Source organism: Mustela putorius, unplaced genomic scaffold (genome assembly GCF_011764305.1).
Source record: "Mustela putorius furo isolate JIRA1106 unplaced genomic scaffold, ASM1176430v1.1 tig00003853_pilon_pilon_pilon, whole genome shotgun sequence".
In the NCBI taxonomy this organism is placed as follows: domain Eukaryota; kingdom Metazoa; phylum Chordata; class Mammalia; order Carnivora; family Mustelidae; genus Mustela; species Mustela putorius.
This window is the reverse complement of record NW_025422005.1, coordinates 75,048,195-75,120,283: the sequence shown is the minus strand read 5'-3', so window position 1 is coordinate 75,120,283 and position 72,089 is coordinate 75,048,195. Positions and strand designations below refer to the sequence as shown.

General features: G+C 38.0%; 1 protein-coding gene across 2 annotated transcripts; it reads left to right on the top strand.

Annotated features, from left to right (window-relative positions):
* The first annotated feature begins 25,622 nt into the window (after positions 1 to 25,622).
* On the top strand, positions 25,623 to 54,341 carry LOC101671409 (guanylate-binding protein 6-like). 2 transcript variants are annotated; one of them, XM_004752637.3, is made up of 11 exons: positions 25,623 to 25,879; positions 40,200 to 40,413; positions 41,609 to 41,736; positions 44,287 to 44,396; positions 44,595 to 44,791; positions 46,177 to 46,422; positions 47,313 to 47,593; positions 48,288 to 48,500; positions 50,593 to 50,695; positions 50,999 to 51,192; positions 52,270 to 54,341. In XM_004752637.3, the coding sequence occupies exons 2-11, from the start codon at positions 40,227 to 40,229 to the stop codon at positions 52,495 to 52,497; spliced, it is 1,887 nt and encodes a 628-aa protein (XP_004752694.1). In that variant the 5' UTR covers positions 25,623 to 25,879; positions 40,200 to 40,226; the 3' UTR covers positions 52,498 to 54,341. The 2 variants fall into 2 exon arrangements, with proteins under 2 accessions (XP_004752694.1, XP_044920756.1); XM_045064821.1 differs by lacking the exon at positions 40,200 to 40,413 and having other exon boundaries at positions 52,270 to 54,339.
* Positions 54,342 to 72,089: the final 17,748 nt, after the last annotated feature.

The window sequence follows — 72,089 nt, the reverse complement described above, 5'->3', positions numbered from 1 at the left end:
ATCGAAGTATCCCTGCCCACATATCCCAGCAAGAAGCCTGCTTGAGATTCTTTGCCCCTCTGCTCCTCCCCCTGCACATGTGTGCTCTCTCCCCCTCCCTCAAAAAACATGTATGTATATATGTATAGTATATGTGTGTATGTATATATATACACACACACACACATAACATTTAAACACCTAGCTTCTAGCTAACAAGAACTAACTTGAGACATTATTGGATGTTACTAACATTAAGCAAATGAAGATTCGATTCTGATTCTCAGAGTTGTTTTCACTAACGCAGGGAATTACACTTGATCTGAAAGTACCATGCTGTATTTTCCCAACTGAACAGAAATATGCCCTGCATTTTATTTAGATAGCAAAGAATAACCCCAGAGACTGTCACTCAAATTAAGAATGTATACACCATTTGTCATTACAAAGAAGTGTCCAAAACAATTTCTCATTCTCACTGTTACTTCTATTGGACCTACAGGTTATTTAAAATACATTAATATTTTTCTAGTTACCTTTTATTTTTTTTATTACTAGCTTAATTTCTTGTGGCCAAATATATAGTCTATGATTTCAACAACTCGACATTTGTTTGAGGATCGATTTTGAGGCTCTATTACTCATAAAATCATAGAAATATTATAACTTTGTAATGAAATAAATATTTATCATTGTGAAGAACCCTCTTTCTATCCTTTCTTTTCTCTGGCCCACCTTCTTCTCCTTTCATAGACTATACATCCATTGCTTAAGACAAAGCAAAAGAGGGGCGCCTGGGTGGCTCAGTGGGTTAAAGCCTCTGCCTTCGGCTCAGGTCATGATCTCAGAGTCCTGGGATCGAGCCCCGCATCGGGCTTTCTGCTCAGCAGGGAGCCTGCTTCCTCCTCTCTCTGCCTGCCTCTCTGCCTACTTGTAATCTCTGTCAAGTAAATAAATAAAATCTTTTAAAAAAAAAAAGGGACAAAGCAAAAGAAGGTGCCTCTTTACTTACAGAAACATTAACACAATTATTCTGAAAGAAAATGTAATGGTGAACAAGTCAATCTCATTAAAAAATCCAGCTATGTCTCAGGTGAGTCCATATGATGAGTAGAATCATGTTGTAGGAATTCGCAGATAGGACTTGTTTGCCGTGACAACATGGCTCTTTGTGGTTAATGATGTGTCGGCTAACCACACAGTATCTTCATATACCAAGATGGTAGGAAAAACTACTTTGTGAGATCTGTCCTACAAAACAATTTTTCTGTTACCTTGGCTTTGGTTTTGCCATCCCATGCATGTTTACTGAGCCTGCAGCCTGTGCTAGGCATTACAGAATTATATTTTATAGAGTGTCAGGATCGTTCTGTCTAAACTTTCAATAAAGAAGGGCTAAACCAGATGACAGAAATGAACACTACTCAGGGGAAGCTGAAACACTCCTGTTGTTTGTGTATTCTTAAGAGCTTGTAAAATACTTTCTCAGAATTCTGTAATTCTCAGGATGGCTTTGGGGACAGGTATTATAATTGAGATCTTATAGTAGTAGGAACTGAAGTTCAAAGATATTAAGTGACTTACTCAAGGTCCCTTCTGTGGGGCATCATGAAAGAACAAACATGTAAGAGAAACTCAAATCCAAGGCCTGCCACATCTGCCATTTCCTAGCTCTGTGACATCGGACAGGTTTCTTAAAACCATCTGAACTGGTTTCCTCATTTTTTTGGTTCTGTCACAGGATTGCTGCTAGGAGTGAATGAACAGATGGGTGTGGAAATGTCTATCTGCATCCTGAAAAATGTGTGAGTGTTAGTTTTATTATATACATTTGGGGAAGAGATGGGAGATGGCATGGTGTGGTGGACCACCACACTGCAGGTTAGACATAATTGGTACTAACATTGCTGCATGAATTTGAGCATGTTATTTGAATTCTCTGAGTCTCTGTTTCCTCTGTTGTGAAATGCGTATCACACCATGAGAGTGTAGAGCTATGAATACGGACCAGCAGGTCCAAGGTGAAGTGCAGAGAACAGCACCGGGCTCTTAGGAGGAACCAGCTTAACATGCGGGCTCCTCTCTCTGGCCCCAGCCTGGCTCAGTTTCCTGAGAAAGCACTGAATATTCTAGCGTGGAAGAGCTGTAACAGACTGTGTGGGTCCTTGAATGGAGAAGGAATCTGAGACCCAGAGAGGTGAACTGATTTACCCAAGTCACAGAGCTAATGGCAGAGTTGGAAATTGAACCTAATTCTGATTTCAACCCCAACCATCTTTTTCTTTTCTTTTTACAATATTACAATAATCTCCATAGTAGCATTATTTGTACCTGTCCTCACCTTGTGAAAGTGATTTCTATTAAGAATCTACACATATGCGCAGATAGCACTGCTGGAGCACTTGAGTCCAACCTGAACTGCATGACTTCACGTATAACCAAGTTTGGACTTTAAGCACAGAAACATTTCTTTTTGTATCTTGGGTTAGTCTCTGTAACAAAACCATGGGGAATATGTTGTCTCTGAGCCTGATGTTTAAACTTGTGCTCTCTTGGAAACAAGTCACACACTTTTAAGGTCTATATTTAATTTGACTCCATGTTCCATGTTGCTATTACTCCAGACACGTAGGCACGTCAACTGAAAGATGTAGTGGAAATAGCCTAGCACTGAAGCACCAGGAGATCCAGCTACTGGTTCCACATCCAGTATTAACTAGTTGCTAAATCTTGTTGGAAACATATCTCCTACTCGGCTGACAGCTCTAAGGATCTTAAAGTGAGTCTGAAATATTTCTAAATGAATTAGTTTCCTATTGCTGCTATAACAAATCACCATGAAGTTGGTAGCTTTAAATTTATTTTACATGAATTTATTTTCTTATAATTCTGCAAGTCAGAAGTCTGAAATGGGTCATTTGGGGCTAAAATCTAGGTGCAGGTACCCTCTGGGTGGTCACAGGAGAATCCATTTCCTTGATAGTTTCCCTTGACTCTGGGATCATAACCTGAACCAAAGGGAGACACTTAACTGACTGAACCACCCAGGTGTCCCACTACCATTTATTTCTGAATTTCTTTGAGCACCAGTGGAGTTGAGCACAAGTTTACATACTTGCTGGTTTTTGGGTTTCTCTTGTTGATAGATGATAATTATAAATTGTATAATACACACATATTCATATGGATATAAATTCTTTGCTCATTTCTTTCTTTTTTTCATTTTTCCTTTTTTGGCTTAATTAGCTTTTTGTTGTTGTTATTTGTTAATATACTGGTGTTCCCTGAATGTTCTAAATGCTATTTCTTTGTTGGGGTTAGATATTTCAAATTTTTTCTCCAAATCCACATCCGTTTCTTAACTTTACCTTTGAGTTATATGCTAGAAATACTCAGATATAGATAGGTTAGTTATTGATGCTATAACTATCTTTACCCAATCACTTGCATTTTAATAAGTTCTTTTGATGACAAGAAGCTCAATAATTTTCTTCCTATGGCATATGACCTTGGGGTCTTATTAAAAATTTCCTCCCCACCCCAAGATAACAAAGATGCTCTCCTATGTTTTCTTCTATTATCTTTACACATTCCTTTCTACTCTTAGTTCCTCAACGCTTTCAAGCTCACCTTTGTGTATGATATGAGGTAGAGATCCAAATTAGTTATTTCCCATACAATGACTAGTTTTCTTTTTTTTTTAAAGATTTTATTTATTTATTTGACAGACAGATCTACAAGTAGGCAGAGAGGCAGGCAGAAAGAGAGAGGAGGAAGCAGGCTCCCCGCTGAGTAGAGAGCCCGATGCGGGGCTCGATTCCAGGATTCTGAGATCATGACCTAAGCCGAAGGCAGAGGCTTTAACCCACTGAGCCACCCAGGTGCCCCAATTAGTTTTCCTAATACCATCTCACAAGCCACACATTCTTTCTCCACTTATCTGTGAGATCATATCCATCACAAGGCAAGTTTCTATATGCACAGGGACCTATTTCTGAACTTGATATTCAGGTCCATTGGTCTATTTGTCCCTATAGGCATACCACGTGCTTTAAAAAAAAATTATTATGTTACGTTAGTCACCATACAGTGCATCATTAGTTTTGGATGTGAGTACCATATGTTTTAAAAATATATAGTACATCTTAATTTCTAACAGGCAGACTCCTCTTTTCTATACATAAAGAAAGAATTTTTGGCACTCACAAACTTTTATTCTTCTATATGCTAAATTTGCTGAGGTCCCCTAAAATTTCTGTTATAATTTTTATGGGAATTTAATGAAAATGACAGGTGAAATATGATTCTTGGCACTGGATAAGACATGAAGACTAATGTTTGTAGGTGCTAGAGAACTATTTCTAGCATTTACTACAAATTATAAGGGATAAATAGTGCTTTTGTGCATAAAGACTGGGAATTATCTTTGGAATATAAACAGGATTTTGCCTGGCCTACAATTACAGCAAAGGTGTATTGTTATGAGAATGTTTCTATCATCATGAAATTAAAGCATTAGAATACTTTATGAAATCCTTTCATGTACAGACATGATCGCAAACAGGATCTCCCAAATTTGGAGACTCTGTGGCCACCAATCGTTTCTACATACTGGGAGCCCTATGGGCTATCAAGTTCTTTCTGGTATGTCCAAATCCCTAATTCTGAAGCAAGAGATTAAATATACACTTTTTCTCCTTGACGAGAACACAGGCAGCAACCTCTTCGACCTCAGCCACAGCAACATCTTCCTAGGAACATCACCAAAGGCAAGGGAAGCAAGGGCAAAAATGAACTATTGGGATTTCATCAAGATCAAAAGCTTTTGCACAGCAAAGGAAACAGTTAACAAAATCAAAAGACAACTGACAGAATGGGAGAAGATATTTGCAAACGACATATCAGATAAAGGACTAGTGTCCAGAATCTATAAAGAACTTAGCAAACTCAACACCCAAAGAACAAATAATCCAATCAAGAAATGGGCAGAGGAAATGAACAGATATTTCTGCAAAGAAGACATCCAGATGGACAACAGACACATGAAAAAGTGCTCCATATCACTCGGCATCAGGGAAATACAAATCAAAACCACAGTGAGATATCACCTCACACCAGTCAGAATGGCTAAAATCAACAAGTCAGGAAATGACAGATGCTGGCAAGGATGCAGAGAAAGGGGAACCCTCCTACATTGTTGGTGGGAATGCAAGCTGGTGCAACCACTCTGGAAAACAGCATGGAGGTTCCTCAAAATGTTGAAAATAGAACTGCCCTATGACCCAGCAATTGCACTACTGGGTATTTACCCTAAAGATACAAACATAGTGATCCAAAGGGGCATGTGCATCCGAATGTTTATAGCAGCAATGTCCACAATAGCCAAACTATGGAAAGAACCTAGATGTCCATCAACAGATGAATGGATAAAGAAGAAGTGGTATATATACACAATGGAATACTATGCAGCCATCAAAAGAAATGAAATCTTGCCATTTGCGACGACATGGATGGAACTAGAGCATATCATGCTTAGCGAAATAAGTCAAGCAGAGAAAGACAACTATCATATGATCTCCCTGATATGAGGAAGTGGTGATGCAACATGGGGGCTTAAGTGGGTAGGATAAGAATAAATGAAACAAGAGGGGATTGGGAGGGAGACAAACCATAAGTGACTCTTAATCTCACAAAACAAACTGAGGGTTGCTGGGGGGAGGGGGCTTGGATGAAGGGGGGTGGGATTATGGACACTGGGGAGGGTATGTGCTTTGGTGAGAGCTGTGAAGTGTGTAAACCTGGCAATTCACAGACCTGTACCCCTGGGGATAAAAATATATGTTTATAAAAAATAAAAAATAAAAAAATATATATACACTTTTTGGGTTGTGTTTCTACAGTTATCTAAACATTTATTATACGCTGGAGGCACAGTTAAAGATGACCAGGTCTACAAGCTCTCTGTCTCACAAAGGCAGATTTCTATCTCTAGGAATAAATATTCTGAAAAACGTGCCCATGGAGAGGTATCAGCCAGGAGATACTTTGCTCTGACTCGAGTTGGCCTGGCAGAAAGTTTTGCAGCAACCACATATGCCCTGGGGACTTCTGTATAGATCTGTGTCCATTTCCTGTGCAGGTGCTCACTCTCACACCCCTCAGGTTCTTGATCTCCCCTGCCCTGGTCATTTTTGTCTCAGGAAATAATCCGAAATTCATCCAGATCAAGGTGTAAAGGATCCATAAGGTGTAATGGCTGCCTCTCCCAGCGATATTTGGGCTGAAACAGAAATCTCAGTCTCCAGCTAAAGATGGCTTTGCAAGGTGGACAGGCGATGATCTCTTCTGAAGGCCCTAAAATTGTAATTCACATTCCAACTATGCAATCTCAGTTTTAGAACTAAGGAAAGGATGCCAGCAAAAACAAAACAAAACAAAACAAAACAAACAAAAACGCTCAGCTGGCTAGACTTGCCATTAATTTAAAAAGCGTACTGTTACCAGGTGGCCCATAGTGACTATAAACTCAGTGCAATCGCTCTGCCTTTCTGCCAGCCCCAACAGGCAAGCTTTGCTGTGAGATTGAGTCTTTCAGTGAATGGTGTGGAAGCTGTCACTCCTCTTCCCTTCCCCCTCTTCCGGTGCCTCCTGTAGGAGAGTGAGGAAGGGTCTGAGCACAGAGTTCAAGGAAGGTTGTGTGACCCACCAGCCCACATCCTGGCCTTCCTGGCTCAAAGACCATCTAACACATGGGAACTCCAGGGGTTATACTCTTGGATCTGTCCTCGGTAATTATAACTATCTATAAAAATACTTCATCTGGAAGGTATCTGGCATTCCCAAAGGAAAATTTGGTTTTAGTCAGCCTTTCTAAAAAGGAACCAATTGCAGGAGAAACTTGTTCCTGCCAATTTAGTTAATTTGGAAGAAATATCCCTTTACTACTATAGCAGTTCTATTGAAGGAACATGAAATTTTGGTTGAATTTACCTCAACATGATTCAACTTAAGCCTTTAGAAAAAGCTTAGGTCAACAATTAGTCAGCACCTTAGTTTCTGCCAAGTGTGGACTGAACTTTTCAAACCAAGTTGGGGTTGGAAAAAGCCAATGAGAGAAAGGAAGCAAGGGGTCACTCTGAGTTCAGCTCAGGATTTGGGACATGCTTTCCCAAACTCTGCCATTCCATGCTGCCCACAGATTAAGCAGGGCAAAATGATTAACAAAAGTGTTCGTTAAAAAAAAAAAAAGTGTGCATGTGTGTGCGTATTGCAGACACAGTCAACCATTTCAAAAATGCCCTGACTGACAAGAATTCATTTTTCAACCATGAATCAAGAGGAAAATGATCACACTTTGTAGCAGATTTTGGACATGCCCTGCTTGCTTTTGGTAAAAGTCCCAGAAAATTAACTGTGGAGCTGAATAACTCGACTCTGTCTCTTCCTAGTTACCTACAAACCCTTAAAGATAAAGACAATGGCTTATTTGTTTGCATTCCCTAATGCAGCACAATATGCACACAATACCCAGCATATAGTAAATGCTTAATTAATAGTTGTCAGTTGATGGGATTGTGTCAACAGACTAATGCAGGAGAGCCAGTTCATAATCTGACTATGCTATGAGGCTCCTCAATATAGAAGATATGCAGATGAAAGTCCACTGGAAGAAAAAGTGTGAGAACTTAGAGTCAGTCCCATCTGTGCTTAGAAGACAGAATGCAAACCACACAGAGCTACATATTAGTTTATCAGACAAGATAGCTATCACCTAGCATTGTATCCAAAGGAATGCCATTATTTAGGACAGCATGGAGAGCAGAGATCAGCCAAAGGAAAATGTCTGGGTCCTAAAGGCAGAGAAAAGAGAAGACAGCAGTTCAAAGGAAGAAGGAATTAGAATGTGTAAGAGGTCTGAAGAGATGGTTCTACTCCAGTGGATATTCAGACTTTTGGACCTGTTAGACTAATGAGAACAAGTTTCAAAGACTTAACAACAGTCCAGAAAGTAGTAAGCAAATGGTCTTGCTTATATTCAAACATTTAATACAAACCAGACAGATTTTTAGTACTTTATTGGCATTAAGCAGGAAGAATGGTATGGAAAGAAAAAAATGAAACCCACAGACAACACAGCAAATTTACTTTCAGCATCATAATACTTCACCCTTTTTCTCACTAGATGTTCAATAGGAAGCTCTTGTCTTGAGTGTTCCTGCCCTACTTGTCTACCACCCCTGTTTCTGTGATCAGGGAAATGGATGAAAGGGGTTTTAAGTGAAAATCCAAGGGCTAGGATGCTTATCCCTAAATAATAAACCTCTGGGGAAAAAAATCAGAAATCACACATGATTGGGGAAAGATGGGATTCTCTATCCCCTCCACCCTTTGTTCTTCCCATCTCCAGTTGGTGAGGGTCTGTAAGACCACCCTGTAGTTATGTGATAAAGGCTGGTCATGGCCAGTTGGGGGAATTGTGTTGTGGATTAGCCCCCACACCCCCTCAGCACTATAAGGACTCAACTTGGCCTCGCACATCTCCACCAGGAATGTCGGTCCTGGGCCTCTCACGGACCTACATGGATCTTTCCGGGCTCTACTTACCACAAGAAACTTTGCAGCTCTGTGCTTGATCTTCTTTGTCTAAAATGGCACAGTCAGGGGTGCCTGGGTGGCTCAGTGAGTTAAGCATCTGCCTGCAGTTCAGGTCATGATCTCAGGGTCCTGGGATCCCTGCTCAGTGGGAGCCTACTTCTCCCTCTGCCCCTCTCCACCAGTCGTGCTCTTGTGCACACTCTCAAATAAATAAATGAAATCTTTAAAGAAAATAAATAAAATGACACAGTCATTGGTTTCTAGCGTCTTGGCTCTCCCCTGGCCCCCAGGGCCCCATATTTTTTCTTGTGCTTCCTCCGCTGCTCTCAGGAAAATCCTTTTCTGGGCTGGGAAAAGCCCCTCTATCCTGCCTACTTCATCCAAGATACTCTGTCTGTAAATTTTCTTTCCTATTTTCTCTCCTCCACACGTCTAAATTTTCCCATGGGTTTAGGTTTTGTGAAATAGAACCTGGAGATTGTCGCTTTGAGCTCTGCTACAGACCTCTCCAAAAGCAATGAAACAGAGCCAGCTACTTGTCTGAAAGAGAGGAAAGAAAAACATACAGGGAGAAAAAAAAAAAAACCTTCATAAATTAAAGGCTTAAAATATATATTTTTTCAAGTATGTATGTATTTGTAGGTGCTCTAATCCCAAATAACCATAAAAACATAAAGGCACAAAGTAGGTATTTATAGATAGAACTTCTAGGACCCCTCAGATGCTACTATGTGTGAATATAAAACTAGCTCTGTGTACAATAACCCGGAATATTTGGTTTGCTGACGAATATTCCCTGCCATCTCTGAAAAGTTGATCCTTCTTTATTCTTGATTTCCTTCCATCCCTTTTATGTTTTACTAATAGCAGGTTCTGGTGAATCAGATTTCCTTACCCCTTTCTTCTACCATCTTGGGCTTGCGTGCCCTGAATCTCTTCTTACCAACTTTTACAAATCTTATGAAGTTCATAAATCTCTTACACACTTGCATGTTTCTAAAATTTATTCAAAAATTTCTCCCTCTCCTGTCTTCCTCTCTTAAGCTCTATAGAGGACTCCAGCTCTTAAAAAAAAAACAAAATAAAACCAAAACCAAACCAACAAACAAAAACAACAAAAAAAACCACCACAAACCAAATCACCCTCTGCTGCCCTCTTGTGGATATCTGCTGATAAGCAGGTATCCTCCTCAAAACTGATGAACTGATTTGCAAAAAGGTTCGGGAAATCCGTGGGATGATCACTTGGCTCCCACTGATGGGATTGCTTCCCTCTTTGGCAGCAGTCAGGACACTGATGGGCAATCACAACTAGACTAGTTCTTTCATTTAATTTGATAGATTCAGCCAGTTTCCCTTTGCAGGTAGCGTAATAGTAGTTTCCATTTTCTTCATTAAAAATGTCTGAAGTCACTGGCCGACAGTAGCTGCCTCCCTTTCCAACAGGGCAGGCTGCCCCTTGGTGGACGGTCACCAGGTGGGTCAGAATGGTCATTCCCCGGTGTCCAGACTGACCTTTGTTCAGAGCACTGAGGAGCTCCTGTGGGCTACTTTTGCTGCTGCTGCTTTTTGTCTATACCCCTAGTGTGGGGCATACATCCTCCTTTGAATTATCATAAAATAACACACTTATTTGTAAATGCTTTAGGAAAAGCAGACAGTGAAAGAGAGACAATACGAATTACCTCTGCATTATCGTATATGCATACATATCTCCCCAAAAATGGATCCTATTATAGAAGTGGTTTTATATTACTCTATTCACACAACATTTTGCAAACCCCTTTCGATGCTATGATACATAATTTCCACCATCCTTTCCAAGTTGTGGAGACTGTCATGCTCAAATTAGTGTCTTTGCACTTGGCTTTCATTTGTGAGGACAGGAAGATTAAGAAGGTGTCCCCTGGCCGGTTCCTTGTTGTCATTCAAGCCTCAGCTCCAATAGGGCCACAGCCATGGGGCCTTCCGGAACCCCTTAATCTGGGAAGCCTCCTTTGACATCTGGCATTTCCTTCATGTCATGCTTCCTTCCTATCTGAAATGATCTTGCTCACTTGTTGGTTTGTTTCAGCGGTTCCCCTAGTAGAATGTAGGCTCACTGGAGCTGAGACCTTCTCTTTCTACTTTATCACTCTATCCTCGGGGCTTAGTAGTAGAGGATGCAAAGAATTTGCTGAGATAATATTTTTTGACTGACTGAGCTCATTCTATGGCTGGACAGACTGACTTTAGGTACCAAATGCATTTAAGCAATTTCTTATTGTAGAACATTTAGACTGTACCCAGTGTTTAAATATTTTAACAGCATTATAAGAACATCATTGTTCACTTGGACAGTTCTTTACTCCCTTCCGACATTAAATCAAAACATTTTAAACATATAAAAAAGCAGAAAGAATAGTGTAATGAACACCCATATACTTTTCATCAAGATTATATTTTTGTTAATATTTTTCCACTTTCTCTCTTTGCACTTCTTTTTGGATGAACCATGTAAAACTGAGTTGCATACATCAATGTACTTTACCCCTGAATGTTTCAGCATGCATCTTCTGAGAATAAGTACATTCTCCTAAATAAACACATCACTTCCCTCTCTGGCAGCAGTCAGGACACAAAGCACATTTTGTAAAATTAAAAATAATTAGTAGTTCTCCAATATAACCTGATAACCTATGTTCAAATTTCCCCAACTGCTTTTCAAAACACATTTATAGCTGTTTTATTTATTTGTATTTTAAAAGCAGGATCAAATGGACTTTATATTTACATATGTTTATGGTTTATCGAGAAGAGTCATTCTATGTTTTTATTATTCCTTTTTTAAACACCATTGACTTTTCGAGGAAACTAGGGTAAGTTTTCTTGTAGAATATCCAATAGGCTGCTCAGTCCCTCATGGTGTCGTTTACCTTGTTTTTCTTTCCCATCAGTCCTTTCACCAAAAGTTAGATCTAGATACTTGCTTAGACAATATGATTATAATCATGATAGTCACATTTCTTTTTGATGTTATAATTGTCCCAAATTTGTCAATAGGATGCTCATTACATTAGCTTCTCTATCATTTTTTGATATGATCCAGTTAATCTTTAAGTGTGCTTTTGCTCTCTGGCACACAAATATGTCCTAGCCACAACTTGTATTTTTCCCCTACACCTAGAATATGTGATTTCTTTATTCAAAGGAGTACTGTTTGCTTGTTTTGTTGTTGTTGTTGTTTTGTCTTTTTTTTTTTAAGTGAAAAAAATTATTTGAAAACAAAAATCTGGGAGATGAATTTGTTCATTATTGTGAATGCTATTGGAACAAGGAGATCTTAGTGGGCTAAATTATTTTGGATATATATATATTTAATTTTTTTTCAATTCCAGGGTCACCTGGGTGGCTCAGTCATTAAGTATCTGACACTTAATTTCGGCTCAGGTCATAATCTTGGGGTTGTGGGATTGAGCCGCATGTTGTGCTCCTTGCTGGGGGCATGGAGCCTGCTTGGGATTCTCCCTCTGCCTCTCCCTCTGCCTCTCTCTTTAAAATAAATAATTTTTTTCAATTCCAATTTATATTACAAAATTTTTTATTAAATAATTTTATATTTTTATTTTAAGCACTCACCAACCAAAACACACCAAGGGAAAGGTTAGATTTATCTAGTTTATTGTAGCAAAGGAAAGTGTACACCATAGAACATATGGGGGCATCTCCAAAGTGGGGCATTAGGGAGGGCGGGAGGCATTTAGAAGTCAACACAAGATAAAATCAGCAGGAATTACTTAGTATTCATGAAGTAAGTGAGTTGCTGATATAGTTGTAGTTTTATCGTCAAAACACACGGGCTCCTGATAAATTGTTAGACAGAAGGATTATGGTCTTTTCTAAAAATTATGGTCTGAAATGAGCCAGTGTGAAAAGAGTTTGAGCTTAGATAATTTTTCTTGCTTAGATAATGTATCTACTTGGTAAATCATGGTACAGTTATGTAAGTTGTAGTTTCTGTTTCAGTGATCAATTGCTTCAATGATCAATTCTCCCCTCTTGACATAGCTGTCTTCAGGATTATTATGATTTTTTTTTAACAACTTTATTGAGGTGCACCTGGATGGCTCACTTGGTTAGGTGACCAACTCTTGATATCAGCTCAGGTCTTGATCTCAGGATTGTGGGTTCAAGTCCTCATTAAGTTCCATGTGGGGTCTACTTAAAAAAATTATAAAAAATAAAAAATAAAAATAGCTTTACTGAGGTATAATTAATATACCAAAAACCGTATCTATTTAATGTATACAACTGACGAGTCTGGACATAAGCATACAACCCTGAAACCATCACCACAATCAAGGTTATAAACATCCATCACCTGTGAAAGTTTCCTTGTGCTTTAAAATTCTTTTTATTTTGAGGTTTTCTTCTTCAGGAACATTTAAAAGAGATCCAATTCTTTTAACAAAATTCTAAGTGCAAAATACACTACTGTTAACTATAGGATATAGGTTGTACAGCTCTTTTCTAGAACTTACTCCTCTTTCATAACCGAATCTTTAAAGCCACTGAACACAACTCTTCATTTCCCCCCTCTTCCTAGCCCCTGTCAAACACTGTTTTATTCACTACTATGAGTCTGACAATTTTGGATACCTCATACAAGTGGAACCATGAAGTATTTGTTCTTTTGTGATTGCCTTATTTCATTTACCTAACACCTTCCAGATTTATCCATGTTGATGCAAATGGCAGGATATCCTTCTTTTTTTTAAAAAGGCTGAATGATATTCCATTGTATGAATACATCACATTTTCTTAATTTATCTGTCGATGGCCATGTGGGTTGCTTCCATAGCTTGGCTATTGGGAATAATGCTCTCATTCCAATAAAGCTATTTATTCCATAGCTTGGCTATTGAGAATAACATGGGAGTGCAGATAACTCTTTGAGATCTTGATTTCAGTTCTTTTGGGTATAAGAACAAGACATGGGGTTGGTGGATCATAAGTTATTTTTAATTAATTTTTTATATTTATATAAGTTTATAACATAAATATATTATATGTAATTATATAAATATTTATATAAATTTATAAATTTACTATTAATTTATAATTATTTTAGTTAATTTTAAATTAATAATCTATTTTTAATTTTTTGAAAAAATTCCCCACTGCTTTTCAGAGCAGTCACTCTATTTCGCATTCCCACTATCAGCAAATTCTAAAATTCTAATTTTTCCACATCCTTGCCAAGACTTATCTTTTTTTTGGTAATAGCCATCTAATAGGTGTGAGGTGATATCTCAGTGTGATTCTGATTTGTGTTTCTCTGATTAGTGATGTTAAACATTTTTTCCATAGACTTGTTGCCATTTGTGTGTCTTCATTGGAGAAATGTTCATTTGAGTCTTCCGCCCATTTTAAAAAACTGGTTTATTAGTATATTTACTATTGAGTTGTAGGATTTCCTTATATATTTTGGAGATTAACTCCTTATCAGATATGTGGTTTGCAAATATTTTCTTCCATTCTGTAGGTTGCCTTTTCATCCTGTGGGTTGTTGTTTTTTTTTTTCTGTGTAGAAGATTTTTAGTTTGATGTAGTTTCATGTTTATTTTTGCTTTTGTTGCTTGTGCTTTCGGTGTCCTATCGGAGAGATGAAATCATTGCTAAAACCAATGTCAAGAAGATATCCCCTGTGTTTCCTTCAAGGAGTTTTACTTGGTTTTACATTTAAATCTTTATTCCATTTTGGGGGCACCTGGGTGGCTCAGTGGGTTAAGCCGCTGCCTTTGGCTCAGGTCATGATCTCAGGGTCCTGGGATCAAGTCCCGCGTCGGGCTCTCTGCTCAGCAGGGGGCCTGCTTCCCTTCCTCTCTCTCTGTGATCTCTTCCCTTCCTCTCTCCTACTGTGATCTGTCAAATAAATAAATAAAATTTAAAAAAAAATCTTTATTCCATTTTGAATTGATTTTTTAGTAAGGTGTCAGACAGAGATCCAGTTTCATTCTTTTGCATGTGAATATCCAGTTTTCCCAACACCATTTGTTGAATTCTTCTTGTTGTATATTTTTCTTCTTGAAGATCATTAGACAAGTATGTGTAGCTTGATTTCTGAACTATTCTGTTTCATTGGTTTATATGTCTGTCTTTATACCAGTATCATACTGTTTTAATTACTGTAGTTTTGTAATATATTTTGAAATTAGGAAGTGTGCTATGTTCAGCTTTGTTCTGTCTTCTCAAGATTGCTTTGGCTATTCTGGGTTTTTTGTGGTCGTATGTGAATTTTAGGATTTTTTTTCTGTTTCTGTAAATAATGCATTGGGGATTTTGATGCGGATAGCATTTAATCTGTAGATTGACTTGAGTAGTATGGACATGTTACAAATAATACATCTTTCACTCCATGGACACAGAATGTCTTTCCATTTATTTGTGTCTTTTAAAATTTCTTTCATCAATACTTTGCATTTTTCAGTGTATAGTCTTTCACCTCCTTGGTAAAGTATAATCCTAAGTATCTTATTCTTTTTGATGCTATTTTAAATAGGACTATTTTTTTAATCTTCTTTCCGTTTAGCTCACTGTTAGTGAATAGAAATGTGACTGATTTTTTTATGTTGATTTTGGTATGTTGTATACAACAAATTTATGAATTTGTTCTAATAATTTTTGTGGAGTATTTGGGTTTTTTTTTTACGAATAATATAAATTTCCTACAAATTGAGATAATTTCACATCTTCCTTTCTTATTTGGAAGTCTTTTATTTCTTTTTCTGCCCTTATTGCTCTGGCTAGGACTTCTAGTACTATGTTAAATAGAAGTGGTGAGAGTGGGCATCCTTCTTCCATTTCTGATTTTAGGCGTTTTTGTACCATTGTGGTTGAAGAAAATACTTGGTATAATTTCAATCTTCCTCAGTTTGTTAAGAATTGTTTTACGGCCTATTATGTAATTTAAATTTCCCTCTAAACTCTGCTTTTGCTACATCCATGCATTTTGGTCTTTGGTATGTCATGTCTTTTTGCTTTTATTCATCTCAGAGTATGTTCTCTTTTCTCTTGTGACTTCTTCCTTGACATTCATTACTTAGGAGCATGTTGTTTAATTTCTATATATTTGTATATCTCTAAATTTCCTTCTATTGTTGATTTTGAGTTTAATTCCACTGTGGTTGGGGAATATAAATCACATGATTTAAGTCCTTTTTACCAAGGACTGTTTTATGACCCAGCATATAGTCAACCTTGGAGAATGTTACATGTGCATTTCAGAAGAGAGTATATTCACTCCATTGCTGTTGGGAAGAGTGATCTCCAGACGTCTGTTAGGTCTAGTGGGTTGATAGTGATGTCAAGTGCTCTATATCCTTGTTGATTTATGTTAATTGTTCTATCTTACCAATTAATTTTGAGATTTCCCTTTGTCCTTGTGGTACTGCAGCTCCACTGTGGTGTGTCTATGTGGGGATTTTTGGAAAATATTCTGTTTGATTAATTGGCCTTGAAGATTTCAACATTTTTAGAAAATATCAGCCAATATTTATTTCAGATTTCATTAGCCTCTCTTTTGTTCTGGAAACCTCCTTCAACATAGTTCATGTCTTCTTGCCTCATCCTCCCTGACTCCTCACTTCTCTTCCTTCTTCCTTCTTTCTCTTTCTCTTCTTCCTTCTCCCCCTCACATCCCCCTCCCCCAACCACTCTGCCTTCTTCTCCTGCTGTTGCTGCTACACTCAGGATATTTTATTCTGAACTATCTTCCAGCACATCAGTTTTTTCCTCAGAGGATCTAATCTGCTTTTACTAATGTATTTTTGTTATTCCATTTCCATTTAAAGAAATTTCCATTCCTTTTGGAATGCTATGTCACTTTATATAGTTTGTTATTACAAGTATTTTAAAGTTTGTTTTTCATTTGCTTAAGCAGGGAAAGCCCATGGTAATCTTTTACATGGGCTAAAATAAAATAATTACAGCCCACTATAATCTGTATTATAATTTCCCATATTTCAACTTTGTTAGTCTCCATGTGTGTGTTTGCTCATTACTTCCTTTAAGCTTGGTTACTTTTCTCTTTATTTCTATTAAATTTCTTTAAAAATTTCCCTATCTCCCATTGTGGATATTTACTTTTAATTCTTGCAGGTGCCTGGATATTAGTCCAGAAAAACCTTAAACCAAGATCTTGGCTTGAGTTGCTAGACCATCCAAGAGATATACTCCTGTAATAACTGCATTTCCTAACTCATGTGCTTAATGCTTTGGCATCGTGGGGCTTCTCTGACACTAGAGAGACTGACCATCCCAGGGCTAGCCAATTCTTAGAGATAGGCAGGGACTCCCCTGTAGGTGTGTCTTTCAAATACAAACCAAACAACCTATAATCCATACCCAACCATCCCCTCTATCAGCTCTTACACTCTGGGCCACTATCTACATGCCCTATTCACCTGAAGGTCAGATATCAGACAACTGTAGACATCTCATATACACCAGAGCCCACTGAAATTATTCAAGTTAGCCCATCTTAAGACTGCTTCCCATGCCTCACCTGTTCCTTCTTGCAAAAAATCACAATAAAGGCTCTCCCCCATGTTTTACCTTGTTTCTTCTGCCTCCTGATTGACTTTTCATTTCCCTGTGTGGCTTTGCATGTGTGGCATGGCCTGTCTGCTTGGGAACTGTAAGTAACAACTATCTTTTCAATAGCAATTATCTTGCTTCATCATACTTTAATAATGATAATAATAATCAACCTATATTTAAAACAAACCCCAAGCTGCAAATACATGTGATAGCTTGCTTGTCATTATAGTTCCTCAGGGATCTTTGCTTTTCCTTTTATTTTTCTCTTTTTCATATGGCACCAAATCAAACTTGTGCATAATCTATTAGGAATGTGGGATAGCAGATCTACTTCTAGGTCACACTTTCTTAGAAATTCTACTCCAGTTGCTTTCATTCTTGACTGCAATTAGAATCATATGGGGAGGTATCTTTAAAATACATTCATGCTGAGGCACCTGGGTGGCTCAGTTGGTTGAGCATCCAACTCTTGATTTTAGCTCAGGTCATGATCTCAGGGTGGTGAGATGGAGCCCCAGCTGGGGCTCTGTGCTCAGCAGGAGTCAGCTTGAGTTTATCTCCCTCTGTCCCTCCCCCCACTGCTTGCTTTCTCTCGTGTGCATGCTTTCTCTCAAATAAAATAAATAATTTTTTTTAAGATTTTATTTATTTATTTGAGAGAGAGACAGTGAGAGAGAGCATGAGCAAGGAGAAGGTCAGAGGGAGAAGCAGACTCCCTGTGGATCTGGGAGTTCAGTGCGGGACTCGATCCCGGAACCCTGGGATCATGACCTGAGCCAAAGGCAGTCATCCAACCAACTGAGCCACCCAGGCATCCCTCAAATAAAATAAGTAAATCTTAACAAACAAAAAAACAAAAACACAAACAACCACTCATGATCTGTTCCAAGTCCAGACTTAAAAATCAGTATCCTTTAATATTATAGCATTCCAGTTGACATATCTTTTAATATATAGCATTCCAGATGATATTCACATGTAGCAAATGTTAAGAGTCACTGAGTTAGTCTTCTAACATCTAAAGGAGGTCTCCTACTAGACTTTTGTTTTTTGGTTTTTTTGTTTTGATTTCCCAACATGCTCAACTTACAAAGCTTAACCTTGTGCCATTTTGCAAAGGGACAATTTTTAAAGGGTTCAGCTCTATTTTGTCAGAACAGGGAATAGAAGGTAGATTTGGAGTTGGATTCAATGAATTAATAAATAGCACAATCACATTGGCAATCTCATGAAGTATGGTAGTGAATATGCTTAATATATTAACATTGAACATGTTTAGCACAGTGCCTGGAACATGGTAGATTATCAATATATATTAATAAATATAATATTCTATTTTTATATTTTCCATATATCCCATTCTAATTTTATTTTTAAATGAGGCTGCAGTTCTAATTGATGACTCTAACAGATATGAAACAATGGGTGATGCTCAGAAGGATGAGACAGTAACTATTCTCTATAAATCTAAAAAAAAAAAAAAAAAAAAGACAATAACTTACCTACCTCATAGGATAAAGGGCATCCTGACCTGTCATTATGTTTTTTTAAAGATTTTATTTAGTTATATGACAGAACAAATAGGCAGAAAGGCAGGCAGAGAGAGAGGGAGAAGCAGGCTCTCTGCCTAGCAGAGAGCCCAATGCAGGCCCCGATCCCAGAACCCTGAGATCACGACCTGAGCTGAAGGCAGAGGCTTAACCCACTGAGCAATCCAGGTGCCCCTGTCATTATTTTCTGAAACAGAACTCTAAGTTCCTAAAATAGCAACAAGACTACTTTACTAGGGCTCTAGTATGGGAAATTCCAAACTTAGAATTTGTAATTTTCCAAAAAAAAATACTTCCTCATAATAAAGACAGTTTTCTATTGGAGCTTCATTGCCTTCCTTTTGTACGAGTGGAACTTGTTGTCATTCCATTAATCCTCAATGCTCTTGAGAGACAATAATATAGAATTATCCATTCCATTTTTTATTGCCTTTACTTCTCATAATTGGTTTAGTACCATTTTATTAAAACCAAGTTCTCTACCTTTTACTTTTCTTATTGATAACAACAGACTAGCAAGTTTTGATCCCGAATCATAATATTTTGTTAATTTGTTAAATGGCTTTTTATGCTACTTTTTAAAATTGAGATATAATTGTATGTATATAGGGTTTTTTTCACAAATGGTATAGTATTTTGGGTGTACATTATAACAATTTGATATACATATATCATATGTATACCCTATGTATATCATACTTGATAGAAATATACACTGCAAAATTATCATCACAATAAATTTAGTTAACATCTATTACCAAACATGGTTGTTTTTTCTTGTGATGAGAACCTTTAAGATCTATTATCCTAGCAATTTCAAATACACCAAACAGTACTGTTGACTATAGTCATCATGCTTACATTATGTCACCATAGACTCTTTGCTTTAAGCAAGACCTAGTTTTTGAATGCTGGCCCCCCATCTCCGAATGCCTTCAAAACTGATGGTACATTTCCTCACTTGGCAAGGGACACCAAGAAAAAGCAACTTCAAAGCTCCAGCCAACTCTTTAAGTTCCCACTTTCTGTGGGAATTTGGCTTTGTAACGTCATTTGCTACCAGTTTGCTAAATTTTGTATTGTTTTTTAAAAAGATAAAACTTTTTCTTAGTCTAGAATTTTAATTCTTTTAGCACAAGGCTTTGTCTGAAAAGATGATTCAAGTTATGTCACTAATTTCCCAATTCCTGGGCTTCAGTTATTTCCAGTATCTACTGCCTGTTCATTTTGGCTCCTGGCTCTATTCTCACACTCAAGGTAGCAGTGCAGTCACGGTACCTGTCAGCATTCTGCTATGTCCTACCTTAAGCATCTTTCTTCTCTTCTCTCTCAGGATTTTCTTCAAGCTATGAAAGGCAACCTGGGCCTATTCAAGCAGGGCCTGTAAGTTTAGGAGGGGTTAAGACCCCTAAGGCAGGGCCCAGTCAATGGGAAACATGGGTTGTTGGATAAATCACCACAGCACCCTTCAAAAGGACAATTCTGAAATGCATTCTATGTGGTTCTTCAGGATATTCACATAGGGACTGATCTCTAGTCTCCTACACTGAGAAGCAGCTAGATAATTCACATTTTGACTTTCCCAATTTCCCATCTTACTCTCCTTTTTCTCCTTCTCCCATCCTCTGGCTTCTTGACGTCACTTTTCAAATATACTTCATGCATCCAAGTCTTTTCCAGGAGGGAAAACCCAAGAGAAACATTCTTTCCACAGACACTTAGGACCTTGGCACTTGACCCATTTCAATTAACCTTTTAAGATCCTACATTATAGCCAATGTTTATATTAGGAGACATACAGAAGGAGTATTATCATTGCATACATATGACATATCTGTACATGTGGATTTCTACTTTATTATAATAAAATTTGTATAAATTCTATTACTGATAGCAATAAAGCAATTTTCACAGGAAAATTCACTCACTTATATATTACTGGATAAATTATGATTATGAGTAACCACATGATGGCACTACCCACAAGCCTTTGTATCTTAGGTATGACCTTGTACTGCACCCATGGAACTCTGATGCTTAATCTGTGCTTTGAATGAGCAAGACCGTGTCTGGCAAATGTGGGCAGAAAACCTTCTGAAATATCTGTATAAACATTACCAATGCCCAGCCCTCTTGGGCTAGTTGAAGTCACCTCGATATATATGCAAATGTTAGGTTCTTCACTCACTCACAGAGGACTGTAGACCTGGGAAGATCTCCCCACCTCCTCTACCAAACCAGCCTCTTCCTTATTACCGGTGACTATATTACATCACCACTTCTTTCTCTTTGGTGTACCTAGCAGCTACTGAAATGCTGTTTTTTGGAATAAGACAATTAGGTATGCAGACATGTGGATGAATGGTCTGTATATCCAGGCAGGCACTCCCTTGGAAATGCTCAGACAGATGGAGTAATGGAGTAATGGACAGACAGATGGAGTAAACACATTCTTTTTTTTTGTATCTCTGTTCCAAAACAATAAAATTCTTCTATACCATTTGGCCCAAAGGTCCATAGAAGGAGATACTCAGATTGAGATTCTGGAACTGGAACTTCTTTACAAGACAAGGATCTATGGGGTGATAACTCCATGAAAACCCCCAGTGTGTAGAAGCACCACATTTATATAAACCAAGGACGAGCAAGCCATGCCCATAGGCCAAACATGCACCATTGCCTACTTTTGTAAATAGTCTTTTTGTTCTTTTTTAAGATCCATTAATTTGAGAGAAAGAGAGAGAGAGAGAGAGATCAAACAAGCAGGGGAAGGGGCAAAGAGAGAGTGAGAGAATCCCAAGTAGACTTCCCACTGAGCCTGGCACGGGGCTCAATTCCATAACCCCAAGATCATGACCCATGCTGAAATCAAGTTGGTCCCTCAACAGACTGAGCCATGCAGGTGCCCCTGCAAAAGTTTTTTGTTTGTTTGTTTCACGATTGTATTTATTTGAGAGTGGGAGAGAGAGCATAGAGAGAGAATGAGAGGAAGAAGCAGACTCCCCACTGAGTGGAGAGCCAGATCAGGGCTTGATTCCAGGACCCCAAGATCTTGACCTGAGCCAAAGGCAGACATTTAACTAACTGAGCCAGGCATCCTGTATGCCCCTAACATCTCAACAGAATATAGCCACACCCATTTGGTTATCTTCTGCCTATGTGTGCTCTCACTGAACAGTTGTGACAACGACCCAATGGCTGGCAATTCTAAAATATTTACCTGTTGGCCCCTTATGAGAAAGTTTCCATAGACAAGGAGGATGGTGAGGCAAATGGAGGAGGAAGGCTAAGAGCTCCCCTGAACTCACACAGCCTGGCTTTCACAGGAATTTCCCCAATGGCTGTCATTTTCCTGTTACAAACTCCTTCAGGAGCAAAGGAGCAGGCAGGCACCATTTCACTCCCCCAGTACCCAAAATAAACACCCTGCATAAATAGAGGGCCATCTGTGTGAACCAGCACAGTACTATATGCCTGCCTAACTTGATAAGGGCATACCCAGGTCTTCACCCTCCCGCCCCACCCTGTGTGTTGGCATATCTGCCCCTTACAAGCACGCCTGCCTCAGTCTGGTTGCTGCAAGTCCCCTCCCAAAAAAGACTGTCAATCTTGACAACACCTATCTACCCTAAGGTACTTTGCTAGGCGTTGTTCCTAGTGGTGGCTGGTACCCACTTATGGAAGATAAGTGTGCATGCCTTGCCCTTGTGCACTTTGTAGATTTGCCCCTTTTAATGTACTCTTGACTAAAGCCCACCCAAACCAGGTCCATGAGGCTGGCAGTGTGCAAGCAGCCCCAACAAGGGCCTGCACCACTCCAAGGTGACTCCTGCCCTGGGGAGAGGGAAGGATAACCACAACACCAGTCAGACTGAGGACCCAGCAGTGGGGTGGAGGCCAACAGGTGGTCTCACTGCAGGCTCCACCCACTAGCGACAATTTCTCAGGGTATAACACAGGAAAGCACCTTAGAGTTTGGTGCCACTGCATTTCTGGCAAATACCTGGTATGACTCAACTCAAGCCCAAGGTGTCCCCAGACTAGCCCACGAAGAAAACAGGGACCAAACACTGTCCACAATTGGCAAAGAGAGCCAATGCAGATGACTGGATTGAAAAAAAAAAAGCGACTCAATCAAATACCTATCAAAAATTACTTTGAATGTAAATGAACTAAACTCTCCAATCAAAAGACAGAATGTATAAAAAAACAAGACTCATCTAAAGGCTGCCAACAAGGCTCTTTTCCAATCTAAAGACACATACAGATCAAAAGTGACAGCATGGGGAAACACTTACCATAAAAATGGATATGAAAAGAAAGCTGAGAAACCAATATCTATATTGGACAAAACAGACTTTAAAACAGAGATTGTAACAAGAGAGAAAGAAGGAAAGAAGGACACTATATAATCATAAAGGGGACAATCCAACAGGAAGATATAACAATGATAAGTATTTATGCACCCAACATGAGAGCACCCAAATACATGAAGCATTTAATAACAAACATCAAGTAACTAATAAATAATAGTAGGGCACTTCAACATCCCACTTACATCAATGGACATGTCATCCAAATGGAAAATCTACAAGGAAATAGTTACTTTGAATAACAACTTGGACCAGAACAATTTAACAAATATATTCAGAACATTCCACCCTAAAACACCAGAATACACATTCTTTTCAAATGCACACAGAAAATTTTCCAGAATAGATCACTTAATAGGCCATAAAACAAATCTCAACAAATTAAAAATAAAAAAGTCAAAGTCAGACCTTGCACCTTTTCTGACCACAACACTATGAAATTAGAAATCAACCACACAAACACACACACACACACGACCCAAAGAGAGTACAAATTCATAGAGATCAAATAACATGCTACTAAACCAAGAAATCAAAGAGGAAATAAAAAAACACATAGAGATAAATGAAAACATAATAGACCAAAATCTTTGGGATACAGCAAAAGTGGTTCTAAGAGGGAAATTCATAACAATGCATGCCTACCTCAAGAAGCAAGAAAAATAGCAAACAAACAACCAAACCTTACCCTTAAAGAAGATTGAAAAAGAACAACAAACAAAAACCCAAAACCAGTAGAAGGAAGGAAATAACAGAGTAGAGCAGAAATAAACAAAACAGAAACTTAAAAAAACAGTAGAATAGATCAATGAAACTGGGATCTGGTTCTTTGAAAAGATCAACAAAACTGATAAACCTCTAGCTAGACTCATCCAAAGGTGGGGAAAAAAGGACTCAAGTGAACAGAATCTGCAATAAGAGGACAAATAACAACCAAGACCACAGAAATACAAAGAATTATATCAGAATATTATGAAACATTATATGCTAAAAACTTGGACGATCTTGAAGAAATGGTTAAATTACTAGAAATATATATCCTCCCACAACTGAAACAGGAAGAAATAGGAAATTTAAACAGATGAATTACCAGCAATGAGATTGAATCAGTAATTTAAAAACTCCCAACAAACAAAAGTCATCTGTGAGGATGACTTCACAGGTGAATTCTACCAAATGTGTAAGGAATAGTTAATAACAATTCTTCCCAAACTATTCCAAAAAATAGAAGAGGAAGGAAAACTTCTAAATTCATTTTATGAGGCCAGCATTACCCAGATAACAAATCTAGATAAAGACAACACACAAAAAGAGAGTTACATGACAATATCCATGATGCACACAGATGCAAAAATCCTCAACATAATACTAGCAAACTGAATGTAATATCTTAAAAAAAATCATTCACCATGATCAAATGGGATTTATTCCTGGGTTGCAAGTGTGCTTCAATATTCACAAATCAAGCAGGATGCTACATTACAATAACGAGAGAAAAAGTAAGAACCTTAAGATCATTTCAATAGAAGCAATAAAAGCATCTGACAAAATACAGCATCCATTCATGATAAAACCCTCAATAAAGTAGGTTTAGAGGGAACACAACTCAACATAATAAAGGTCTTGTGTGAAAAACTCACAGATAACATCATCCTCAACCATGACAAACTGAGAGCTTTCCCCCTAAAGTCAGGATGTCCACTCTTGTTGCTTCTATTCAACATAGTACTGAAAGTCTCAGCCACAGTAATTGGGCAAGAGGAAGGAATAAAAGCCACCCAAATTTGTATGGAAGAAGTAAAACTTCCGCTTTTTACTGATGACATGATACTATAGATAGAAAACCTGAAAGACTCCACTAAAAAACTGCTAGAACTGATAAATGAATTCAGTAATGTTTAGGATACAAAATCAATCTACAGAACTCTGTTGCATTTCTATACACTTATAATGAAGCAGCAAAAAGAGAAATTAAGAAAACAATCCCATTTACAATTGCACTAAAAAGAATACAATACCTAGAAATAAATTTTTTTTAAAGATTTTATTTATTTATTTGACAGACAGAGATCACAAGTAGGCAGAGAAGCAGGCAGAGAGAGAGGGGGAGGCAGGCTCCCTGCTGAGCAGAGAGCCCGATGCAGAGCTCGATCCTAGGACCCTGGGATCATGACCTAAGCTGATGGCAGAGGCTTTAACCTACTGAGCCACCCAGGCGCTCCTATACAGCTTTACTTACATTTGCGCCAAGAATTTTCTGTTTTTCTTGTGCGCTAAGGAAACTTCAGCCAACTGAGAAAGAGTCATGAAGAAAGGAAGCCAGGAAAGCCCTCCAAGGTGGGAAAGACAAAAGAAAGCTGATGGAGTGTGTTTACTAAAGTCTGTTGAGTAACTGTGGGGTTTCTCTAACCTCATCTTATCTTATACTAAATATCCATATTCATGCTTTAGTCTGGTGATTCAAGGTGCCTGACCTATTTTTACTTTCAATTTCAGGGTGTTTTTAAAAAATTTGTTTGCTTTCTTTTTTAAATAGGCTCCATGCCCAGAGTGGAGTCCAACACAAGGTCTGAACTCACAACCTTGATATCCAAACCTGAGCTGAGATCAGAGTTGGCCGTTCAACAACAGGGCCACCCAAGTGCCCCCACAATTTCAGTTTTAAGATTTAGATGGTAGAAATTTCTAACTTACTCAGTTTTTTAAGGATTTTATAAAGGAGGGACAGAAGAGTGGACGAAGCAAGTGAGAAAACAGTGAAAGGCTGAGAAACGTTCTTGGACCCTCGGTGTTCTAGGGAAGGTATGTACATCTTCTTTTACCAGCAACGTTGTCTTGAATTCAAGACTTGATTTCTTGATTTCCTTTTTTCTTTTCTTTTCTTTTTTCTTTCTCTTTCTTTTCTTCCTTCCTTCCTTCCTCTCTCTCTCTCTTTTTCTTTCCTTCCCTCCCTCCCTCCTTCTTTCCTTCCCTTCTTTTTCTTTCCTTCCTTCCTTCCGATTTTATTTATCTGTTTGAGAGAGAGAGAGCACAAGTTGGGGGAGAGGCAGGGGACAAGCAGACTTCCCACTAAATATGGAGCTGGATGGAGGGTTTGACCCCAGGACCTCCTGAGCTGAGGTCAAAATCTTAACCAACTGAGCCACCCAAGCGCCCCTCAACACTTGACCTCTACCTCAAAGCAGCATTGGGGAATGGGCAAGAAATGCAGGTTGCCTTTTGTCTGGCCCATGAGAGTCTTGGCTGGCTTTAGTTTTAGGGAAGCTCAGCTTTGCCATTTGAAACAGTAGCAGCTACAAAAGGGACAGCCAAGCACATCATGTCTCCTTGGATATGCTGCTTCAGGAACAGTGTCAGCTCAGGAAAGCAGAGAGTAGAGTAGAAGGAGTCCCCATGGGAGCTTCCTTAATTTACTCTTACCAGGCGTTAGAATTCATAGAACAAGACAGTGTCCATCAAGGAGCTTACAGGCAATGATAATCTAAAGAGATAGTTTCTTTCTGATCTTTCTATTAGTCAAACTTAAGAAAGCTTCAGATTGAGAGTTCTGTAAATCTCCATGTAGAAATGAATTTAGTTCCCACATCACTGATCTTTATTAGTTAAAAATAACTATGTTGTCAGTCTCTCTGTCTCTGTCTCCTTGCCCCCTCTGGTGTTTGTTGATTTTTTCGAAGGAACGTCAGAATCACCTGCACCGGTTGTTAAATGTATAGAATCTGGGTTTAACAATTTCTTTGGATGATTCTTAGGCAGTTCAAATGTTGAAAGCCAGTCCTGAACAGGATCAAACAGTTGCACTTTGCTCATTTGAAGTAAAAAGCTCTGTGGCTCATTCACAGCTAGGAAACCGCAGACCTGTTTTCATAAAGCTGTTCAGTTGTTCCTGTCACATCTCCCTCAGCTTCTTCTAATCTTCTCTGTAAGGAGGGGACCGTGCACCTTCAGGCATTACAACGTAGCTGTTCAAGGCTTCCGTTTTACCTGCACGTTCATTGCTCCCCACACTGAAGAATCAGACAGAAGGAGGTGGGACAGGAGCATGTGTCGGAACTTGCTTACTGTTCTGATCTGACAAAGAATTTATTTGTAGACCTTGTTTCTTAGAAATCTATAGTTTGTGGAGTGGGTTGAAATGCAGAGCCCAAAGGACAAATTACCCAATGCAATTGTTGTAGATTAATCTCCATTTACTCTAAAAACATACACTGAAATCCTATGTTATGCTGTATGCTATGCTAAGATAAAAGCTTATGGTATCTAATATAGTTATCAAAATATCCTCCAGGTTGGACCTATAATTTTATCCACACTACCCCTATAATTATCTTTAAAATCTTAGGTTTGGCTAGGTAAGGCTCATTGTTTAAGGTGCCATAAGCAGCAATGATAGAGCTGGTGTTAGATGCCTCTTGAATATGTGACATATAAATATAAAATGGAATACTGGAGACATTTGAATATAATAGCATGTTTACATATTCTGATTATGAAAAATAATTGTCATAATCATATTGTCATACCAAGAAAAGGAGTTAAAACAGAATAAGAACAAGGCCTTTCCTGGGATCTCAGAATTGTAATTTGGGGAGTACAGATTCTAAAGTGACGATAAAGTGTCCTGCTTATGTAGGAAAAGCACTGGGATTTTATGAGAAAGAAGGAAGGGGCAATTAGATGATTTAGATAAGAGAAGAGTAAAAACACTAATTTGGCGCTCCTTTGTTGAGCTGCTTCTGATTACCATCTTATTGATGATGTTACTGGTGCTTTCAAATGAAACTGTCCCTAGTATACATTAACTTTATCCAGTATCAGTTGCTCTGCTGAAATTTTATGAGAAATTTTTCAATTTCTTAAAAATTGTTGGCACTCTAAACCACTTAAGAAGTTCACTATTTGGAGGAGAAAATGGAGCTTCAAAATGGAATCTTTTATATCCAAAAATTTTATATAATATTATAGAAAACTATCTGAATATAATGTAATAAAAAATATGCCAAGATACCAAAACTATACTTTTAAAACACTTCTTTTTTAAATAAATTTAGTTAATACATATTATATTATTAGTTTCAGGAGTAGAATTTAGTGATTCATCAGTTGCATATAACACCTGGTGCTCATTACGTCATGTACCCTCCTTAATGCCCATCATCCAGTTACCCTTTCCTCTCACCCAACCCCCGTCTAACAACCCTGTCTGTTTTCTAGAATTCAGCATCTCTTATGGTTTGCCTCCTCTATTTTCATCTAATTTTATTTTCCTTTTCCTTCCCTATGTTCATGTTTGTTTCTTAAATTCCACATATGAGTGAGATCACATGGTATTTGTCTCTCACTAACTTATTTTTCTTAGCATAATACCCTCTCATTCCATATCACTGCAAATGGCAAAATTTCATTATTTTGAGGGTTGAATAATATTCCTTTTTATATATACACTACATCTTCTTTATCCATTCAACTGCTAATGCACATCCAAGCTCTTTCCCTAGTTTGGCTATTGTGGACATTGTTGCACAAACACTGGGGTGTAGGTGCCCCTTTGGATCAATACATTTGTATCCTTTAGATAAATACCTAATAGTGCAATTGCTGGGCTGCAGGGTAACTCTATTTTTAACTTTTTGAGGAACCTCCAGATGGTTTTCCAGAGTGGCTGCATCAGTTTGCATTCCCACCAACACTGTAAGAGGGTTCCCCTTTCTCTGCATCCTCACCAACATCTGTCATTTCCTGACTTACTAATTTTAGCCATTCTGAACAGTGTGAGGTGGTATCTCATTGTGATTTTGATTTGTATTTCCCTGATGGCTAGTGATGTGGAGCATTTTTTCACGTGTCTGTTGGCCATCTGTATGACTTTTTTGGAGAAATGTCTGTTCATGTCTTCTGCCGACTTTCTGGATTAGTTTTTTTTTTTTAGGGGGAGTGTTGTTGAGTTTGATAAGTTCTTCATAGATTTCGGATACTTACCCTTTATCTGATAAGACATCTGTAAATAACTTTTCCCATTTCATAATTTGACTTTTAGTTTTGTTGACTGTTTCCTTTGCTGTGCAAAATCTTTTTCTCCTGATGAAGTCCCAATAGTTCATTTTTGCTTTTGTCTCTTTTGCCTTTGGAGAGGAGTCTGGCAAGAAGGTGCTGAGGCCAAGGTCACAGAGGTTGTTGCCTGTGTTCTTCTGTAGGATTTTGATGGATTCCTGTCTCACATTTAGGTCTTTCATACACTTTGAGTTAATTTTTGTGTATAATGTGAGAAAGTGGTCCAGTTTCATTCTTCCGCTTGTGGCTGTCCAATTTCCCCAACACTATTTGTGGAAGATACTGCCTTTTTTCCATTGGGTATTCTTTCTTGCTTTGTCAAAGGTTAGTTGGCCATAGAACTGAGGGTCCCTTTCTGGGTTCTTTTTCTGTTCCATTTATCTATGTGTTTGTTTGTGTGTCAGTACCATACTGTCTTGATGATTACAGCTTTATAATACAGTTTGAAGTCCAGAACTGTGATGCCTCCAGCTTTGGTTTTCTTTTTCAACATTCTTTTGGCTATTCAGGGTCATTTTTGGTTCCATGGAAATTTTAGGATTGTTTGTTCCAGCTCTGTGAAAAATGTTGATAATATTTTGATAGGGATTGCACTGAATGTGTAGATTGCTGTAGGTAGCATAGACATTTTAACAATAGTTATTCTTCCAATCCATGAGTGTGAAATATTTTTCCACCTCTTTGTCTTCCTCCATTTCTTTCATAAATGTTCTGTAGTTCCTAGAGTACAGATCCTTTATTCTTTGGTTAAGTTTATTACTAGGTATCTTATGGTTTTTGTTGCTATTGGAAATGGAATCAATTCCTTGATTTCTCTTTCTTCTGTTTCATTGTTAGTGTATAAAAATGCAACTGACTTCTATGCATTGATTTTATATCCGGTGACTTTGCTGAATTACTGTATCAGTTTGATCAATTTTTTGTGGAGTCTTTCGGGTTTTATATAGAGAGTATCATGTCATCTGCAAAGACTGAAAGTTTGACTTCTTCTTTGCCAGTTTGGATGCCTTTTATTTCTTTTTGTTGTCTGATTGCTGGGGCTAAGACTCCCCATACTATGTTAATCAACAATGGTAAAAGTGGACATTACTGCCATATTCCTGACCTTGGGGAAAAACAGAGTTTTTACCCACTGAGCATGGTATTTGCTGTGGGTTGTTCATATATGGCTTTTATGATACTGAGGTATGTTTCCTCTATCTAAAAAACAGCAGAGGGTTTTTATCAAGAAAGGATGCTCTATTTTGTCAAATGCTTTTTCTGTATCTATTGAGAGGATCCTATGGTTCTTTTCTTTCTTCTATTAATGTAATATATCACATTGATTGATTTGCCAATGTTGAACCATCCTTACAGATGAGGAATAAACCCTACTTGGTTGAGGCAAAAAATCCTTTTAATGTACTGTTGGATCCTACTAATTAGTATCTTGGTGAGAATTTCAGCATCCATATTCATCAGGGATATTGGTCTGTAACTATCCATTTTGGTGTGGTCTTGTCTAGTTTTGGGGTCAGGGTAATACTAGCCTCATAGAAGGAGTTTGGAAGTCTTCCTTCCATTTCAATTTTTTGAAACAGTTTCAGAGGAAGAGGTAATAATTCTTTAAATGTTTGGTAGAATTCCCCTAGGAGGTTGTCTCGTCCCGGACTTTCCTTTGTGGGAGATCATGTATTAGTGATTCAATTTCTTTGCTGGTTAGTGGTTTGCTCAGGTTTTCTATTTCTTCTTATTTCAGTTTTGGTAGTTTGTATGTTTTCAGAAATGCATACATTTCTTCCAACTTGCCTAATATATTGGCATATAATTGCTCATAATATTATCTTTTAATTTTATTTCTTTGGTGTTGGTTGTGATTGCTCCACTTTCATTCATGGTTTTATTTATTTGGATTCTCTGTCTTTTTGGTGAGTTTGACTAGGGATTAGCAATCTTATTCATTCTTTCCAAGACTCAGTCCTAGTTTCATTGATCAGTTCTACTAGCTTTTTGATTTCTATATGATTGATTTCTGCTCTGATCTTTATTATTTCTCTTTTCCTGCTGGGTTTAAACTCTGTTAGTTGTTCTTTTTCAGCTCTTTTAGGTGTAAGGTGAGGTAGTGTATTTGAGACTTTTCTTGCTTCTTGAGGTCAACCTGTATTACAATATACTACCCTCTAAAGACTGCCTTTGTTTCATCCCAAAGATTCTGAACCATTGTGTTTTCATTCTCTTTTGTTTCCATGTATTTTCTTAATTCTTAAATTTCCTGATTGATCATTCATTCTTTAGTAGAATGTCCTTTAACCTCCATTTATTTTTGGTCATTCCAAATCTTTTCTTGTAGTTGACTTCAAGTGTCATAGCATTGTAGTCAAAAATATGTATGGTATAATCTCAAACTTTTTGTACCAGTTGAGACAGGATTTGTGACCCAGTATGTGATCTATGCTGGAGAATGTTCCATGTGTACTTGAGAAGAGTGTGTATTCTGCTACTTTAGGATGAATTGCTCAGAATATTGGTTAGGTCCATCTGGTCCAGTGTGTCATGCAAAGCCCTTGTTTCCTTGCTGATATGCTTAGATGATGAGTCCATTGCTGTGAGTGGGGTGTTAAAGTCCCCTACTGTTATTGCATTATTATCAGTGAATTTCTTTAGTTCTGTTATTAATTGGTTTATATATATATATGGGTGCTCCCAATATGGGGGCATAAATATTTATAACTGTTAGATCTTTTTGATGATAGACCATTTTATTATGATATAGTGTCCTTCTTCATCTCTTATTACAGACTTTGGTTGAAAATTTAGCTTGTCTGATATAAGGTTTGCTACTCCAGCTTTCTTCCAATGTCCATTGGCATGATAAATGGTTCTCCTCACACTCATTTTCAATCTGGAAGTGTCTTCAGGTCTAAAATGGACTCTTATAAACAGCATATCAATGGATTGTGTTTTTTGTTGTCTTTGTTTTGTTTTGTTTTTTAATCCATTCTGATACCTTCTGTCTTTTGTTTGGAGCATTTAATCCATTTATATTTAGAGTAACTGTTGAAAGATATGAATTTGGTGCCATTGTATTACCTGTAAGTCGCTGTACCTGTAAATTGTCTCTTTTTCTTTCTGGTCTTTGTTGGGCCCTCTCTCTGCCCAAAGGGTCCCCTTTAATATTTCTTGAAGAGCTGGTGTAGTGTTCAGAAATTCCTTTAGTTTTTGTTTGTCCTGGGAAGTCTTTATCTTTCTTTCTAGTCTGAATGAGAGCCTTGCTGAATAAAGTGTTCTTGGCTGCATATTTTTCCCATTTAGCATGGTGATATATCATCCCAGTACATTCTGGCATGGCAGATTTCTGTGGATGGTTCTACTGCTAGCCTTATGTTTCTACCCTAGTAGGTTATAGACCTCTTGCCCCAAGTGGCTTTCAGGATTTTCTCTTTACCTTTGAAATTTTCTAGGTTCACTATTATATGTAGAGGTGTTGACCTATTTTTATTGATTTTGACAGTGGCAGCCTCCTGGACTTGAATGCCCAGATTAGGGAAGTTCTCAATTATAATTTGTTCAAATAAACCTTCTCTCCCTTTCTCTCTATCTTCATCTTCTAGAACACATATTATCTGGATATTATTTTGCTTTATGGAATCCCAGAGTTTTATAAGTCTCCCTTTATGATATAATTGTTTTACTTTAATCTTTCTCTCTTATTTTCACCTTTCTTATTTTCCATCCTTTTATCTTCTATATCACTGATTTGCTCTTCTGCTTGTAGAGGCTCCATTTGGGACAGCATCTTGGTAATACCATTTTTAATCTTAGCCCAACTAGATTTTTAGTTCTTTTATTTCTACAGTAAAGGATTTTCTGTTCTTTTTTCAAGTCCAGGTATTATTATTTTTTTTATTTATTTTTTATTTTTTTTTATAAACATATATTTTTATCCCCAGGGGTACAGGTCTGTGAATCACCAGGTTCACACACCACAGCACTCGTTTTTAAAAATTCTAGTTCAGACATCTTACTTATATCTGTATTGATTAAATCTCTGGCAGTAGGTACTACCTCCTGTTCTTTCTTTTGGGGTGAATTTCTCCATCTCGTCACTTTGTCCAGAAAAGAATAAGAGAGAAAGAGAAAATATGGCAATAACCAAAATGACAACAAATAAAAACAAAACAAACCAGAAAAAAAAAAGGCAATACAAAACAAGAAAAAAAATAGAAAAGAAACAAAGCAGAACAAAACTAAAAAAACTGGATCCTGGTTGTGGTTTGGGCAGCTTGTTAAAAGAAACCAGATCCCAAAATAAGAAAAAAAGATTATATGTATATAAATTTTCTTTTAAATACAGTGAAAAGAAACAAAAAATTTAAAAACCTAATATATATATATATATAAGTAAATATTAATAAAGGACAAAAAAGAATAGGAAAAATAAGAAAATGGCTTAAAAAATAAAACTGAAAGTCTTAAGAATAAAAAGAAACCCATGGATTCAACATACTGTTTCCCTCAAGGGCTGAAGCTTTGCAGCTCTCTATGATCAGTATAATTGGTGTGGGCCAGTTGTTTCTGCCGGTCTTTTTGAGGAGGGGTCTGTTGCCCTAATTCTCAGGTGTGCTTGCCCTTGTATAAATGCACCTCCCTTGCCAGGCGGCCTCGCTCAGTGTAAGTGGCTCTGGCTTGTACTAGGTGGTGCTGTTTGTGAAGGCTTTCAGCACTGAGACTGATGATGAAAATGGTGGTCTGGGACTTCTAGGCCCTGAGCTGAAAGTTTCTATCCCCCACTCTTCAGTCTGCCCTCACAGAAAAGCATCCAATCACTCTTATCTCCCCAGTTTCTGTCCAAACTCTGTGTTCACCTTGCCTGTGACTAAGCATTTTTATCTCAGTGTTAGAGTTTCAAAACTCAAAATTTTATGGACTCCTGAGGATCTGCACTGTTCCTCCCCAGGGAAGAGAGGGGGTGTCTCTCAGGGCTTGTGTCTTATGCTGGGTGCCTGCCAGAAAGGCATTTGCACAACCCTGCAGTGGTTCACAGTCTATGGCAACACCAAGCAAGAAAGACACCTAGACTTGCTGCTCTTAGTTGATTAACCTGCTCCTATGCCTGGGCAGTTTGCTGCACTCAGGAACTCCTGCCCTTCTTGTGACCCTGGGGATCCTGAGACCACACTGTCCTACTTGAGATTCAGACCCACTTCACCCCCTGAGCACCTTTAAACCAGGGACATACCCCACTGCATGCAGCAGACTTCTAAAGTTCCAATTTTGCACTCCACTGCTTATACTTTGCCAGCCTCTTTAAGCAGGTTCCCTCCCTTCTGTGATATCCTCCCACATATCACCCTATATTCAAGTCTTTGCACCTCCCCTCCTACCTTCCAAAAAGTGATCCCTTTTCGATTTGTAGAATTGCGGCATTTCTTTTCTCATAGTTCTGATTGATTTCACAGCTGTTCAGTATGCTTTGATAACTATCTGGCTGTATTCAAGAACTAGAGAAACTTAGAGTCCCCTCCTCCTCCACCATCTTAACCCCTCCCCTGCAAAATTGTCCTTTTGATATTTAATTTTTTATATTAAACTTTACCTTGAAAAACAGTTACAAGAGAATCCCATATACCTTTTACCTAAATTTATCCACTGGTGACATTTTGCTAGATTTGCTTTATCTTTCATATACATATATGTACCTATGTCCCCATAGAATGTAAAATAGTATCTGGATTTTCACTTTTGTTCTCATTCATAGGAGTAATTTGTAAAGAACCTGACCCGCTGCTAAGAACTTCAGCCTGTATCTCTTAAGATTCAGGACGTTATCCTGCCGTCCCTGGTTGAAAGGGACGCTACATTCTTTAGACTGATCTCATTCCACTTTCCACTCCCATTCCCAGCACTGGTCAACCTGCAGATGAAGATGAGCACACGGTTCACATGAAACCATTAGAGAGCACTTTGTGATATGTGATTATGACAAGAAAGCTATATAGGTTAATCTGCTGATAAAGGAACTGACAGGATAATCAATGTCTTTGAGGAAGAATATTCTGCCCAGTAAGTGGCTGTAGTAACATGTGACAGAGAAATGGATTATCCAGTTGTGTTTTTAAAAAACACTTTAAAAATTACGATTATATATATATATATATATATATAATAAAATGTACCATTTTAACTATTTTAAGAGTACAGTTCAGTGACACTAAGTATATTCTCATTGTTGTGCAACTATTACCACTATTTGTCTCCAGAGATTTTTTTCATCTTAAAGGGAAACTCAGTGCCCTTTGAACAGTAACTCCCTATTCCCCTGCCTTCTGCCCATGGTAAACACTATTCTACACTTGTCTCTATGTATTTGACTATTTTAGGTACTTCTTATAAGTGGAATCATGCAATATTTGTCCTCCGTGTCTGGCTTATTTCACTTTAGAATAATATCTTCAAGGTTCATCAATGCCGTAGAATGTATCAGAATTTCACTCTCTTTTACAGCTGAAAAATATTCCATTGTATGATTATGACACATTTGGTTTATCCATCCATCCCTTGATGAATATTTCCACCTCTTGGCTACTGTGAATACTGCTGCAATGAACACTAGTGTACAAAATCTGCTTGAGCCCCTCCTTTTATTTTTAATTTTTTTTAATTTAATTTTATTTTTTCAGTGTTCCAAGATTCATTGTTTATGTACCACACCCAGTGCTCCGTGCAAATTGTGCCATCCTTAATATCCACCACCAGGCCCACCCATCCCCCCATCCCTCCCCTGTAAAACCCTTTGTTTGTTTCTCAGAGTCCATAGTCTTTCATGGTTCATTTCCCCCTCCCAACTCCCCCCATTCACTTTCTCTTTCCTTCTAATGTCCTCCATATTATTCCTTATGTTCCACAAGTAAACGAAAACATATGATAATTGACGTTCTTTACTTGATTTATTTCACTCAGCATAATGTCCTCTAGTCTCATCCATGTTGATACAAAAGTTGGGTATTCATCCTTTCTGATGACTGAGCAATAATCCTAATAATCCATTGTATATATGGACCACATCTTCTTTATCCATTCATCTGATGAAGGGCATCTTGACTCTTTCCACAGTTTGGTGATTGTGAACATTGCTGCTGTGAACATTGAGGTACATATGGCCCTTCTTTTCACTACATCTGTATCTTTGGAGTTAATACCCAGTACTGCAATTGCAGAGTCATAGGGTAGCTATATTTTTAATTTTTTGAGGAATCCCCACATGGTTTTCCAAAGTAGCTGCACCAACTTGCATTCCAACAGTGTAAGAGGGTTACACCAACAGTGTAAGAGAGTTCCCCTTTCTCCACATCCTCTCCAACATTCCAACATTTGTTGTTTCCTGTCTTGTTAATCTTTGCTATTCTAACTGGTACAAGGTGGTATCTCAATATGGTTTTGATTTGAATTTCCCTGATGGCTAATGATGATGAACATTTTTTTAATGTATCTGCTAGACATTTGTGTATCTTCTTTGGAGAAGTGTCTATTCATGTCATCTGTGGATCTTTTGACATGATTATCTGTTTTTTGGGTGTTGAGTTTGGAGTCCCTGCTTTTAATGTTTTTGTACATGTGCCCTGATGTGGAATTGCTAGATCAAATGGTATTTCTATGATCAATATTGGGAGTAGCCAGCATAGTTTTTTCCACAGTGGTTGTAACATTTTATACAACATTTTATTGCCTACCAGCAATGAACAAGGGTTTCAATTGCTCTACATCCTGGTCAGTGCTAGTTGTTCGCTGTTTGTTTGCTTTGTTTTCACTTTTTTAATAATAGCCATCCTAATGGGTGTGTAGTTGTACCTCACTGTGGTTTTTATTTGCTTTCTCATAATGATTAGTGATGTTGAACATCTCACCTATCTATTGCGTAAACATGTATCTTCTTGTCTGAGTCCTTTGTCCATTTTTGAATTGCATTGTTTTTGTTGTTATTACTAAGTTGGAAGAGTTCTTAAAGATTCTGGATATTAATCCCTTGCCAGGTACGTGACATGCAGTTCTCTTCTTTTATTCTGTGGGTTTCCTTGTTACTCTCTTGAGGGTGCTCTTTGATATATAAAATTATTAGCTTTGATGAAGTCCTATTTACCATTTTTTTATATTTTGATCACGCCTTTGGTGTCCTATCCAAAAATATCATTGTCAAATCCAGTACCACGAAGGTTTTCTCCTGTGTTTGCTTCTATGAATTTTTGTAGTTTCATCTCTTCTGTTTAATATGTTTTGAGATAAATTTTATAAATGGTGTTAAAATAATGGCCCAACTTCATCCTGTTGCATGTGAATATCACATTTCCCCAGCACTGCTTCTTGAAAACACTGTGCTTTCCCCATTGGGAAAATCTCAGCAGGCTTGTCAAAAATCATTTGGCCATATATGGGAGGGTTTATTTCTGGTCTCTCTGTTCTATTCCTTTGGTCAATATGCCTATCTTTACACCAGTACACACTGCAACTGGACTAATTTTGTTTATATATATTGTTTTCCTGATTTACTTTAGTTGTGTTTCCCTTTAACTTTTTGAGCATAGTTAAGAAAATTACTTTAGTCTTTGCCTAGAACACGCAATGCTTGTGTTTCTTCAGGGATGTTTCCTGCCACATTTGTTTACTTCCTTTGAATGGGCTGCATTTTCTTATTTCTCTGCATGCCTTGTGATTTTTGCTGTTTCAGTTGAAAACTGCTCATTTGTAGAAACAGCCACCTTTTCCATTCTTTGTATACAGCATTTTTTACTAAGGAAGTCTTTGCTCATTAGCTGGGTCTTGGTCTTGAGCCTTAGGCTTAACCTAGGGAGAAAACTTAAAAGTCTTTTTAGGGCTTTTCTGAGCACACTCCCACCTGAGCTTATGTGTGGCTTTTTCAATCTCCCCCTATACGTGCTGCTTTTAAATGTCTTAATTACCCTCTGAAAATCTCCTTGGGGCCTTTGATGGTCTATTGTTTGTCTCTACCCTGAAAAGGGAAAAAAGTTCTATTTCTCGCAACACTGTTCTCAATACCTCACTTCCACATATATGGGCACCACATATATGGGCAATCTTCCGCAGTAAGTAATTCTGACACAAACAGTCTGAAGTTAGTGCCTGCCCTACAAAGTAAGGGCACAGCCCCACAGGACTAGCCCCACTTCAGGTACCAATCTCAATTCCAGTTTGTCACCTGTGCTTCTGAGTGGCTATGTTCTCCATCTGTACTCCACATTCAGTACTTTGCTAGAACAGCTTCCAGAACTCATGAAAAACAGTTTACTCACTCGATTGCTGATTTATAAGAAAGAAAGAAAAAACCCCAGAAGAGCAAAGTGAAAGAAATGCGTAGGGCAAAATACCAAGAAAAGTGTGAGGAGCTTCCATGTTTTTTCTGGGCACACTACCCTCTGAGTACCTGCACATATTCACCAACTTGAAAATTCTTTAAACCCCTTCAGTAAGGGTTTTGTTTGTTTGTTTGTTTGTTTTTTAATGGAGTCTTCATTAAATAGGCATTGTGGAGTAAATCATTGGCCACTAGTGATTAACTCAACCTTCAGCCCTTCTCCCCTCCCCAGAAGCTGGGAGATGAGGCTGAAAGTTCCAACTCTTTAATCGCATGGTCAGTTCCCCTAGCAACTAACCTTCATTTGGTGGTCATCCAGGGGCTCTTCAAAGTCATCCTATTGATGTAAACATAGGTGTAGTTGAAAGGTTCTTATTATGTATTAACAGAAGACACTTCTTTCACCTTCTTCACTCTGGACCTATCTTAGGAACCAGGGACAAAAGACCAAACATTATAACAAAAGTTACTTCCATTACTTTCATTGCTTGCAAAATTAAACGTGTTTTGGAAGCTGTGTGTCAGGAGCAGGGACAAAGACCAAATATATACTTCTTATTATAAATCACAATATCACACACTCATAATATCTTGCCAGGTCAGTCTCCTTTCAGCTTTCCCAAACAATGCCCATTACTTCTTCCTGTCTGAGATTTGATTTAGGTGAAACAAAGACTAGTCCTTCAGGCAATTCAGAACAGATTAGAACATTATAAACATAGTCTGCTCTGGTCCATCCAGTCTAAAGGAGGAAAGTGGGAACTGAACTACTGCCCAAGTCTTTGTCTTCTCTGGTAACTCTTGTGTCAGGAATCTGCAAATCCATCTCTCTGCAGTTTTCATGAGCAATCCCCGGAAACCAAAGCCACCGCTTCTTTCCACATGAAATCCAAGTTTTACTACCACATTCCTGGCCCCTGTTTCTGGCTGAGATCTATGTGACATGAAATAGAGACTTGAGGAGGTAAACCCCAGACAGATCAGAACACTGTGAACAAGGTCTGCTCTGTTACCTCTGGGTCAAAGGAGAAAAGTGAGAACTGGGTTGCCACCTACTCCAGACCAAGACTAATACCACACCAGGAAGTGTGTGGGCCAAAGACAAACAAAAACACCACAGAATTTCCTACCATTCTAATGTGTGTGTGTGTGTGTGTGTGTGTGTGTGTGTGTGTTTCTTGATCGGATGCTTCTTTGGTTGCTTTAGATATTTGACACTCTTTACAGAATCACTATAAGATTATTCTAGCCAATGTTTTGGTAATTTTTGGTATCTTGGAGCTTAGAGCTTCCTAGCTTGCCATTTTCCTCAGTTGTATAGTTTTAATCCTGGCTCTGTGTCTTACTCAGCTTTTGTTAGACTCATTTAGTTTTCTTGCAAAATGGGTACAATAATTTCGAACTTGTAGGTTCTTATCAGTATCAATGAAGCTGGGTATGTAAGGTATGTATCACAGGACCTGGTATATTTTAGGCCCTCAGTGACAGTAACACTTGCTTGAATTTTATTATTACTATTGAAGCAAAACTTTGGAGAATAACAATACTCAATGTTTCTTCACTAATATCACAGATTTGGGGGAGTAATAGAGGAAGCTCTCTGCAGGTAACTCTAGGTTATATTTTGTCTCATAGAAAGTACAGAAGTTTCACCTAGTCCTAAACTGACGAGTGTTTTGGATAACTCCAAGTCAGAGAATTACATTGTTATTTTATTTCTACTAGGAGGCTTTTTTAGGTTGGCAGGTTGCCATGGCATCTGAATCCCATATGACTGCTCCCATTTGTCTGGTGGAAAACAATATGCAGCTGTCAGTGAACCAGACAGCTGTACAGATTCTTGAAGGTATTTCTCAACCAGTAGTGGTTGTGGCCATTGTAGGACTGTATCGTACTGGCAAATCCTACTTGATGAACCGTCTTGCGGGACAGAACCGAGGTGAGTGTTGTACTCAGCCTGGGGCCAACTGGTTACCTCTAGCTATATCTCTTAGGCCTTTCACTGTTTTCCCTGGTCACAAGAAAGGAGAACCAAACTCCTCACAATCAACCAACCTTCTGATTCTAATTCTCACCATTAAATTACTCTTATTGTAATCTGTTACCATGTTGTTTTACTACTGTTAAGAAAAATCTCCCCTACTAATGCTCAGGATCCTGCCTTCTTAACCTGATCGAGTACTGGGTTCTTATAATTGCATCTCCTCTCTCTTGAAACACATTTGCTTTTTTAAGGGATATTCCCATCAACATATAAAGATGTTTGAATATCTATTGAGGAAGGATAGAAGCAGAAAAATGTTTACCTTAAGCCCAGAAGGCTGACCTATAGCTTGCATAGTTCCGTTAAGAATCAAATATGTGCTGGTCTCCTGGCTGCCTGTGCCTCTCACCAATAGTTGATATTGAACTGAATGATAAGCACCAGAGAATCCTTGTGAGAATAGTTTTACAAGTAGAAATTGAAAGAAATATTTATGATCTAATACTCCCTGCACATCCCCTTCCTCTTGAGTCATAAACATATAACCACCAACTTCATACAACAAAACTGCAGCTCTTTCTGCCTACAGGTCCTGTCCCCATGCTACCTGAAGTACCTTACAAAGTTGCACACCTTGAAACATCTCAAGAATTCTTTCTTGATCTTTGTGCTCAATTATCCCATAACAACTATCATCTTAAAAGTTTTTCCTGGGTTTCACATATCGTTGTAGCTACCAACCTTCTTCCCCTCTATTTTTTTTTTTATCACTTTGGCAAAACATATGATGTCAATTTCCTCTTCCCACTATTCCTTTTCCCATGTCTATCTTTAATACACTGCTCTTTAACTTTGTGCCTCACTATTCTTTCAAAATGCTCATGGATGGTTATCAATGATCTCCATTTTTTTCCCCTGATTCATGAATGCCTTTGTCTCCATCTTGAGCCATTGCCTGGCATCATTATCATGTTTAACATCTCCTCCTCCTTGAAAAAGATGACACAAAGTAGGACACTCTTGATGAAATAAAGAAAGAACAATATTATATGCTGGAGTACTTACATTTCCCAAAGTGTGACTTCGTACCCTTTGGCTGCTTGGATGAATCTCCTGTCACTGAATGTTGCCTTCTCCTGTCTGCTTGCAGGTTTCCCTCTGGGCTCTACAGTGCAGTCTAAAACCAAGGGCATCTGGATGTGGTGTGTGCCTCATCCCTGCAAGCCAAACCACACTCTGGTCCTTCTGGATACTGAAGGCCTGGGTGATGTGGAAAAGGTAAGGCAGACAGTTACAGATAAATCTTTTTTATTCTGGATTTGCTCCTTACCTCTTCATGATTATTTTGTGACTTAACTGCTGTGATCTATTTACAAAATCTGAACTCCAACTATAGTAAATAAGGCATGCTGGTTTGTTTGAATCTCACTTCTAGGTAAGATATTATGGTACATTAGATAAAATTTTATTTCTTGGCACTGGGTGAGTTATTTGAATAAATTTAAGAAATAATTGGGGTGCCTGGGTGGCTCAGTGGGTTAAGCTTCTGCCTTCGGTTCAGGTCATGATGCAGGATGGAGCCCTGCATCAGGGTCTCTGCTCAGCAGGGAGCCTGCTTCCCCCTTTATCTCTACCTGCTGCTCTGCCTACTTGTGATCTCTCTCTCTCTCTCTATCAAATAAGTAAATGAAATCTTTTTAAAAATAAATTTAAGAAATAATTAATAAATAGCTGAGTTGTAGTCTTTTGGCTTAGTACTCTGGATGCAAGTCACCGCAGTAAAACTCGTGCCCTCAAAGCACCTAGTCCAGTTGAGAAGACCACATATATGCAGTCAGATTTAATAAAATATGATTGGAAAGAAGAAAGTTGGGACAGGGGAAGAAGTTTCACTGGAAGGCAATTGCTGAATTCTGTCAATTCCATGAGTGTTCCGTGGCTGGGATGGCTCTTTTGAGTTATCCTGAGTTGGGACAAGGGTGTTGATAAATCATGGAAAGGCTGCTCTGGAAACCTTTCTAATTAAAGGGAATGGCAAGTTTGAGCTGTCTTCCATCAGCACTCCCACTAGCTGGGGGAATCAGTCCTTTAATTTTATAAGGTGATCTGGGCAGCACAACACAGTGGCACCACATATGTGAAGCATAAGTGTGCCTTGGTGAGAAAGAGGAGAAATATCAATGCTTTCTTAGGAGAAGAATTATTTCTGATTTATCTTCCAGATTAACGTGTGTATTTGAGGTTTGGAGCTAAAATTCGGGTTTACATTTCCTTTGGTAAAGTTCGCCAGCTATCCAAAGAGCATTCTGGAAGGGTTTGAGATACCTCTGAATGTGCTGGTTCTACAAAAGCATATGTTTGCTCTATAGAAAATGTTTTCAGATGGATTTTTGGTATTTTAATTTTCTACTAATAGGTGACATGAATGATTTCTTCTTTTGTGCCTTACTTTTAGACTTACTTGGAAATGGTATTTAAATTTCTGTAGCTCTCTATTTCAGCCCAAAGAGAAGTTAGACATTCTGTGCTTATTTATATTTTTATTAATTTTTTATTTGTATAACTCAGTATGGCAATTTTTCAAGAAGTTAAAAATAGGAAAAAAATGAATTCTGGAACCCTGAAAAGAAATTAAAAAAAACAAAGTTAAAAATAGAAATATCATATGTTCCAGTAATTCCACTAGTGGGTGTTTACCCAAAGAAGATGAAAAGACTAATCCAAAAAGATATATGCACATCTATGTTTACTGCAGCCTTATTTACAATAGCCAAGATAAGGAAGCAACCTCAGAGTCCATTAATAGACAAATGGAAAAGGAGGATGTGGTATAAATACACAACATAATATTACAATAATATAAAAAAGGATGAGATCATGCCATTTCCAACAACATGGAGGGCCCTAGAGAGTATTATGCTAAGTGAAATAAGTCAAAAGACTTATTTCTGAGAAAAACAAATACCTGAGAAAGACTGAGAAAGACAAATACCTCATGACTTCACTCATATGTAGAATCTAAGACCCACAAACACACACACACAAATGTATTAAGAAACAACATGCACATGAGATATGCTGAGAACAAAGGCTGTGTTTCTTCATGTCTGTATTTGACCAGTTGAACACTCAGCTCAAGACTTCCAGTAAGCCTTCAAAATATATACTCTTTCTCCAAGTTCCACAGTTCCGGCCTTCCTTGATAAAATTCTAAATCTTAATTTCTATTATAGCTATAGGTTCCACTGCTTATGGACATTACTAAAATATAAGATTACTAATATCTTTATAGGTATTGTCATCTTTATTACATTCATTGTTATGGATGTTTGTCACCACCACTTTAAAACAGTCACCCTGAAAGTAACTATTGCCATTTTCAAGTTCGCTTCTTAAATAAAAAAGCAGTGGGATACATTCAGTAGCTTCCTATAAACATTTGTGGAATTAATTGAATATAATTTGAATCCCCAGTTATAGCAACTTTGGTATATTTTATATAGCTCTACATAGAATGAATAAATGCTAACACTCGCCATTGCACACCAGGTACTGTACTAGTTTTTCTATATATGTTACTTTATTTCATCCCATTGAGGAAAAAGAAACCTCTGCAATATTGGAATCTCTTTATAGATGGAAGACCACAATCACAAAAAATGTCTTTGTAATTGTCAAAGTTGATATCTGTATATATGTCTGTCTTCAAACTTATTTCTTTGCATGGCAAGTATGTAAGCTAAAGTAATAGAAGACTGATAGAAGAAGTGTCTGAATGAATTTCTAAAGACTAAACTCCTAAAACTCTTGCTCTAATGTGCTTTCTAGGGTGACCCTAAGAATGACTCATGGATCTTTGCACTGGCTGTGCTTCTGTGCAGCACCTTTGTCTACAACAGCATGGGCACCATCAACCACCAGGCCCTGGAGCAGCTGCAGTATCCTTCCAGGGACCAAACCACTCATCTCAGTATGTTGATGGGAATAGAGTTCTAGTTAGTTTCTCCTTCCCTGTCACTTAGCTGCTTTTGGTGGAGCAGAGGGGACCCAGGGCCAAGGAGAGAGTTTATAATTTTTTGTTAGAGGAAAGTGGGAATGATGAGTGGGAACTTCCTTTTCCTTAACTTGAGTCCTAGTTATGTGACAGAGCTCACAGAACTAATCAGAGCAAAGTCCTTCCCAGAAAAGGATGGAACAGAAGATTCTACGGAGTTTGTGAGTTTTTTTCCAGACTTTATCTGGGCTGTACGGGATTTTACCCTGGAGCTGAAGTTAAATGATCATCCTATCACAGAAGATGAGTACCTGGAGAATGCCTTGAAGCTGATACCAGGTATTAGAACAAGGCCTGGGCAGTGGGTGATCCAACAGAGGGTGGGAGCTGCTGAACACAGTCTGTTATCTTTGGGATGGCATTTGTATTTATATTCAAGACTAGATTGAAGTCTGTAGAAATGGTTACTTGAGGTTGGGCTGAAAAGCTCTAAGAAGTGGAGTATCAGTTCACTCAAGAAAAGCAGAGCCTAGGCTTGAATGAAATTATTCAAAACTGATCTGTTCTTTAAACAATGGCTAATGTAGCTACCAGATTTCAAAGGGTGCTTTAACTTTCCAAAGACCAGATACCCATTCCTTACTTTGGCTTCTGTCCTTCCGTGTTGAAGAAAACTAACCAAAACATATTAGGCATGAAATTATAAGGAAAATAAACATTTACTACAATATGTTTCAATAAAAATATATTTTATAGTTAGATATTAATCTTTTCAAAGAAGGATATAATTTTCTAATGCCTATATAGATATATCGCATACAAAAATGACTATGTGTTTTAAATAAACCTGAAGAAGTATGCCTTTTCAATCTATACCTTTTCAATATTTCTGATAACTATCAGAATATTCATTTTACTGTATATATCATAGTTTTCTCTTAATTCCCATATTTTTATCATCTTATAATTTTGAAATAATAAATTATTTTAAAGGGTTAAATTTACAATGGTATAGATCGCATTAAACCTTGAGAGAAAGATCAATTCTGATTTACTCATTCTTGCTTTCAGTTTTCTACTAAAAGTTTCTGAAAACATTTAATGAGAAACTGGATAGGTAGAAAAGCAACGGTGTTAAGTCATATCTAGTTCTTTACCTCAAGGAGTTTGCAGAGTAGTGGTGACATCCTAGAATTACATTTGAGTTACATCTACTCTTCTGCGGTTTTTGTGAAGAAAAAAAAATAGCTAACATTATGCAAATTATTTCTAGCATCAAAGAAGTTTTTCTTCAATAATCAGAGTGTTCAAATATGTCTAATACTATTGTTCTTAACACTACTCCATTATCCCTTTACTGTGGCTCTTGGTCCCAAGCTAAGTTTCTACATTAGACCAAAAAGTTCCATTTGATTCTTGATTTTTTTTTTTTTTTTTTTTTTTGCCATTCGTTCAGTAAACATCTATTGGACAACTCTACCACCATTTTTAGGTCTGGAGTTATGAGCCACAGGTTTCATTTACCTGGATCAGATGTCTCCCCTAATTTCTTTCCAAAATGCTACCATTGGAATGAGTTTGCTGTTCAAGGAAGTATTGAATGTCTGTGTTAAAGGTGTTTCAATCACAGGAGACAGCAAAGAATAAAAATACCCGCCATACAATCTATTAGCCCCCTTGCCTGAAGACTGTTCCCAAGGTAATCTGTTGTTCCTATCTCTCAGGCAACAACTACAAAATCCAAGCATCCAATCTACTGAGAGAGTGCATCAGGCATTTCTTTCCAAAACGGAAGTGTTTTGTCTTTGATCGGCCAGTAAATGACACAAAACTCCTAGCTGATATTGAGAATATACCTGAACATCAACTGGATCCTAAATTCCTGACACAAGCAAAAAATTTTTGTTCTTACATCCTCACCCAGGCAAGGGCCAAGACTCTCAGAGAAGAAGTCACAGTCACTGGAAATCGTGAGTCTCCTTTTCCCATTTTGGTGGGGCCTAATATCAGCAATTTTGTTTGATTCTATATGGAATTCTAGGTATACACACATTCTAACTCCATGAAGAGATGTGTATATTTTATAATTATCTCACTTTTAGGGGTTTATAAATCCCTCTCCCAAATGACACACTTTGTCACTGATACCTATAGCATCTACTTATGTAAAAAAATCCTCCACTGGGTGCCTGGGTGACTCGGTTAAATGACTCCTTTGGCTCAGGTCATGATCTTGGAGTCCCAGGATTGAGTCCTGCATCAGGCTCCCTGCTCAGCGGGGAGTCTGCTTCTCCCTCTGGCCCCATCCCCTCCCCTGCTCTCTTTCAGATAAATAAATAAATTTTTTTTTTTAAATCCTCCACTGACAAAAATAAATCACTAACTGGGTATAAGAATGGAGTACTTCCATTCCCCCCTCCACAGGAAGTCCTATCTCATAAGTGTTATTTGCAAAAAGAATATAAAAAATAATTGAGCAATTTAGAGCAGTCCAAAAATAAATATTAGCTCAGGAATCAGTAAAAATCCATTGGAAGCTTCAGAATTAGTAATAAATATAATCTGATTTATCCTGTCTCATCTGTCTACCTGTATAATCTATTTTGCTTTTTATTTTTTTAATGGGAAATTATGTTCTCCAGATGCCATTTAGTATGTTGAGGAAAGAGTTTTTAAAAATTATTTTAGCCATGTGCCCTGGAGAACCATAAAAATTAAGAGTCAATAGGAAAACAAAGGTGAATATAGGACACAGGCCTCTATGTTTGTGTTGGGTGGGGGGAGGTGTGAGTATGTGTGCACACCTGTGACTTCAGTCTAGTATTCTGTATTTATCCTTTCAATATCCTGGCTCATTCAGGGCTGAAGACTCTGGTGGTGACCTATGTGGATGCCATCAATACTGGAGAAGTGCCTTGTTTGGAGAACACAATGACAACACTAGCCCGGCTTGAGAACTCTGAGGCCGTGCAGAAGGCAGCCAACCACTACAGTGAGCAGATGTCCCAGCGACTGACACTCCCCACAGACACGCTCCAGGAGCTGCTGGATGTGCATGCAGACTGTGAGAAGGAAGCCATTGAAGTGTTCATGAAGCATTCCTTCAAGGATGACAAGCAGAAGTTCCAGAAGTCTCTTGTGGTAATGTGTCTCAGTAATTATTCTTAAGGACCCTTACCTTTAAAGAATGAACCCTAGAATTACCTTTATTGACCCAGTGGCTCATGTCTTATTCAAGGATAAAAGAAATCTAGATTCTCATGAGAAAGAGAGTTTCAAAGGACTACATTTCTTTCTTTTTCCTTTCCTCCTAAAACTGAAGCACTTTATCTCTCTTATCTCTGAAGTAAAATCAATAGATATCTTCCTGATCTGAATACTTCTGTGGATTCCAAGCCTGCCCACAACACCCAAAAGTCATTCCTAAGCATGGGTGCTTTCTGGGACATACTCCCATTGTCATGAAGCAAATTTTCTCTTATCAGATGCTCATTCCAGGTCATTTTCAACTTCTATTGTTCCCTAATGTATCACTGTATCATTGACGATGAAATCACTGAATGCTCCAGTGGCAAGGAGCCCCAGAGATTAGGAAATACAACTCCAACATTTCAGAAGAACCAGGAAGTTTAAGAAACTTGCCCAGAGTCTTGCAGAGAGCATTCAAGGTTGAGTAAATCAAGTCTTGTGATTCCTGTTTTATTCCATGTCCTTCTCCAATGGAACACTTTTCTCATGAGGACCACAGTTAGACCAATCCCTCTACTAGATTCTTTGGAATGGTACTGTTTTTGTTCCTTTCTTCAGGTAACATCTCTCTACTTTCCCCTTGTAGGAACTCATAATGGATAAGAAAGAGCATTTCTTGCAGCAGAATGAAGAGGCATCCCTTAAATACTGCCAGTCCAGGCTTGATGAAATGTCACAGGTCCTAAGGGAAAGGATTTCAGCAGGAACTTTCTCTGTTCCTGGGGGATACAAGCTCTACAGGGAAGCAAAAGAAAGTATTGAATGGAAATATTCACAAGTGCCCAGGAAAGGAGTGAAGGTGAGGAATAGGGGAGCATGGGGAGCCTACATGATAGAGTCTAAGGGGTCTCCAAACAATCTGAGAGCACAGCCCCTGTTGTGGGTGACAACAGCATGGGGATATCATGACAGTTTAGCTTCTGAGGTCCATTATTTGCTATTTACTCCTGAGAAGAGTGGAAATGCTTATTCCCCCAAAAGAGTATGGATTTCTGAAATCCACAAGAGATGGAATAGAAATTACTCATTTCTTCATCTAACAACACAGCATTGACTATGCCAAGTGCTGACAATTTACAAGTTAGAGTCATTGTACTTAAGTATGATCAAATGTAAGAGAGGAAGTCAAATACATGGACAATTGCATACAAAGTTATAATACATATTTACCTGTGACGATGGTCTCCATATGGTGCACTGTTATGCAGTCATAGAAAGGATGTGATCGTGCCATCTGAGATAACATAGATGGACCTAAAGGATATTATGCTAAGTGAAATAAGTCAGACTGAGAAAGAGAAATACCATATGATTTCACTCATAAGTGGAATATTAAAACACACACACACACACACACAAATGAATAAGCAAACAAAAAGAATCAGACCTATAAACACAGAAAACAAAAGGATGTTTGCCAAGGGGGGGGTTGGTAGAATGGACAAAATGGGTGAAGTGTGGTGAGAGATACAGGCTTCCAGTTATGAAGCTGAATAAGTCATGAGAATAAAAGACACAGCATAAGGAATACAGTCAAAGATATTCTAATAGCAATGTAATGAGACAGATGCTGGCTGTACTTGTGGTGAACATAGCATAATAGATAAACTTGTCAAAACACTCTGTTGTACATCTGAAACTAATGTAATATTGTGTGTCATCTATACTTGGATTTAAAAAATAATATAACTAAATAAAGAGAATGGGCTGCATAGGCTTTGGTAACAAATATAATAATAATTTAAAAATAATAATAATAAATGCAACTAATATATATTGGACTCTTATTTCCTATAAGCATAACATAAAGCTGTTTCACTGGATTTTTTAGCTTAATCCTTAAAACAACATTAAGAAACATCTATATCTATTGTCAACATTTTATAGATCTGAATTGAGAGGCACAGGCAGGTTAAAATAACTTGCCTAAAGTTAAAGCCAGCAAATAACAGAGGAGAGCAATGGCACAAATTACAGGCAACTTTTCCCAATGAGAAGCAAATATATCAAAGTACTAGAGATTGTAGATTTATAGAACTGAGCACAGTTCTGACTGGCTGGAACCTGGAAGTAGGTTACTAGAAGTTACTTGTTACTAGAAGTTATTAGTAGTTGGCTATTTTCCCCAAAGATACAGATGTAGTGAAAAGAAGGGCCATCTGTACCCCAATGTTTAGAGCAGCAATGGCCACAGTTACCAAACTGTGGAAAGAACCAAGATACCCTTCAATGGACGAATGGATAAGGAAGATGTGGTTCATATACACTATGGAGTATTATGTCTCCACCAGAAAGGATGAATACCCAACTTTTGTATCAACATGGATGGGACTGGAAGAGATTATGCTGAGTGAAATAAGTCAAGCAGAGAGAGTCAATTATCATATGGTTTCACTTATTTGTGGAGCATAAAAAATAACATGGAGGACATAGGGAGATGGAGAGGAGAAGGGAGTTGGGGGAAATTGGAAGGGGAACCATGAGAGACTATGGACTCTGAAAAACAATCTGAGAGTTTGAAGGGGCAGTGGGTAGGAGGTTGGAGGAACCAGGTCGTGGGTATTATGGAGGGCATGTATTGCATGGAGCACTGGGTGGGGTGCATAAACAATGAAATCTGTTACGCTGAAAAGAAAAAAAAGAAGGAAGAAAAGTTATTAGTAGTAACTTCCTGGATAGAAGAAAGTAGGTAGCACTGGGGGAGAGCCTGGAGAGAGACAGGAAGCAGGAGCTATGGAGAGTCTCTGGTCACACTAAGGAGCTTGGACACCTTGTAGTGAGCCACTGTAGAATTTTAAGCATGAAGCAAAAATCATATGGACATACTTGTTTTTGCAGCACTAATCTCCATAGTGGAACTCTAAGTTCTTTGCTTCTTCTTGGTTCCTCAGGCAAATGAAGTCCTCCAGAGCTTTCTGCAGTCACAGGCTTTAATAGAGGAATCCATCTGGCAGTCAGATAAAGCCCTCACTGATGGGGAGAAGGCCATAGCAGGTATGGGGCAGGGCTTGGCTCACAATGGGTTGGGTATAGCCCTCAGGCAGGTGTGAGGGCAAAACAAGGAGCTTTCTCTTCTTGGAACAACTCTGCTAAGTCTAAAAACAAGGCAAGTTGTGGTGGTATGTTAGCCAGACAGGGACTTTCCCAAAATATTCTGAAATGGTTTCAATGGTGAGGACATGAAGAATTCAGAGATTTTCCACCTTCCCTTCCAATTTGGTTTTGTCTCCGAACTTAGAAAGATAGATATCAATCCTTGCTTAATTGTCTTGCCTCTCTAAACTTTCCTTGGGGCAGAGGAGCGGGTCAGCAAGGAGGCAGCTGAGAGGGAACAGGAGATGCTAAAACAGAAACTACTGGAGGAGCAACAGCATATGGAGGCTCAAAAAAAGACTCTCCAGGAAAACATAGACCAACTGAAAGAGAAACTGGAGAATGAGAGAGAAAAACTAATAAAAGAACAGAACGCGATATTGGAGCATAACTTGAAGGTAAGTCTAGCCATGGTCTTGGTAATGTTTGGTGGTCCTTCTTCTGGTATCCCGGGAAAAGAAGGCTACAATGAGCTCATGGCAGGAAGCACCATTGTCATTAACCACTTGTGACTTATTAAAACACTGAATTCTTTGAATTCTTCTCTTCTCCCACTTCCTCTGCCTCTCCTTTCCTTTCTCCTTTCTCCTTTTTCCTTTCTCCTTTCCCTTAGCCCCTTGTCCTCCTTCTCTTCTTCCTTCCCCTCTTCTTCCTCCTTCTTTTCTAAAGGAGCGTTTGGATTCCACTCTGTACATTGACTCTGGAGGGTTCAAGATGAGTATGGTCCCTCCAAGCCCTTGGAGAATACGAATAGCATTTGAGCTGCTATTTGGGGGATTTTAAAATGATCTCATGAGGCTTGATTAGATAGATATTCCAACTATACATATTTAATATGAGCAGCAACTGATTTGCTTTACCAAGATCACTGACAATTATCAGAAACTCTACTGCTGCCCAAAGTTCTTGAGATAGGTCTATGTTGACATAAAACTATCAGAAATGTACAGACTTAAAAACACAGGGAAGTGATAGCTTCTAAACTTGCTATATTGTCTCCAAGTGTGGGTAGTTTACCCAACTTATCAGATGGCATTGGGAGGAATTCTCTCATTGTCCATCAGACATGTTTATAATAGATTTCTAGAAGAGTTTATAAGTTCTCATCATTTCTATTATTTGGGTGACTATACCAACCCAAGTGGAATTAAGAGGTAGTGCAATCAGACCAAGGCTACCTTTAACTGGCATTTTTTGACTGAAACATGTAAATTTGTCCTCATATCAAGCTGAGCATTCTAGCAAAATCTTAATGTTGTGTGAATATCAGGAAGGCTTTAAATTATGCTTCCTCTCAATGTTTAGATGCAAGACTGGAGATAATCCTCAATGCCAAATTCTCCTTTCAGGATTGAGTAAAAAGGAGCAATTTTAGGAGTAAAACATAGATAGTTTGACCATGTTTCTGGATATGAAGTGCAATTCTTGAAAAGAATGATCATTTTAACAATTTTATTTTCTTAATTTTTGTTTAGGTCCAACAAGATCTATTAAATGAAGGATTTAGAGAGAAATCTGAGAGGATGGAGGCAGAGATAAAGAAGTTGAAATCTAGGCTTGCTGCTACTAAAAGTAACACTCCTTCCTGGGTCACACAAGCTGTGGAGGGATTAGGCCATGACTTTATTAAAATAGTTACTGCCCCTGTTAGATTTGTTGATCACCTAGTGACAGGTATATTATCACTATTTAAAGGGAATTAGCACTCCTTTAGAAGGACAGCTATATACTCCTGTGGCTATATCCTCTGGCTTATTTTTGGTGCTCATGGTTTTCACTTTTATTCAGCAAAGTTTTGAATATAAAAATTGCCTATAAGAGAATGTCAGTGCCTGACTCACATCAGAAAGAATAAGTGCATGTATACTTCCATATGCCGTGTTAATTTTTAGGAAGTATGCATGTGCAAAATTGTAAATATATATAAAATACACTGAGGCATCACTTTAAATGACAAAAGATTGCTTAATTCAATTATTTAAGTATCTATCTACATAAATTGGTAGTATAAATTGAACATGTGCATGCATGGGAGTACTGTGTAGCCAGTATCCTGGGGAAATGGGAATGCCCGGACATTTGTGGACTCTTGCAATCAGGATCCAAGTCAGCAGTGACACCCAGATACCAGAAAGACGCACAGTCTCCTTATTAAAACAGGACACATAGGATCCAGTAAAAAAATGCAGTCCTGGACCAGGAGCAACTAAATGGGGTCTAGTATTGGTTTTCAAATAAGAGTAAAGTTTATCTGAGAACAAGAACCATTACCTACTTTTCTGTACATCTCTTCAAAGTATGTTTAGGCCTAGAATGTAGTATATATGCATTTCCTAGAAAAACAAAATGTTGACACCTCCATGATCGTTTTCAATTGCCAGAATTCTACAAACACTCCAAAGGTCTGAGTTAATAGATAGTTTGGATTTTAGACACGAGATGAAGGTCTCCAAGATGATTTAAAGGCTGGGAGAACAAGACACACTTTTCTGGTGATGTCTCCTACTCTGTGACCTTATGTATACAACCCCTGTGTCTCTGCAAGGATGTCAACACATCTCCACTGCAGATTTTAAACTGACCCATCTGCTGTGGATTCAAACATTGAGAAGGAAAAAGGGCTTTGCATTTTTATGAAAGAAACATGTAATGATGAATAATCACACAATAAATGGTGTGATTTACTGAAAAAGCAAGCTTTTCTATAGAAATATCTGTTCTCATTGAGAGCTTGAATCAAATAGATGTTTGACAACCTGGGTATAGAGACACCCTAAACTGAAGAACAAAAAGAAAAAAAACTTGCTTTTTTAGATTCGCCATGTAAGTGAGATCATACACTCTTTATCTTTCTCTGTCTGAATTTTCTCACTAACATAATGTGCTCAAGGTTATAGCAGGATACCCTCTTTTTATCAGGGCTGAATAATACTCCATTGTGTATATGTACCAAATCTTTTTTACCTATTCATCCACTGAAGTTCGTTTAGGTTGTTTCGATATCTTGGCTATTGCGAAGGTTGTGATTAATATGGGAATGCATTCATCTCTTCAAAATATTGTTTTCATGTCTTTTCAATAAACATTTACCATGTGTTGATCACCTAAAAATAAAGAAAATGTTTTCAAAAGAGGTTAACAATTTATTCACACCTTTATTCTAATATTATTCTATTCTAAAGAACTCTCAGTTTTAATAATTTTGACTATTTACTAAACACCTATTCACTCCAGCCATTATTTTGGATTCTATGAAGATAGGAAAGTAAATATTTTGTCCTCATGCAGCTTACACTCTAGAGGGACCTTAAACAATGTTATTTAGTTGATAATAGAGGCTGTGAATGTATATACATATTTATGTTTTTTTTCTGGACAGTGATTAAGACTCAGAGTACAAACAAATTTTCTGCTTGTAAGTTTAGCTTCAATATAATTCATACTGCCTGAAAATAAAATTGCTTGTTCCTTCAGGAAATATCTTTGAGTTCTAAGGACTGTCTGCCATCACATTAAAGCACAGTAAAACTCAGGGTGCATGGTGATTGAAAGAATGAATAAATAAATGAATGGTTGTATGAATGAATAATATGTTTATCATTTCAAAAAGTAATAAATATCTCTCCTATTGCATTCCATTTGAAATGTTTATCATTTCAAAAAGTAATAAATATCTCTCCTATTGCTCTTAATGAAAAATGTAAATACTTTACTATGAAAATGTTGTGTTCTTGCATCTGATGGAACCAAACTACTGTTTCCCAAATATCAGAATTACATTAATAGCCTGATGCAAAGCTCTCTCTCTCTTTTTGTAAAGATTTTATTTATTTATTTATTTATTTATTTATTTAAGAGAGAGAGAATAAGCAGAGGGAAGAGGCAGAAAGAGAGGGAGAAGCAGGCTCCCTGCTGAGCAAGGAGCCTGATATGGAACTTGATCCCAGGACCCTGGCATCATGACCAGAACCAAAGGCAGACACTTAATTAACTGAGATACCAGGCGTCCCTGATGCAAGGCTCTTGATAACTGGATGGTGGGAGGCAAATATAAAAGCTCTTTCATAGAGGCACCTGTGTGGTTCAGTGGGTTAAGCCTCTGCCTTTGGCTCAGGTCATGGTCTCAGGGTCCTGGGATCGAGCTCTCTGCTCAGCAGGGAATCTGCTTCCACCTTTCTCTCTCTCTCTGCCTGCCTCCTGCCTCTCTGCCTAGTTGTGATCTCCGTCTGTCAAATAAACATATAAAGTCTTTAAAAAAAGAGAGAGAGAGGAAAAAAATAAATAAATAAAAGCTCTCTCACAGACCAGGCCTTCGGCTGGATAGCTCCAAAGCCAGAATCCCAGAGTAAGCTAGGACCAAAGGTTTCTAACCTTCAGTAAATACTCAAAGTGGCTTTCCATCTTAGGTCTAAGTGATTAACAGAAGTAAAATATATTTGTTAAAAATGAGCTCTTGAGTTTTTTTCAGCCCTTTTTCTCATAGATACTTTTTTTCTCTCTAATACTAATATCTGGGGTGTACATCAAAGCTGGTCTTCTCCTATTTGCTCTGAGATTTGTCCTGTCCCTTTCCTGCTGCCCTCTACTGCAGTGGAAATGGCACCTGTCCATCATATCCCATTTCTGCTTTCTGCTGGCTTCCGGCTGGGTTCAGTGGCTGTAGGAAGCATTAGATGAAAATTGTGAGTGGGGAAGAAAGGACAACGTGGGATTTCCTTACTTCTTGTATGCTTCAAGAGGCATCTGGAAGCTTGCTCATCCCCTCCATTGTTCCAACTTTCACATGACAGGACTTGTATGGTATTATCTTCTGCAATGAGGCCCAGGTCTCTGGGCTCCCAACACCATCTTGTCACTTGTCTCTTCAGCCTTAAATCGTTGCTTCTGTGTACAGTTACTCAGCTCTCAGGTGCTTCATGAACCACTACTTTTAGTCTCAGTTCCTCTATCAACTCAACAAATGGATTATGCTTAAAAACAAAACAAAACAAAACAAAACAAACAAAAGAAACAAAAGTAGTTTCTGTTTTCATGACTATTTCATAACTGATATATCAGCTTTGGAATGTTCTTCCTAGTATTTTCTTGGAAGTGTGCCTTCCCTACCCAACTTGTTATTTGAATGGAATCTTTATCACTTTAGACAATATGATTTTATTCCCTGATATTTTTTGTGTCCACTTGTCCCATGATGGACAGTATATATGCCCACTCTTGACCCAGCTGATCAGTCAGGGAAAGTCCCTGATCAAGCATGAATGAATGAAACCATTCCTTGAAATAGTCTAAGAGAGGCCCCAATACCTCTTTGACCATATTGACTATCCATTAAATACATGAAATGCAGGAACTATCATTTTCTATTTCTCTTCTATCTGAATACTTAAAGTTTTTATTGTGGTTAATATACATAACATAAAATAATCATTTTTAAGTATGCAAGCCAGTAGAATTCAGCATATCCACCCTGTTGTGCAACCATCACCACAATTCATCTCTAGCAATTTTTATCATCCCAAACTGAAACTCTGAAACTGTATTCATTAAACAATAAGTCCACATTTCCCTCTCCACAGTCTCCTGGTAATCACTGGTTAACTTTCTGTTTCTTTGAATTTAACTACTCTAAACACCTCTTATATATGGCATCATATAGTATTTGTTCTTTTGTGAATGGCTTACTTCATTTAGCAATGTCCTCAGGTTTATCTATGTTTGTAGCACGTGCCAGAATTTCCTTCCTTTTGGGGTGCATGCATGGCTCAGTTGTTTGAGCCTCTGATTCTTGATTTCAGCTCAGGTCATGATCTCAGGTTATGAGACAGTTCCACACTGGATTCCGTGGGGACATGGAGCCTGCTTAAGATTTTCTCTCTCTTTTCCTGCCCCCTGACCCCTCCTGCCCCATTCAAGCATGCATGTGTGTTCACTTCCTCTCCCCCTCACCAAAGAAAGAAAGAAAGAAAGAAAGGAAGGAAGAAAGAAAGAGAAAAAGAATTTTCTTCCTTTTTTAAAATTTTATTTTATTTTATTTTTTCAGTGTTCCAAGATTCATTGTTTATGCAACACATCCAATGCTCCATGCAATATGTGCCCTCCTTAATACCCACCACCAGGCTCACCGAACCCCCCCCCCAAACCCTCAGTTTGTTTCTTGTTCCTAATTTTAGAAGAAAAGGTTCAGTCCTTCACCATTAACTCTGATGTAGCTGTGGATTTTTCACACATGGTTTTTATTAAGTTGAGGAATTTTTCTTTTATTCCTAATTTAAGTGGGTGTTTTATTTTATTTTTTTTTATTTTTATTTATTTGACAGAGAGAGAGAGATCACAAGTAGGCAGAGAGGCAGGAAGAGAGAGAGGATTAAGCAGGCTCCCCACCAAACAGAGAGCCCAATACAGGGTTCGATCCCAGGACCCTGGGATCATGACTTGAGCCAAAGGCAAAGGCTTTAACCCACTGAGCACCCAGGTGCCCCTAAGTGGGTCTTTTAGGTAGGGTATTAAATATTGCCAAAGGCTTTTGGTACATCAATTGGACAAGCATTATTTTCCTTCATTCTATTAAAGGCATATATTATGTTGATTTTGAAAAATTTTGAACCAATAGGATATAATCTACATTTATAGAATTTTTCACCCAAAACAGCAGAATATACATTTTTCTCAAGGTTGCATGCAATGTTCATCAAGGAAGACCACATAAATGGCCATAAAAGACTAGAAACATTTAAAAGACTAGAAACATTACTATGTATGTCTCAGACCACAGCAGAATTAGACTGGAAATCAGTAACATAAAGACTGCTGAAAAATACTAAAATACCTGGATATTGAACAACACATATCTATATCATACATAGGTCAAACAAGTCTCAACAGGAAGAGAAAGGTAGAGAAGAGGTCACACTAAAGAAGGTAGTAAGTGCAGAGATGCAGCTTGGGAGAGAATTAGATCCTGACCACAGTGGGCAGGGAGCTACTGTCTTGGAAAAGGTCAAGAGACAGACTAGCACAGAGGGAAGTACATGAAAAAATGAATCTGCACAGCAATTGGTTTGGAGAATAAGATGGCCCAAATTTTATAAATTATTGAATGAGTCAGGCTTAAAGTCTGGAGTTTTAAAGGTCAGGGTTTGACTCTGGGAAACCTTGGAGAGCACAGGGGCTATTCTTAGAGAAAAAGGAGGGTAAACAGTCCACAAATATATAGTGTGAAAACAGTGATCTGGAGATGGCTGAAGCGCACAGTGGGGAGGTTATTTGCTCATCTCAGGAGGTGTCCCAGAGAAACATCATTCACTGAGAGACCCCAGGAACAAAAGAACTGTCAAGTACCATTTCCTTCCCCTGCCCTCCATATAAACACAGAGCTATCTGCACGAACCACCACAGTGCCAATGCTCTTACCTAACTTGCTTACACCAAGTCCTGACCCCTCATGCTCCAAAAGAAATTCTTTTTCCAGTCATGCTTGCTTGAGTCCCAGTGTGGCAAGCTCCATCCCTCAGAAGACTGGCCCAAACTCCTGCCAACACCACTCAGTTTCAGTGGTGGCACCAAGTCTGATTTCACAAGCAGATCAGAGCACACCTAGTTAAAATGTTTCACATTCAGTCAGTCCAGGGACCAAACACTGCCCACAATAGGCAAAGAGAGCCTCTGCAGATTACTGGTCTGAAGGATAAAGCAGCCATAATACAACAGCAGAGTGCAGTAGCACATAGTGGAGACACTCCCAGAACTGCCAGTCCCTAGGGAATCACAGACATGACACTGCAGGGCACTACAGGACCTCTTCTTCATAAAGCCACTACCCCCAAGAACTGGAGACAGAGTTGACTTTACTAGTACACAGAAATGAGCACAGAGACATAGGCAGAGGGATTTATCCCTAATGAAAGGACAGGACAAGGCCACAGCCAGAGATTGAAGCACAACAGATATAAGTAACATGCCTGATGGAGAATTTAAAGCAATGATCATAAGGACACTCACTGGTCTTGAGAAAAGAGTGGAGGACATCAGCGAGACCATTAAAAAAGAGATAAAGAATAACAGCAGAGAGAAAGGGCTCAATAAACAAATGAGAAATAAACTTCATAGAATGAAGAGCAGGCTGCAAGAAGTGAAGGAAGAAATTAATGACCTAGAAGACAGTATAATGAAAAGTAATCAAGCTGAGAAAAAGAGAGAATAGAGATTTATGCAAAATAAGAATAGGGTTAGGGAACTCTGGCTCCATCAAATGTAATAACATTTGTATTACAGGAGTCCCAGAAGAGGGAGAAAAGGGGGCAGAAAATGTATTTGAAGAAATAATAGCTGAAAACTTCCCTACTCTGGAGAAGGAAACATATCCAGATCCCAGAGACAAAGATAACCCCCAATAAAATCAACAAAAACAGATTCATACCAAAAGATATTATAATTAAAATGGCAAATATAGGGATAAGAAAAAATATTAAAAACAGCAAGACAAAAGAAGACAGTTACATACAAAAGAATCCCTCACAAGCGTTTTTTCAGTGGAATTTTCGGCAGAAACATTTTGAGTCAGAAAGGAGTGGCATGAAATATTCAAAGTGCTGAAGGCTTCCAAGAGTACTCTATCCTACAAGGCTATTATTCAGAATAGAAGGAGAGAGAATCAGTTTCTCAGAAAAACAAAAACTAAATGAGTTCATAACCACTAAACCAGAAATATTAAAGGGGCCTTTTGGGGTAGAAAGAAAAGACCAAAAGTGACAGTGTGAAAGTAGCAAACACAAAAACAGTAAAAATGAGTACTTCTGTAAAAAAAAAATCAGTCAAAAAACTCACAAAATAATAGAATGTAAAATATGACATATTTTTATATCTAATATGTGGAGGAGAAGAGTAAAGAATGGGTTGAATCTCTAACAACCATTAACTAATACAGACTTCTATATGCAGAAGGTTTTATATACAAATTTAATGGTAAAATAAAAAATTACTAACAATGGTAAATTCAGAAACTACTAACAAATATGCAAAGAGAAAAGAGAAAGAAATCCAAATATATCACTAAAGAAAATCAGCAAACCATGAAAGAGAGAAAGACAAGAAAGGATCAGAGAAAATCTTCAGAAACAAACAGAAAACAAGTAATAAACTTGCAGTAAATATATATCTATCAATAAGTACTTTGAATGTAAATGCACTAAATGCTCAAATAAAAAAGACATAGGGTGACAGAATGGATAAGAGGAAAAACAAAAAAACAAGACTCATCTCCTGCCTATAGGAGACTCAGACCTTCATAATGAAAATGAGGGAATGGAGAAACATTGAGATGCAAATAAATGTGAAAAGAAAGCCAAGGTAGCAATGCTTGTATCAGATGAAATAGACTTTAAAACAAAGACTGTAATAGGAGACAAAGAAAGACACTTTGTAATCATAAAGGCACAATCCAATAAGAAGATATAACAATTGTAAATATTTATGCACCCTACTTGGGAGCACCAAAATACATAAAGCACCTAATAACAAACATAAAGAATGTTATCAGTCATAGTACAATAATAGTAGGGGACTCATTTACATCAATGGACAGATCCTCCAAGCAGAAAATCAACAAAGCAACAGTAGCTTTGAGTGACACACTGGACCAGATGGATTTAACAGATATATTCAGGACATTCCTTCGTAAAATAGCAGAATACACATTTTTTTTTCAAGTGCACATGAAACTATCTCCAGAATAGGAACACAACCTTCCTCTTTGCCCCCTTCCTTTCTTCCTTCCCTCTCTCTCTCTCTCTCTTTTTAGTTTTAGAGGTATAGTTTAGTGATTCATCAGTTGTATATAATACACAGTGCTCATTCCATCAAGTCCCCTCTTTAACGACTATCACCCAGTTACCTCATCCCTCCACTCACCTCTTCTCCAGCAACCCTCAATTTGTTTCCTTGAGTTAAGAGTCCCTTTTGGTTTATCTCCCTCTCTGATTTTGTCTTGTTTTATTTTTCCTTCCCTTCCCCTATATTCAGCCATTTTGTTTCTTGGATTCCACATATGAATGGAATCATTTTATATTTGTCTTTCTCTGACTGATCTATTTTGTGTAACATAATACTCTCTAGGATCACATATTGAGCCACAAAACAAGTCTCAATAAATTCAAGAAGATCGAAGCCATGCTGTGTATCTTTCTTTTTTAAGATTCTATTTATTTATTTATTTGACAAAAAGAGAGAGCACAAGCAGGGGGAGTGGCAGGCAAAGGGAGAGGGATAAAGAGAAGCAGGTTCCCCACTGAGCAGAGAGCCTGAGGTGGGGCTCTATCTAAGGACCCTGGGATCATGACCTGACCCAAAGGCAGAAGCTTAACTGACTGAGCCACCCATGTGCCCCCATGCTATGCATCTTTTCTGTCCACAACGCTATGAAACTAGGAGTCAACCCCAAGAAAAAATCTGGAAAGAGCACAAGTACATGGAGGTTAAATAGCATGCTACCAAACAGTGAATGGATCAACCATGAAATAAAAGAAGAAATAAAAATGTACATGGACAGAAATGAAAATGAGGTTCAAACCTTTAGGATACAGTAAAAGTGGTTCTAAGAGGTAAATTCAATACAGGCCTAACTCAAGAAGCAAGATACATCTCAAATAAACAACCTAACCTATGCCTAAAGGAGACAGAAACAGAATGACAAAGAAAACCTAAGACCAGCAGAAGGAAGAAATGCATAAAGATTAGAGCAGAAATAAGTGAAATAGAAACTAAAAAAACAACAGGACAGATCAAGGAAAACAGGAGTTAGTTTTAAAAAAAGCAATAAAATTGATAAATCTGTAGCCAGACTTAGGAAAAAACAGAAAGGAATAAATTCAGAAATGATACAGGAGAACTAACAGCCAACACCACAGAAGTACAAACAATTATAAAAGAATATTATGAAAAGCTCTATGTCAACAAATTGGACAACCTAGAAGAAATGGATAAATTCCTAGAAATATAACTATTAAAATTGTTTATGTATATATATATAAAATATTTATATATAATATATTAAATATACATAAATATTAAAACTATTATAAAACCATATAAACTATTAAAACTGAAGCAGGAAGAAATAAAAAATTTAAAGAGATGAATTACCAGCAATTAAATAGAATCATTAATCAAAAAACTCCCAACAAACACAAGTCCAGCACCAGATGGCATCATGGGCAAATTCTAAAGAACATTTAAAAATGAGTTAATGCTTATTCTTCTCAAACTATTCTAAAAACTAGAAAAGAAGGAAAACTTCCAAATTCATTTTATGAGGCCAGCATTACCCTGATATCAAAATCAGATAAAGACACCACATAAAAAGAGAACTACAGGTCAATATCTCTGATGAACATAGATACAAAAATCCTCAATAAAATACTACAAAACCAAATCCACCTATACCTTAAAAACATTCACGATAAGGTAGGATTTATTCCTTGGTTGCAAGGGAGGTTCAATATTCACAAATCAATCAATATGACACATCAAATCCATAAGAGAAAGGATAAGAACCATTTGAAAATTTCAATAGATGCAGAGAAAACGCATTTAACAAACTACAGTATGACAAAAACCTTCAACAAAGTAGGTTTAGAGGGAACACAACCTCTATGAAAAACCCACAGCTAACATCATACTCAGTGGTGCAAAAGTGAGAGCCTTCTCCCTAAGATCAGGAACAAGACAAGGACATAGACTAAATTCACCACTTTCATTCAACATAGTAGTAGAAATCCTAGCCACAGCTCTCAGACAAAAAGGCACATAAAAGGTATCCAGATTGGTAAGGAAGAAGTAAAGCTTCCACTTTTTACCAATGATATGATACTATACATTGAAAACCTGAAAGACTCCACCAAAAAACTGTTAGAAGTGATCAATGAATTCAGTAACATTGCAGGATACAAAATAAATCTACAGAAATCGGTTGTATTTCTGTATACCAATAATGCAGCAACAGGAAAGGAAAGTAAGAAATAATGCCATTTATAATTGCATCAAAAATAACATGATACCAAAGAATTAACCAAAGAGATGAAAGATTTACACTCCAGAAACTCTAAAACACTGATGAAAGAAACTCAAGATGATGCAAGAAATGGAAAGACATTCCATGCTCATGGATTGGAAGAACAAATATTGTTAAAATGTCTATACCACTCAGAGCAATCTACACATTTAATGCAATCCCTATCAAAATACCAATGGTATTTTTCACAAAACTAGAACAAACAATCCTAAAATTTCTATGGAACCACAAAAGACCCTGAATAGCCAAATCAATCTTGAAAAAGAAAAGCACAGGTGGAAGCATTACAATTCTGGACTTCAAGTTATATTACAAAAGCTACAGTAATCAAAGTTGTATGACACTGGCACAAAACAGACACATATATCAACAGAACGGAATAGAAAACCCAGAAATAAACCTACAACTCTATGGTCAATTAACCTTTGACAAAGCAGGAAAGAATATCCAATGGGATAAAGACAAGCTTTTCAACAAAGAGCCTTCCCAACAGTATTGGGAAAACTGGATAGCAACATGCAAAAGAAAGAAACTGGGACACTTTCTTACACCATACACAAAAATACATTCAAAGTGGCTTAAAGACCTAAATGTGAGACATGAAACCATAAAAATCCTAGAAAAGAGCATAGTTCAGTATTATCTCTGACACGGGCCATAGCAAAAAGGGAAACAAAAGCAACAATGAACTATTTTGACTACATCAAAATAAAAAGGTTTTGTACAACAAAGGAAACAATCAATGAAACTGAAAGACAACTCATGGAATGGGAGTAGATATCTGCAAATGACATATTTGATAAAGGGTTAGTATCTAAAATATATAAAGAACTTATCAAACTCAACACCCAAAAAACAATCCAGCTACAAAAATGGGCAGAAGATATGAGCAAATATTTCTCCAAAGAAGACATACAGATGGCCAGCAGACATATGAAAAGTGCTCATTATCATTTGTCATCAAGGAAATGTAAATCAAAACTACAAGGAGATATAACTTTACTCCTGTCAGAATGGCTAAAATAAACCACACAAGGAATAACAGGTGTTGGTGAGGATGTGGAGGAGAAGGAACCCTCATTCTCTGTTGGTAGGAATGCAAACTGGTGTAGCCACTGTGGAAAACAGTATGGAGGTTTCTAAAAAAGGCAAAAATGGAACTAGCCCATGATACATCATTCACTCTACTGGCTATTTACTCAAAGAATACAAAAACACTAATTCAAAAGAATAAATGATCCCCTATGTAAATTGTGCCATAGGAGCATTATTCACAATAGCCAAGATAAGAGAGCAGTTCATGTGTCCATCAATTGAAGAATGAATACAGAAGTGGCATATATACATTCCATTATTCTACTCATCTGCAGAATTCATGAAACAAAAAAACGAGCAAAAGTGAAGAGAGAGAAATAAAGAAACAGACTCTTGACTATAGAAAACAAATTGAGGGTTACCAGAGGGGAGGTGTTTGTGGTGGGGTTGGGTTAAATAGGTGATGGGGATTAAGGAGTGAACTTGTGATGATCACTGGATGATTAAAATAAATACTTTAAAAAATTAAAATAAAAATAGAAGTAATCAAAATTTGTGAAATTCTGTGCAGTGCAAGCTGTTGAAGGAGACTTGTAAGATTTTCCTTGATATACGATCTTACAAAGACTGTGAACTAAATTTTTGGGACTGGAACTAAGGAGACACTAAGCAGCTGGGTGTTTCTAAAATTCATCTAATTGGGTAAAATATCCACTGTTCATAATTAGTCTTCTCAGCCTCAAATAGTTGCTTTTGGGGTCCCTCAAGAGCTCCCAGTGGAGGGAAAGGGCCTAAAGGTTAAGTGACTATAGAGTGTTGAGGGGCTGGAGTGGGAAGGGAAAGTCTAAAAAGGGTGGATTGAAGGATGGAGTATGTAGGAATTTTGAAGGGTGACATAGTAATAGATTTCAGATCTTCTAACAGTCAAAGCAGACTGGTCTAGAAGTGGAAACCAGAGGTCCCTTATTTAGCAATTCCTTAATTATTGCCTTAGTCTCTAAAGCCCCTCTGTTATAAATTATATTGAGCAATCTTGGGAAGCAGCATGAATGGCTCTACCTCTACTTATGACAGTGTTCTATCAAAGGGTTCCATACCCCCATGGATGCCTGACACCAGTAGAATTTCTTGCCCACAAAATGGAGAAATCCTGTCCACTAATTGGTAAATCCTCAATAAGATGGGTACTAGAGGAATCAGACAAAGCCATTAGCGGACACAGGCATAACAGAGATGAATAGGGGGACTTTTAAAGGGAATCCTTCACGGTCACAACGAATCTAATACTCCATTTCAAAAAGCTATTGGGGTAGTGAGGCTAAGAAGGAAATTGTGTTGAGCTTTAAGAGATCCTATAGAGATGCTGAAGGACTGCGAGGCAAACTGTTAAAGCTGACAGTGCTTGGAGACTTTGAGGAAGAGGGAAGGAAATGAGGCAATACTAAGGGTCTAACATGTCACCCCAATTTTTTCTTTTTTTACTTTTTACTTTTTTATTTTTTATAAACATATATTTTTATCCCCAGGGGTACAGGTCTGTGAATCTCCAGGTTTACACACTTCACAGCACTCACCAAAGCACATACCCTCCCCAATGTCCATAACCGCACCCCCCTTCTCCCAACCCCCCTCCCCCCAGCGACCCTCAGTTTGTTTTGTGAGATTGAGTCACTTATGGTTTGTCTCCCTCCCAATCCCATCTTGTTTCATTGATTCTTCTCCTACCCACTTAAGCCCCCATGTTGCATCACCACTTCCTCATATCAGGGAGATCATATGATAGTTGTCTTTCTCTGCTTGACTTATTTCGCTAAGCATGATACGCTCTAGTTCCATCCATGTTGTCGCAAATGGCAAGATTTCATTTCTTTTGATGGCTGCATAGTATTCCATTGTGTATATATACCACATTTTCTTGATCCATTCATCTGTTGATGGACATCTAGGTTCTTTCCATAGTTTGGCTATTGTGGACATTGCTGCTATAAACATTCAGGTGCACGTGCCCCTTTGGATCACTACGTTTGTATCTTTAGGGTAAATACCCAGTAGTGCAATTACTGGGTCATGGGGCAGTTCTATTTTCAACATTTTGAGGAACCTCCATGCTGTTTTCCAGAGTGGTTGCACCAGCTTGCATTCCCACCAACAGTGCAGGAGGGTTCCCCTTTCTCTGCATCCTCGCCAGCATCTGTCATTTCCTGACTTGTTGATTTTAGCCATTCTGACTGGTGTGAGGTGATATCTCATTGTGGTTTTAATTTGTATTTCCCTGATGCCGAGTGATATGGAGCACTTTTTCATGTGTCTTTTGGTGTCACCCCAAAATTAATGAGAAGTGTGGAAGATGCCCTTAAACTCATGAGGGTAATATAACTTGTGAATTCAGTGATAATTAAGGTCATGGAAGGTTTGCTTCCTCAGAGCTAAGATAATACTCCTCCTGTGAAGAAGGAATATGGGTCTTTTCCTTCCTTTTGAGGGTAGCCTTCACCAATGCCCAGCTCTCTTGGGCTAGCTGAAATCACCTTGATAGATACCCAAATGTTATAGGCTTCCTAACTCACTCACAGAGGCCTGAAGACCCAGGCAGATCACCCCACCTGCCCAACCAAGTCAATCTCTTCCTTACTACCGAAACAAATGGCCTTTTTTTTTAATAATACCAGCAAACATTCCGGTCAACAGAGGCCTATATTTTTGGGTCCTGTCTTTAAGTTCTTCTAACTGTTGGGTTTTGTTTGTCTGTTTGTTTGTTTGTTTGTTTATAATGTGTATGATCTTTCTTTTGAATTTTTATTTCTTTCAGCATAACAGTATTCATTATTTTTGCACCACACCCAGTGCTCCATGCAATCCATGCCCTCTCCAATACCCACCACCTGGTTCCCCCAACCTCCCACCCCACTCCCCGCCCCTTCAAAACCCTCAGATTGTATTTCAGAGTCCATAGTCTCTCATGGTTCACCTCCCCTTCTAATTTATCTCAACTCCCTTCTCCTCTCCATCTCTTCTTGTCCTCCATGCTATTTGTTATGCTCCACAAATAAGTGAAACCATATGATAATTGACTCTCTCTGCTTGACTTATTTCACTCAGCATAATCTCTTCCAGTCTTGTCCATGTTGCTACAAAAGTTGGGTATTCCTCCCTCCTGATGGAGGCATAATACTCCAGAGTGTATATGAACCACATCTTCCTTATCCATTCGTCCGTTGAAGGGCATCTTGGTTCTTTCCACAGTTTGGCGACCGTGGCCATTGCTGCTATAAACATTGGGGTACAGATGGCTCTACTTTTCCCTACATCTGTATCTTTGGGGTAAATACCCAGTAGCGCAATTGCAGGGTCATAGGGAAGCTCTATTTTTAATTTCTTGAGCAATCTCCACACTGTTCTCCAAAGTGGCTGCACCAACTTGCCTTCCCACCAACAGTGTAAGAGGGTTCCCCCTTCTCCACATCCTCTCCAACACATGTTGTCTCTTGTCTTGCTAATTTTCACCATTCTAACTGGTGTAAGGTGGTATCTCAATGTGGTTTTAATTTGAATCTCCCTGATGGCTAGTGATTTTTTCATGTGTCTGATAGCCATTTGTATGTCTTCATTGGAGAAGTGTCTGTTCATATCTTCTGCCCATTTTTTTATATGATTGTCTGTTTTGTGTGTGTTGAGTTTGAGGGGTTCTTTATAGATCCTGGATATCAACCTTTTGTCTATACTTCCATTTGCAAATCTCTTCTCCCATTCCGTGGGTTGCCTCTTTGTTTTGTTGACTGTTTCCTTTGCTGTGCAGAAGCTTTTGATCTTGATGAAGTCCCAAAAGTTCATCTTCACTTTTGTTTCCTTTGCCTTGGAGACATATCTTGAATGAAGTTGCTGTGGCTGATATCGAAAAGATTACTGCCTATGTTCTCCTCTAGGATTCTGATGGATTCCTGTCTCACGTTGAGGTCTTTTATCCATTTTGATTTTATTTTTGTGTACGGTATAAGAGAATGGTTGAGTTTCATTCTTCTACACATAGCTGTCCAGTTTCCCCAGCACCATTTATTGAAGAGTGTCTTTTTTCCACTATATATTTTTTCCTGCTTTGTCGAAGATTATTTGACCATAGAGTTCAGGGTCCATATGTGGGCTCCCTACTCTGCTCCACTGGTCTATGTGTTTGTTTTTATGCCAGTACCATGCTGTCTTGGTGATCACAGCTTTGTAGTAAAGCTTGAAATCAGGTAGCATGATGCCCCCAGCTTTATTTTTGTTTTTCAACATTTCCTTAGTGATTCGGGGTCTCTTCTGATTCCATACAAATTTTAGGATTATTTGCTCCAGCTCTTTGAAAAATACCAGTGTAATTTTGATCAGAATGACATTAAAAGTATAGATTGCTCTAGGCAGTATAGACATTTTAACAATGTTCATTCTTCCAATCCAAGAGCATGGAATGGTCTTCCATCTTTTGTGTCTTCTTCAATTTTCTTTCATGAGTGTTCTATAATTCCTTGAGTACAGTTTCTTTACCTCTTTGGTTAGGTTTATTCCCAGGTATCTTATGGTTCTTGGTGCTATAGTAAAAGGAATCGATTCTCTAATTTCCCTTTCTGTACTTTCATTGTTAGTGTATGAGAAAGCCACTGATTTCTTTACATTGACTTTATATCCTGCCACATTGCTGAATTACTGAATGAGTTCTAGTAGTTTGAGGGTGAAGTCTTTTGGGTTTTCCATATAAAGAATCCTGTCATCTGTGAAGAGAGAGGGTTTGACTTCTTCATTGCCAATTTGGATACCTTTTACTTCTCTTTTTTGTCTAATTGCTGTTGTCAGGACTTCTAATACTATGTTGAACAAGAATGATGAGAGTGGGCATCCTTGTTGTGTTCTTGATCTCAACGGGAAGGCTGCAAGATTTTTCCCATTGAGGATGATATTTCCTGTGGGTCTTTCATATATAGATTTTATGAAGTTCAGGAATGTTCCCTCTATCTCTATACTTTGAAGCATTTTAATCAGGATGCTGGATTTTGTCAAATGCTTTTTCTGCATCAATTGAGAGGACCATGTGGTTCTTCCCTCTTCTCTTATTAATTTGTTCTATCCCATTGATTGATTTGCAAATGTTGAACCATCCTTGTAGCCCAGGGATGAATCCCACCTGGTAGATAATCTTTTTGATGTGCTGTTGGATCCTGTGTGCTAGGATCTTGTTGAGAATCTTAGCATCCATATTCATCAGTGATCTTGGTCTGAAATTCTCCTTTTTGTTATGGTCTTTGCCTGGTTTGGGGATCAGGGTAATGCTGGCTTCATAAAAAGAGTCTGGAAGTCTTCCTTCTGCTTCATTTTTTTGAAACAGCTTCAGGAGAATAGGTGTTATTTCTTCTTTGAAAGTTTGGTAGAATTCCCCAGGCAATCCATCAGGTCCTGGTAAGTTCTTCTAATTATTTTAACTGTAAAGCCATGAATTTGGATTGTATATTTTCAACTTTCTCAAAATAATATTCTTACAGTGCTGGACTAATGTCTGAATTTCAGCTATCTCACCATTTTATCAGGAGGTTTTTTTTTTTTTTTTTTGTAATGTTATGAAGCACAAGTCTTAGATCATTCTGAGAGCCTGTGGTAGAGTCAAGGTTCTTTGGTAATTAAGTTCAAGACCTGAGTGTTTTTTTTTTTTTAAAGTAGTTTCTAATGGGTGATGATAATTTGCCACAATTTCATCCTTTATTGTTTACAATTCTGAATACATGACAAATCATTTTTAATAGCATAAAACTCAGAATGGCTTCAAGTCATTTTTCCTGAAATTTTTTACTCTCTCAGTTTCCTTAAATTTTTAACTCTCTCAGTTAAGTTTGAAATCCCTTAAGGTCTTTCAAGATCTTTCATTTAGCTTTCTTATACCACAGAGAGGCATCTCTGGATAATCTCTGATTTTGAGTAACCACATGATGGCAGTGTCTGCAGGTTTTTTATTTTAGGAATGACCTTGTACTGCATCCAAAGGAATTGTATTTCTTAATCCATGCCTGGGATGAGCATGCCATGCCTAGCAAATGTGGGCAGAAAACCCCTGAAATGTCTTTATAATCTTCACCAATGCCCAGCTTCCTTGGGCTAGCTGAAATAACCTTGTCACATATCCAAATGTTAGGCTACCTCACTCACTCATAGGGGCTGTAGAGCTGGACACATCTCCCCACCTACCCAACCATATTAGCTTCTTCTTTATTACCAGTGATATATTCCATCACCACTTCTTTTTTTTTTTTTTTTTTTTTCCTGTTTGACCTATCTAGGAACTACTGACAGTGCTATTTGTTGAGAGTTAGATAACTAGTTGTGCAGACATGTGGATGCATGGCCTAGGCACCCAGGCAAGCTCACTTGGATGATGCTGAGACAAATGGAGTAAATATGCTCCTTTTCTGTATCTGTCTTCCAAAACAATACAAGTTTTTATATACCATTTGAACCAAATATCCATAGGAGATACTCAAATTGGTATTCTGGAACTACAACTTGTTTATAAGACAATGGTACATGGGGTGACCACTCCATGATAACCCCAGCACTTAGAAACACCACATTTACCTAAACCAAGGGTGAGCACACCATGGGTCATAGGTAAAATATGTCTTTGTGGAATATAGCCACACCCATTTGTTTACCTACTCTCTATGGGTGCTCTCACTGAGTAGCTCTGATGAAAACCCAATGGCTGGAAAATTCTAAAATATTTACCAGCTGACTCCTTATAAGAAAGTCTCCATAGACAAGGAGGATGGTGAGGCAAATGGAGGAGAAAGGCTAAGTACTCCCCTGAACTCACACAGCCTGACTTTCACAGGAATTTCCCCACTGCCTCTCATTTACTGTTGAACACTTGTTCCACTTCTTTCCTTATCTATTGATAAAGTAATTTTCAGCTTTAATATTTGTAAGCCCTGTGTCTTGGCTCCCAGGGAAATTGTACTTAACATTTGCCAAGGTCAAAATGACTTGTCAAAACCTAAGGCATGGGCTCTATTTCTGCCCCAAGCACACATTGTACATCTGCTTCATTAGAGAAAATAATCAAAAAGGAACTTTCTGAACATAAAAGAGAAGAAAAAGAAACTTTCTTAGTTCTCATTAGCTTTAAGTCATACAGACCAGCATATACTAGAAACTTAAGGTCTACAACTTTATGAATTATTTTTTATCTAATAATTTGTAACTTTTTATATAAAAAATATAGACAACCCTGCACTTAATGTTCCTTTGCCAGCACACTGTTGTTTATGAAGATTGTGTATCCCAGGCAGCTGTCCTAATTGGGCTGGTATGCAACGTTTTTTTTTTTTTTAATTTTTAATTTATTTAGTTGAGAGACAGACAGAGAGAGAGAGAGAGAGAGAGAAAGAATGTAGAGCTGGAGGCAGGGCAGAATGAGAGGAAGAATCAGACTTCCTGCTGAGCAGGAAGCCCAAGATGGTGTTTGATCTCAGGACCCTGGGATCATGACCTGAAGTGAAGGCAGACACTTAACTGACTGAACCACCCAGGTGCCCTTTCCTCCTTTTCAAAATAAATTCTAGGGATTGCTGGGAAGATAGCAGAGAAGGACTCTAAGTAAACCTTGGCCCATGGATACAACTAGGTAACAGCCACATTAGTGTAAATAAACCTGAAAACCACCTGAAGACTGGCAGAACAAACTCCACAACTAAATGTACAAAATAGGCCACATCAAAGAAGGTAGGGAAGATGGACAAACCATCAGGAGCTTAAGGACCACAGGTCTGTCCATGGGAGTGGAAAGAAACAAGACTATCATATTAGGGAGCCCATGTGGGGAAGATAAATCACCATAACACTTGGCTTTGAAAACCAGACGGGCTGAATTTCCCAAGTTCTTACAACGAAAGAGACTTTTTAAAATCGGCAGGCTCAGCTCTGGGAGACCCAGGAGGGCCAGAGGAAACTGAGTCCTTGCCTTTAAAGAGACAGCAGAACAAACAACCCTTCTGTGGTACAGCATAGAAATTACAGGTTGAAAAACACCTGTGTCATACAGGAGGGTGGGATGTTTACTAATCTCAGAGCACATCCTGGAGGGACATCCCTAAGAGACTCCTCTAGGAACTAAGGAGTAGGTAGGAACCATCTCCCTCCCCTAACCCTAGCATAAACACATAGCCACCTATGGGAATC

Coding starts and splice junctions, on each gene's coding strand:
- LOC101671409 (XM_004752637.3), top strand. CDS start 40,227: ATGGCATCTGAATCCCATATGACTGCTCCCATTTGTCTGGTGGAAAAC. Junction 44,397..44,594: donor CAGGCCCTGGAGCAGCTGCA/GTATCCTTCCAG, acceptor CTTGAGTCCTAG/TTATGTGACAGAGCTCACAG. Junction 44,792..46,176: donor TGCCTTGAAGCTGATACCAG/GTATTAGAACAA, acceptor CCTATCTCTCAG/GCAACAACTACAAAATCCAA.